Consider the following 72,089-nt stretch of genomic DNA (forward strand, 5'->3'; position numbering starts at 1 on the left):
ACTTTTCTTGTTTAAGAAAAAAACATTATGCTTGACATGTTTGATTGAGATAAGGAACTAGCTCGAGTGATATCATATACACAGTTTGCATATCACCTGATATCAGAGTGTCTTAGGAAAACACAGCTGTTTCAACCCTTTCAAACCATAAAGGTCCCTTGATTGATCGTTATCAAGATCTCATTTTATTTTAAATGTTGCACAATTTCAATTGAAGCTATGCTATCTAATTTGATTGCACTAAAATCAAGTTAAGGTATATTTTCTATCTGAATCTAGTACTTCCATGATATAGATTCAGTTTAAAGGGTTATGTTATTGTTATTGTTAGTCACGTAGGCCGGTCCGAGTGAGATGTGCTGTGCGAAAGAGATAAAAGCATCAGAAAAGTACAGACTGCTGTGGGAGTAGGACAGGAATATGGCGTGACAACAAATATGGCGGCGCCGGCTGCCGGTTGAACCGGTTTTTGTGCCTATACCACGTGCGATCTGCGTTGTGCATTCGCTCCCGTATTTTGTTTGTCAACAAACGCCCTGAAGGTCATTCATAGAAGGGTTAGGACAAAGGAGTCCTCGTTACGTAACATCTTAAACAAAGAATCCTATAAGAATACAATATGTAGCTGTAAGTAATCGAACTGCGGCAAACAAATATGAACTTTATGGTAATATTTTTAGGAGGTGATGTAATGACTGCGCGCAGTACTATTCATTCAAGCTTTTCTTTGTTCCCTTTACCTTGTAGTCGACCAGACATAGGTTATATATGTACACCACAAAACAGCGAAACCCTTAGATTATACCGAAACCCTATATAAATTGAATTGAAAAAAAAAACATTAGTACTTACATAACTATAAGTATTTAAATATATGAAATTCAAAATAGACTACAATATTTTTATCAATCAAAAATCGTTAAATATTAGAACAGAAATTTAAATTTATTTATTTATTAAAAAATAATATTTATTAGGGCTATTTTGTACAAAGATTTTATAATTATAGAACCCAACCTTATTAAACTGCTTAAATATATAAAAAATAATATTAACAAATTATTTAAGGATTATTTATTATAATTATTGTATTAAATAAAGATTGGTTATCATCATTGCAGATAAAATTCTAATTAGACTGAGAATGGCCACGTAAGTGGGAATGATGCAATGCATTGCATGAATGAAGTGCTAAATTGCATAGGTTTACATGAAGATATGTGTAACTTATAAGAACGAAAAGTTATCTATGATGTAATAATTAAGCAATACCTAGTTTAGAAAAGACTAATATAGGTAAATACGATATTTTATTATGGAACTTATTCAGGGAATCAACAATTCAATTTAAAGGAAAGAACGTATATATTCTTGTTTGTTATATAGCACGTATTTTATAATATTATTCCGTTGGTTTAACGACAATTAAAGAAAAAAATATAAACTAAGTAAGTATAAAAAACATAAACACGTCAGCGGTGCGAGTGAGTACGCATGCGTCGGTGTGAGAGGCCACAACGACGTACCAGGCAGGCAGTAGCCGGCGGGGAGAGGGCGGGGCGCGGGCGCGGGGCGCAGACCGAGCCGGCTCCGCTACAGCTCAACGAAACTAAACTCTTTAGTTGGATTTCAGAACATCAGACGGGCGGGCGTGTGTAGGATGGATCGTTAACATCATCAGCAGTTTTTTTCATTCCGCCTTCTAGCAGTGTTTGTTTATTACCTTCCGGCACACTTTCCGTAAATCCTTCTCGACGGTGGTGCTTTGTATTTTAAATTTTAATTTAGACGTTTATTTTCTATCTTTTAACATTGTTCCGATTTCACGTCGAGAAGGCGGCCGCACAAGTTTGAAAGCGGCTTTTCAAGAGTAGAACACCTACTCGTAATATTTCAATATCGCTGTATCACCTCATCAGATAATTACCAAGATGGTGAAGAAGGTTTCAGAAGAGAGTGTAGATAGTGGTAAGTTACATATACAATATTATTGTTTTTATTATAATTTGGTTTTGCAGTGGTGTACTGAAATTATTTTGAAATGTACCCTCTTTTTAGATTAATGTTTTTTTACTCGAATATAGTTCTACAATTAATGCCAACCGAAAAGTAATTAATATATCGGATGCTTTAACACCGAAAACTACCGCAAAACCAGAATAACCGAATAATCTTATTAGTAGACTAGTTAGTCAGCTTTTTCTATCAAATGGCTAATTTGAATTTTAGGTCTTTTCTAAACTTCCTTTTAAGAATGATTATTTATTACTTTTATTGAATAAAAAATATCAATACAGATATGATTAAGACGAACGATTATACGAATAATTATTTCGAGGTCGATTATTATTGATGAGTATATATTTTTTTTTACATTCTGTTAGTTTAGGTTGCATCATCTTTTTGAAGAGAAGTATGAAAAATTACTCGATTGAATTATAGGCTGATCAATGATGGATGACGGGTGATGGTCTTTTCTGTTACATTTTTTTAAATATTTTTTGTAGGTATATACAAGTTAATTATTGTTTTCTCTACTTTTATTTCTATTTATTGTATTATTAGTTACGTAGAGAATATTACTTATGCCTACATCAGACGTAGATCGCTGACTTATTATTGCTGATAGAAGTAGTACATTTTAATTATTATATTTCATTATTTTACATTATTGCAAACAGAAGAAAAAGTTTATTATTCTGATCACTTATTAAAATAAATTGATTTATTTATATATTGTTTGTTTTTTTTTTTCAGTAAAATCATTAACTGATAAAGAATTGCATGAAAGTATAAAGTTATTATATAGAAAAAAAAAAATTATACAAAGCACTGTCATTGTTTTATTTGTCAACTTCCGATGAAAGTAGATTTGTTAACAAATAATTTCTGTGGTCACGTCACATAATATTAAAACTACAGAAAGATACATCCAGTACTTTATATAAATTCAATTTCTCCTTTCAAATGTCAAAGTTGATAAGCTCTGCAGTTAGTAAGTACCTATATGATGTAGATACACGGACCGGCTGCAGATGAAGCTATAAAAGTACGCCGATATATAATACTTTGTTATTTCGTAACGTGTAGTTTCGCAATATCGTGGACAGTTTAAGGAAATTCAGGCTTTCTTTATTTTGTATTGAAATGTTTTACTTTAGTATGCAATTGTTTTGATTCCTATCGTTAGTAGTTTACAATCTTAGTATTCTTTTTATTGTGTCTAACTTGTAAGAGACCAAAAGACCTCCTATGAATGACAATTTTATATTCCATCAATAAGTGATGATTACAAGTCTAACAGAAGTTTAGAGAGAAGAGAGCACTAGTATGTGAAATAGATATTCTGCTTAAAAACATACTTCTTAGTAGAGTTTTGCTCTCCAGAAATATGCGTGTTCATATCATGGTTAAATTAATGAGAGTAAATTCTATCAATTACAGAAGGAATTATTACCGGTTTGAAATTGGCGAAGTAGAAAAGATTGACCTGATCTCCTCCTTTCTGAAGTCACTTGAAATTAAATAGTACTTGTATGAACCTTATATAAGTTACTTTGTATATATGTTAATATATTTATTATTTCTTCATAGAAACTACTGTTTCCTCTTTTTATTGTACGCACACTGCCCGCTGGTAATTAATGCTCCTTTCTATTCAGGATTTGTTGGAAGAGAACTCTTACAGAGTTAAGGTCGTCTGTTTTACGTCTTTATTTAATATACATTATATCATTGTAATTTTGTGGACAATAAAGTATAAGTAAATAAACTTTAGTTATTACTGTTAATAATATATCTGTAAATAATAGCACGACAATAAAAAAATGGTGTATTAATATATAAGTCAATACTAATATAATTGAAATTTTCGACAATATTTCATGTACAGAAACTATCTCGTTATAGCTTTACAGAGATGGCAAATTACACTTCCAGCGCGTATTCTATTTAACCAGTATTAATTTAGTGTCTCCGCGTTGAGAAATTGATGTTATGTTCACATCCTGTGTTCTGTAATGTTTGCCTATTATAAACATTTTCAATAATGGCGAGGTATTATTTGCATTACATAATGCTTAGTAGTAACATAATGCCTGTTACTGTAAAAGCCGAAATTACGGTAAATCTAAAATGGTCTATATTAACAACAGAGATATTTAGTATGTGGTGTTTGTATTCGTGGTCAGAAAGATAGGTTTGGTTTGGTGAATGGCCAAAAATGATTTTTGTTTTTACAAAAATTTTAAATCACATGTCTGCTTGTAGATATGTAATATGGGAATTATGTTTGTACTTGTAGATACATACAATTACGTTTTATGAATTAAAATATATTCAATTTAATTTGTCTACGAAATATGTCGTCGTTTTTTATCAATTTAGGACTTAATAATTTTATTTTGAAGGCTATCTACTTGATGAACGATTATAAATTCAGAATTATAAGTTATAGTAACGTTCCAAATTAAACTGAAGACTTATTGTAGCAAGTTCTGCAGAATACCATGTTACATAGATGTCCCATGTAATGTGATTGCCTACTGTATAACTAACTAGCTATTTTGTTCACAATAATGTTTTTGTCAATTTATCTATTGCGTTACATTTGTTTTTGTAACCTTAAATCTTTCTCAAAGTATTAAGTATTGTTAAATACATTATTAATACCTTTATCTTGATAAGCACAGAATTTGCAGGAAAATACTACCAATTTCTTTTAGTATTAAATCTGTAATTATGCCTGTATAACTTCATTATATGGTTTTTTCTCCGGTTATAATATGGAATGCGTATAAAATCTAATGTAATTACATTACGTACCCTCCGTAAGTTTATTTTCAACATGGCCGCTGAGGCGCGACGCCCCACGTTCATTGTCAAGGTCAACCACTAAAACAAAACATTCGACTTACCACATTAAGGCGAATTCACATTATCCGTGGTTAGTACATTATCAGCAGTCAATTAGTAGAACTCTCTGTAAGCTGGCAGCATAAGCAACTTAATATCCAATTCTGGGGGAAAGGGATTGTTAGTGATGGAGACAGAGAATCCCATTGTTAGCAATATACCCAACCAGGTCGATCATCTCGCGGTTCCCCTTGGAAACTATCATGGTTAATTCCTGATGAATTCATCATGATGGGCTAACTGGCCTGTTTTCATTCTCATCTATCACCCTTCACTAGTGCTCCACCAGCGTATCCCGTTAGCACAGGCGGGGTAACTATTCCATTTTCATCCACAAAAAAAAATCCAATTCTTGGCTCACATTCATCCCGATTGATGTGGATTGTATCCTCTAATTTCTCTCCTGTATGTACATTCGCCTTTAGGCAAGACCTTGAGGTATAGTCGGTGTTTTGTTACCATTACATAACTGGACTGCGATAATAGGTACCTATATGCATAGGTATAAATAAACATACGCTTGATAAGTGCCTTATGATTCATGGTATCTGTACATATATTCTACTACAGGCTATTGTGTATTGTGGTTGTTTACTACCTAAACATAATCTGAAGACTGGAAGAGGATTATTATTAGTCCACGTCATTAATTCATTATCATCCAATCAGCTGGATTGATTAATGTACAATTGTCGTGGGATTCGTGCAACTGTCTAAGTGTTTTCAGTTTTTCATCGACGCAATGGATCTGCAAATTAAAATATGTTCTAATGAAAATTACTCATTGTTACCTTTTTGTACTGTTGTTTCAAAAGATTCACACAAAAATACAGTTTCTGCAATCAAGGCCAACTCAAGGTCCTCTTATAAATATAACAAAGCAAAAAATATTATCAGTTCATCGAACTCTATTATATAAGTATTTATATTAACGTCGTTCACAAGGAGTGTCCTTTTCCAATTGGATATCACATCGGATTGTAATTCGATTCTGTGTTGATTAAGAGTTAGTCATTCGTGTCTATCAGTTGAGTAAAACTGTGTAACCTTGACCGAGACTACTATATGCCGGTGCGGCGTAATATGAAGCCCCGTTCCCCTCGACCCTACTGCGCCTTCTGCAAATCGATTTCTGTTTTGACGCGACCACTTGCATAGGACCTCCTAACATTGGTTAACATGTTCCCTTTTTAGTATTTTCTCTCCCTAGTGTCCGGGCATACGCAAGCTGATGTATATAGGGTATCTATATTTGTTTGCTTTACTTTGTATGCATCAGAGGCGCTACTCGTTCTCCTAAATATGGTGCCACTAAATCGCCCGGGTTACCATGTCGTTTATATATGTAGGTATCTACATCATAATGTTATCATCTATATTAGGCATGAGGGTTAGATCACTGAATAGTGAAAGTGCTTCGTATTATACAGTAGTTATAGTTCGAAACGCCCTCATCGAAGTTTCACCGAGATGTTATCTATGTAGTTTAGTTCGGTAGCTGTGCCAGACCGCCTTGGCAGTTTATTTAACACCACAGTTCTACTTCTAGCCGACTCGACTTTGCTCTTTGAATATACAATTATTGTTAACTCCAATTTATTTAGCTACTGATTTAGAAATGACAGGCTGGTTTTGCAAGCACTCGTGACTCGTCGCATATAGATAAAGTTAATTGGCTTGATATGATCTTTAAATGTTTGTAAGTATATTAAAGATCAATTGAGAGTAAATAGTTAAGGGCATTTGTGTGCAATTAGAAAGTATATTCGACGTTTAGCCGCTTAGGGGTATGAAACAAAAGCACAATGTGCTTGTGATCTGACTAGAAAGCGCTTTAAGCGAATTGACAAGACTAGAAAGTAGAAACCTAACGGCTTAACGGGCAAATATATAGACATTGTTAGGATCAAGCAGAATTTGGTGGTTAATTACTTTTCAAATGCTTAGTATTCTGTAGTTCTGTTAGGAAAAATGTTATCAAATTTTTCATCATCCTATCAATAATATATCATCATCATTAATAATAGCGTTTACGTTTTCGATCTTATATGTTCATTTCTAGGTCCGCCGGTAGTATACATTCTGTTTTTGTTTCTTTCTAACCCACTATAAAAAAAAAATTCTATAATCAGCATCGCGAAGCCTAAAATAATTTTCTTTTTTAATTTTTTACACGTAACTAGCACTTGATTACTCTAAATATGTATAACATGATTATATAATTAAATTCACCGTTGATTGTATAACCAATATAATCACCTGCTTCCATTGATTTCCATGTTATTAGGTTAATTTCTTATACATATCAGTTAATAATATACTTAATTTCCATTTAGAAAAATTAAATTGGCCATGGATACATTTTTAATTCTGTCACTTATTTTATTAACATAATAGCAAGGTGATTACTACTTTAATAACCTTTTGTTTGATAAGACGTCGTGCATTTTCTGGGGCAAACCATTGTTTTCGGTTTGACCTCGGATGGAGAAGTGTTAAACTTCTGTGTTCAAGCGATCCCGTTTCGTAAAATTTTTGGACAAATTGCACATCGGGACAGTTAGTAATGGGGTTTAACTTTTTTATTGTTAGCAACATGTTTACATCTCAGGAGTCAGTAGAATTTGTCTTCAAGGGCCTGCTTTCTTCTTCACCTAACTTCCCTCACTGGTGCTTTGCTGGCATATACCGATAGTGCAGGAGGGGTTATCATTTCATTGCTTCTTTAAAAAAAAGTAAAATAAAGTGGTTTTTACATAACTGCCCACGTTGGCGAGCCAAGTGTCTGGTCCACGTGGCGTCAAGACGCACGGCGTGTCACGCGAAACGATGCATGTGGATCTCGGGGTTACATAGCGTGTATTCGATTACATCGTTGTTCTGCTGACGACTGTTTTTTTTTTTTATTTTAATATCAGATTATTTGCGTGAGAGCAATCGATATGACGGCGGTGTGTTTCCGTGCCCAAATCTCGATTTTGGTAAAACTGTAATGTCTCTTATATGGATTTCTAATTTAATCTAGTTAACATTTCTTTTTGTAATATCAAATTAGGGAAAGTTTATCAAATATTTATCAGCTGTTTTTGAATCTATTATGTATCCTTCTCGTTAGAATTGTGATACTTTCTTTGTTATCCTAATGTAGTATTACTTTTGTAAAATTTTAGTACTGATAGCTTCATCTCCGGCTCCTAAGACCAAAATTAATGTTGCTAGCTTCAATTACTTTGTTCTTGTGTAGATGATGTCCAGTTTTTGCTTTATTTGTTATAAATTTAGGTCATTTATGTGCAATGTTTATAAACAAAATCGTAATTATATTCCTGTTATACATTAAATATCAATTTCTATACACATTTAGCACATTTATATGTATGTAAACAGGAAGTTTGTATGTTGAAACGGGCGATTGTATGCGTGGGCGTGGCTCGAACGATTGTTACAATCGTTCACCTATTGCGCATTTGCCGGTTGCTATTTGCCGTAATACGTACATATATGTATATTATGTATATTTGTACGTCCTAAAGTGAGGTCACCGCGTGCTGTTAATTGTTAAATTTCGTTTTTATTATCTCCTTATTTGTCGAATGGAGCGTGTGTTCCATACAATCTACACGCAACACTTACGCATTCATTATAAAACAGAATATGCAGATTTTATACGTTTAAAACGCTTAAATGCAATCAAATCGTATTAGTAAGCTAAGTTGGGTGCTACGATAAGTATCTTCCTTGTGCTTGAACAAGGTACGAGGAAGATACTACGTGCAGTAAATACAATTTTGTGGTGCACGTAACTAGGTGATCTCGTCTTCCTGCATAAGATCAGTGTTCGATCAAAACTAGGTTTCATAGCCGAAACCGAAACGGAATTTGGGTTTCTGCTCTAGTTTTCGCCTAGACTAAAACCAAAACTTCTTTTGAGGTTAATTTGAATTAAGTTCGGCCAAACACTACATTAGTAAACAAACGATACTTGAACTTGAATTAATACAGTGGTTGTTACTTGTATCTGAATTATTGGAGAAAACCTACAACTTTTTTTTTATACCTAGTTAGGTATCGCTAATATTTTAGTATCACTATCTACATTCTAAGCTACTTACAAGGTAGGCTCGAAAGATTAGTGTTCTTGTTGCTGCCCTAATTCTTGCTTAGTTGCGTTTATACTTTTAATTCGTTTGATGAACGCATGTTTACTTCCAAAACTTGTCTCCCTGATACCTCTTAGAACAAGAAACATATCCGGATCCTCCATTCAGCACATGCCAATTGGTAATGTAAGGAGCTTATATGTGACGAGACTGGTGGTCGCTTGCAGCAGAAGCTGAACGTTCTCGTAACGTAGGCGCGTACGCACCGTCAGTGGGTGCGGCCATGTAGGTCGTTGAACCGGCTTTGTTTGCCAGCTCAGCTTGCACAGTCACGTCCCACGTCACAGCTACTACATTATAGATGACAAACGTGACGCTCTCCCTTACAGAATACGCATAAATATTCCCAGAAGACTAAATTGTTTCGACCATTCTACCGTGATATCATTGTCAATTTTAATTCAAATCAATTACGAGTAAATTTTAATTAGTACAGATTTAAAACAGTTTAAAAAACAATTATTGTAATAAATATCTCTATTCCCTGATCATTGTTTATTTAATAAATAATATAAGTATACTTTATTTGCATTATACATTATAAGGAATAAGCAAGACGATTAATAAATGTAACGATATAATTGCATGAGTACAGTAAGACAGTCTTATTGCTGAAAGCAATCTTTTGTTTATTCTGGCGGTCTATGGCATACATAAACATAGGGCCGCAATTTGAAATCCAAACATGGTGAAAACATTTTAACAATAGCTTGGCTATGAATACGAGTGAGAGCCGATGGTCTGAACTCTTTTCATTGTATTGTAACGTACATATGGCATGCATTAGGTCATAAATAATAAATTCATATAGGCATTTATAATCAACGATAAAATTGAAACTCTTGTGAAATATTGTAATAACTTATTTGGATTCTAAAATTTTCCATAAACAATAACACTTGTGTAATTTTATAAAAGTACTTATACTGCATAATTAATATAAATAAATTATTACTTGTTAAAATTATTTAATAAGCATTTTATATAAAATTAAGCTCTTTACAAATGCATAGGTATACATTAGACAAGAGGTTAATTTAGAAGTCTTTTTATTGATTTCATTCAAGATTAGGTTCCTTCCAAGTTTTTTATGAATCAGACGAATTTCTTTTCATCCGTAACTAGCAGCCTTTACCGGTTTTGCATAGCTTTTTTTAAAATAAAATTTATATAGCCCATTTTATTTCATGTTAATGTAGCTTTTAATACGTAAAAGATTTTTTAAATCAGTATTTTTTAAGATTATACATTACTTACATTAAAAAAAATTATCTTCTTTATAATATTACGTTTAGATTATGTATTTAAAAACATATCTATTTATAAGAACATTATTATGTATGGTATAGCCAATGACCTCGTTTCGTATAACGGTAATAAATTGTTTATTAAGGTAGGCTCATCACAGTCCACATAAGCGATGTAGTTTCTTGTAAGCATCTGTGACAAAATTCTCTTAATCTATGGTTGGTGATAAATAGAAAAATATTAAATTGATGTTGAATCGAGCGATTAATTTTGCTTAGATATCCACATATAATAGATTTATGTTCGGATAAGTGATAAGACTATCAAGTAATTGTTTTGAATTTAGCAGTAATTATTAATATTTGAAAACTGCCCCACTATTTAACCTACATTTTACTAATCAATTTGAAGTACTCACTGGGAACAGTATCAACAGTGTTGAGGGGTGGAATTAAATGTTTTATAATTTTATCAGTTGTTTTATTATTATTATTTATGATTCTACAATATTTTTTTTTAAATGTGGCACAACACTTTGTTTTTATTTTTAAGTATTTTTTTAACACAGAGTAGTTAGTAGTAGTAACATAAAAGATAGTTGTCAGCATAGAGTTTTTTTTTTTTAATTACTAAACTATCTTTAACAACCAGAAATAAAAACAATCTTTCTCTCTCTCTCTACAATCTCACTAGAATAGTTTTTCACATTTTGTAATTATTTGCGCTAAGGTCTATATTAATAAGGTTGGCATAATTGTGCTAGGAGCCTGTTATTTAGTATATACGTATAGATAATAAGCACTTAGCATTATGACAGGGAACTATTTAAAACCATTACTGAATATTACTGAAATCTGACCTGGTAAACGTTTTACCCACTATCAGCAACTACTGGCTTCATCGAGATGAAGACTGTCCTACCTTTAGTGTTAGATTAAACAATATACATTTACAAAAAATCATTAAAATTGGTTAACCGGTTTCGGAGATTAGTATGAACGGACATTATGATATAGGGTATGTTTTTGAATATTAATATTGTGCATAACTTATAAAGATTTGTATGTTTGTCGCCAGGCGTCGGCCGTTGCAGCAGCCAGTCGGGCAGTGAGCGAGACTCGGACGAGAGCCCGCACGGCTCCGAACCCTCAGCGCCGGTCTCCATTCCCGACAGCGAGGATCTTCAACGGCGTAAGGAAGAGGCGCGCAGGAAGCGCCGAAGGAAGAAGCGTTCCGGCAGCTCTGTCGTCACGTCATGTTTTCAAGGTGAGAATTCGAAATAAATGTCATTGGAAGTCTAAGAGATCTTTTTGTTATTGGTTTTGGTACACTCGCCAGAGGGAGACTTTGTACAAAAACCGTCTGCCTCCATGCGTATGTCTGTCCTACTCATGTTTCTGTCATGTAATATTTGTGCTTGCATGACTGTGTTTCGGTTTTAAGAGTTGGATGTATAAGGCAGTGAAATGTAGGGGTTGGTCACACAGTCCTCAGGAATGGCAACGCATGAGGGGTACCATGGGCGTCACGATACATTCTATGACGTTTGTTTCTATTATGTGTATAAGAGGTAGTTACCGGTTTCCCTTGTTGGGCCGTCAGCTTGTTTGCCATTCTAAATTTAAATATAAAAAAGTTATTGCTATTTATGTTATGAATTATGGAAATCTGAGCATGTTATATGTATGTAAAATATATTTTTATGCATTAAAACCCTGCATTCCTTATTCAGTATTCCCTCCGTGGTGTAACTGGGAACACGCTCAGCCCGGATAGCAGAGAGGTGTGGGTTCGAATCCCATCAGATCGAGCTGCCGGAAGGTATTTTTTTAACTTATTAATAATTTAATTTGTCATTGATTGAGGCGAAACTTCTTGTATAAAACAAGGTATTTACTACATTAAACAATGAGAGTGCTCCATGAAATGGCAAAACAAATGGCGACCCACTATAGGTATGCCCTTTATGCAACCAGTAATCTACTTCTCCTGTAACATCTCATTTCAGAGGTGGTTATGACTCTAAGCAGGCCCTTATTTAAGTCACCGTGCCGAAATATGTTATATCTTGTTGCAGATCTTTATAAGCTGACTGGCGAGATATTGGGCGAGGGCGCGTACGCATCTGTCCAAACATGTGTGAATATCTACACGGGCCAGGAGTTTGCTGTGAAGGTCATCGATAAGGTGCCAGGCCACGCCCGCGCCCGGGTGTTCCGCGAGGTGGAAACCTTCCACTACTGTCAGGGGCACCCTAACATAATCCAGCTCATCGAATTCTTTGAGGACACAGACAAGTTCTACCTTGTCTTCGAGAAGGTGAGCAGATATTTTCGTTAATATTTTTAGACAGATTGAAAAGGTGGAAGTTTTTATCGCTTCATTTCTAGTCGAGATGTGGATTTAAATAGATATCGCAGCTGCATGTGTTTTGCTATACTTTTTTGATTCTAAATTGGCTTAAAAGAGACTATTTGAACCGTCTAAGCTATTCGAAGTTTATATATGACATCTATTTAGAAGAATTTTAGAATGTTTACAAAAATAACATTACAACTATTTTCGAAAAAGTTTGACGCGGAAAGAGTTTGCTAACAATAAATAGATTTTGTAATATCACAGTAAATACTATCTTTTCTAATAGTATCCGTATAGCGTCATCTATTTCCATCTGTATCTGTGGCTCTTCCTGAAGACACACGTAGGTAGGAATTACACCTATTTGTTTAGTTAGGATTACGTAGGATTGTAGATGACTACAAAATAATTAGGTACTATTTTTGCTAATTGGAAAATATCACGACTTTATTTCAAGCAAGTTGCACAAAACGACCACCATAATGTAAGGACATTATGGGTTATATATACATGTCTATTTTGCGTTAATACTACGCACAATTCAGCAATTCTATCTATTGTCTTGACAAATTATCATGCCACTGTTATTAGACAGCCTATTCTGTCCTCAATTTGCATAACTCTAGCCAGGAATTTATTTCGGATCGTCAATATGTACATTAATCTAATGATGGCACGCAACATTTATTATTTTTCGCTGATAAATATCCGCGGGCAAGTGAAGTAAATGAATTTCTTCCAGTATTGGATTTTATTTGAATAACTTCATTCATAATTCAAGACACAATTATTTCTGCTACGCCAAATTAGTCTCAGTTGCAATCGATTTGATTAAAAGACGTTGGTATTTTAAATTTATTTCTAAGGTATTTTTTTATTAGCCTCTTGTAATATTTTGTGGCTACTATTTGACTATTTGCCTGGCACGCAGTTATAAAATGTAATGTTGTACATCAAAAAATATTTTAGGTAATTTTTTTCATTATTAAGGTCTAAGTAGTTTATTTTAACTGCATTAGTTTCTTTTACACGGAATATTATTTATAAAATATCGAGATTGTATAACACCATGCAACAACATGTTTTTTTTTACAAAGACAACCTTTGGGTATTGGGTAGAGACACTAATTGGCGAAAGAAGCGTATCAAATAAAAAAAAAGACCGCTCATGTGAATAAAACATGTGTAATAATATATACATTTAAATAAATATAATATGTTAATTATGATTCAAGTAACGATTAAATTTTCTGTTGGTACCCCTTATGGGGGAATGCTGAAGGACATCTCTTGGCCTATTCCGTAAGGGACTGCAGTGAAGACAGACATATAAAAAACAAATACACAAGTTACAGTAAAAAAAAATCCTGTCGTGTTCTATTCAAAATTGTTTTTCATTTGTTGGCATTTTAAGAAATAAAGTTATATGACAAAAACATTTATAATGAATGCGTTACATACATATTTTTCATGTCACATTATTGTGACTTTAGTCATATCACTATACAATTGCAAATTTCTTAAAACGTTTTTTTTTTCTTATTAATATTTCGGGGGACTGGAGTCACGCGAGTTCCGTTGACTTATGAGTCAAATACAATAACAAATACGCCATTATAAATTATAAATACAAAGTAGATAGGTATGAATAGCTATTAAACAATAAAATTTTAACAGGCGTTTTATTTTTTTTTTTCGCTACAAGACAGACATATCAGTATTATTCGCGTTTAACAAGAATGTTCATTCATGTTACCATTTTGTACTTTATATATATGCTTAGTAGGTAATGTTTTGGAATGCCATTGATGTTTAATTAAATATTACTCATATTATTGTTAATACCTATTACTTTGTTATTTGTTACCAGTACCTATTCAATTATTTAATATAGGAAAATTATAACAATAAATAATAATTTATTTGTTTACTTAAAGGCACATTGATGACTAGTTGATACATAATACTTATAAATAACAGATGTATAATACAGTTGCCAAATTTATAGGTTCAACAACCTATTTCAATGATTAAGTTAAGAATTTTAAGTAAACGCCTGAACAGATCTTTATAAATTGTCGCTTACAACCATCTCGATCATGTCAGTTTTCAAACAAAAAATACACATTATAATCGGACCATTTGTCACAAAGACACACAAACATGTCAAACTTATAATACTTTTCGCTAGTCGCTATTACATTTATTTCGATTCTAGAAGATCCAAGATAAAAATCTCCATAAAGTGGTCAATTTTCCATTGAATCACCATGATGGGTAGGAAATATACTTTCTAATTGAGTTGGCATGATGTAGATAATTGTATTTTTGCGTTTTCGCAATTTTATAACGAAATTCGAAAAATATATATACTGGTTGTATATAATAAGAACATAGGTACAAACATATAGATACTGTACAGGTTACTAAATAAGTCACTATTCCGTGTTCGAGAGTACTTCTTTTCTCTACACTTCGATATAGTTGTTTATTAAAATCTCAACAGTTCTATTTCTAGCTTACTTAGTAGATCAATCTTTCATAAGCTTTACTTAATTACATTTTCTCCTCAGTGTTTAGAAGTAGTTAGGTATTCTTTATAAAATTAACAGACAATTTTATATAAGGCTGCATAGATATAATTATATAATTTACTTATATTAGTATATCCAGGTATTTGTATCAAAAACTCATTTCAACAATTTGACTATAGGCACTGTCACAACATGACGGTCAAAAACTCTTCTATCTCATGATTATACTCGTGGGCTTTATATTGTTTTATTGTTAAAAGTTTCGTAAGTGCGTATTATAGCTGCTCATGAATGAGTGTCTCAAATGGTCCCGTAACTAGTCGAGTTATCTCGACGAAAATACACGTTAGTTAAACCGGTATTCGTTATATTAAAATGTACATCGTTTGTGCAATTTAAAGATATTTATACGTGATATAATGCTTGTTCTAGATCAACGGCGGTCAGCTTCTATCTCGCATCCAGGAGCACCACTATTTCTCAGAACCGCAAGCCGCCGAGATTGTGCGCGAGATTGCAAACGCGCTGCACTTTCTGCACGGCAAGGGTGTTGCCCACCGCGACCTCAAGCCGGAGAACATCCTGTGCGTGCACCGCGACCGACTGTGCCCCGTGAAGATCTGTGACTTTGATCTAGGCAGTGGGATCAGCTTCACTTCGAGCCTCGCCAGTCCGCTGGCAACGCCGCAGCTGATGACCCCTGTAAGTTCCACCTAATAATTTATTTTTTACCAAACAGAGATAGTAAATAGGTTTCAGGTTACCTGATGATGATGATGATAATTAATCACGGCATCCCAAAAACAGTGTTTAGAAGCGAATTGCCAGTTGATGATCTTTTAAAAATACTTAGAAAAGTTATTATAAGCATTCCTCCTGGAAGTTCTCTTGTCATTTAGGTTATGGCGTTTATATTACAATAAATATAGCGTACACGGTAGTGGCTTATTCATCATATTTTACTTCCATATGGTGGTGAAGAACTTATCCACATACACAGTGTATTAACTAACATTATTCCGTTGTATTTTTAAATTGTCGAAGGATAAACAAAGCATCAGTGCATAGAAGAAAACACGAAACAAAGATTAAAAATAAATGCTCCTACAAATTTCGGTACTGACCTACTTATTTTTCAGTTACTTATTCAGGAAGTTATATTTGGGGAGGTTTATATAGGCGTGTCTAGTTTTTGGGTGTGAGGGGAGGATGGCGGGCGGCTTATATATAGGTATGGGCTAAGGATTTGGGGTGGGGGAATAAATAGAATGTACCAAATTTATTGGGATATACGGAAAAGTCTGTCTAGGTTTCAATTTCGGTTTCCGAAAAACCTAGTGAATATTGAAAAGAATTATATAAAAAGCAGATTCATTCATGAATTGTGCACAAATATATACAAAGTTTATGTGGTTTTTAAAAGTCGACCTTCTTTTACAAATCTTTGTAGTGATGAATTATTATTATTAATAGAGGGATATTTTGTCCTATCGTGTATTAATTGTGCCGCTAAGTAAGTTCCCGTATGCTGTATTTCGATTTGAAGAGTGAGATGTAGCAGTGAAATTGCTGGTTACTGTGTATTAAGGGTATTATTGTGATCATCACGTCAGGTGTAGACGTCCACTGTTAAACATAGGCCTTCGCCTCAGGAGGTTTTGCTAGTAGTCGTCACGCTTAGTAGGCGGGTTGGCAACCGTAGTTAACCTTTGGTGATGTTTTATGAGGGATGCTGCTACTCATCTCTCGACCATTATGTTTCCTTAGTCGCCTCACGGCACTATCATGATGTCAAGAGACATTATTATGACATTATGAGAAATATTAGAATCTGTCCAGCATTTCCAAAGTTTGCTTATTGTATGGAAGCAAGAAACTTACTTTTCAACAACGTCAGTAATAAGTTTATATTTATTATGTGAACTTCGCAGCTCCAAGATATTGATTCGAACTTCTGATAATTGCCAACAGGTGGGCAGTGCAGAGTTCATGGCGCCAGAAGTGGTATCTCTGTTTGCGGGGTCAGCAGCGACGCATTACGACAAGCGCTGCGATCTGTGGTCGCTGGGCGTCATTGCCTATATCCTGCTGTGCGGGTACCCACCATTCCGCGCCGACTGCGGCGCGGATTGTGGCTGGGAACGCGGCGAGAACTGCCGCGCTTGTCAGGACCTCCTCTTCACTTCTATACAGGTACGATTTGTTTTATTACGTATTTGTCTTTACTTAGGGACAATAAGGTCTTAAACTACGAATGAAACAAAAAAAAAAAAACTTGGAACTTATTTTTACTTCGTTACTTAGTCTTTGTATAATCGAATATCATTTAATTCATTGGTTATCATAATTATAGCATTTAATTCTTCACTGTAGAATATGAGCTTCCCCAGTAAATTAATACAAGTGTAATGTTAGCATTAATATTCCAAAAATTCTAAAGTCGAAGGAACTTTAAAAACGACTTTTGCTTTCATTTTAACAACTAACATCGTTCTCACATTGACCTCGACTTAGCACAGATAAGAGCAAACTTTCAGATTTGTCCAGTGCAACTGGCACTGTTTTTGCTATCGTATTGTAAATTAGAAATGATGTATTGTCGAACAGGAGGGACGGTACTCGTTCCCGGAGGAGGAGTGGTCCCACATCTCGTGCGAGGCCAAGGAGCTGATCGGGCAGCTGCTGGTGCGCGAGGCGTCGCACCGGCTGAGCGCCGAGCGCGTGCTGCAGCACCCCTGGCTGCGGCGCGCCGACCCGCACGCACACTTCCCGCCGCTGCAGACGCCCATCAATATCAAACGGTTGGTGGCTTTCACACGACTCCCAAGTAGACTACCGTTTCACTCATCATCATCATCATATCAGGCGTTAACTGTCCACTGCTAAACATATGTAGTTCTGGAGGGCTTTGCCCCACCCAAGGGAAAGGAAGGAGTGGCCCATTCAATGCTGGGCTCTCACGGCTATTTTTCATTTCCATAGTTCTTAAAAATGTTAATAAACAAATAATTGGCCCGATTATAAGAGTCTTACTGATGTCTATTATATATAACTATAATATTATATATGATATAACTATTATATTGATTGAATATTTCGAAATGTCACTATTTTCATTTAGGGATTGGAATGATAGAGATAGAGGTAAAGTGCACCAAATAAAGAAGATTTTGGTGCTAGAAAAAGTGCATCAGCACCAATTGAAGCTATTTATACAGAAAAGAACCACATTATATTGGATACCCATAGGAGATTGCAATTTTCTGCATAACTAACTTCAATTATGCTGTGTAAATGAAAGCTTCGACTAGATAAAGTGATAATAGTGCAATGATTGAGTAGAGCTGACTAAAAGATGTTGTAGCAATAGAAATTTAAAAAGGTGTACAATATGGTAATTGTTTAATCAAACAACAACTCTAACTTCGTATATCATTGCCAACAGGAACATGTCGGCGCGCAACCTGTCCAACTTCGCGGAGTCCGCGATGGCCGTGAACCGGGTGATCCAGCAGCACTTCTCCATGAACTACTCGTACATGGAACGGCCGACGGCGGCGCTTCGCTGCAGCAAGTCGTGCTACCCGAGCCCGGACGCGGCGCTCGAGCTGCCGCCGCCGCACGACAGCATCCTCGAGGCGGACGAGCTCGAGCGCTACTGCTCGCCGCCGTTCGGCCTCTCGCCGCCCACCGACTCCGAGCTGCTGCGCCGCCGGCTGCAGCACGCCGTCGACAAGCCGCTGCCGGTGCACTAGCTCCGCGCCCCGCCGGCACGTCCTCCCGAGCCCAGTGTGCTGGCGGCCGGCGCACGCTACCGCCCCCTAGCGGCTTGTCAGTCGACGTTCGGCCGCCGGCGGAGCGCGCGCGGCCCGCAACATTCCACCGAGCGCCTCTCGCCGGGCCGCGCGGCCACCACCGGTTCAGACTGTGCCAATGGAATATATTCCTCCAGTGATACGTGACCGATCGCCGCTCGGCGAACGGACCTTATACATAGAGCTATAACAGTTTTATTTGAGCCTTTTAAAGATATATTTTTATGAATAAACAAAAAACGACTGAATAGTTTTATCGATATGTAGATATGATGATGTATTTGTGAGTTATGTGGAGGCGGTGCATCTGCACGCCCGTGACCGAGACGGTCGTTAAAAATCGTATTATATTGAGATAGTTGTGCTGATCTACATAATATTATTATTATCGACTACAGTTTCTTTTTTTTTTTTTGGATTTATAAAATCCGCAATTTTGAAATTGAGCTTATGTATTTGTGTAAATCGCCTTTCGTTTGTGGCCTATCCTTGCAATAAATAGAAATTACTTTATGTCATTTTCGATGGAGTTTTTGGATACTAGTCTGTTTATGTGATCGTTATTTGCATTTTTACCAACGATGAAAAACCACATCTCATTAATTAAGAACGAATAAAATGTTTTATATAAGAGTGTTAAGATATAATTAATATGTGACATTTTTATAGGTGCAAGTGTTACTTTAGTTTCGCGTATTTTTTTGATCCGTACAAATAGAGCATCCTATCGTATGCACTTATTTATGGATGAGAGGGATAAAAAGATCACTTGTGAACTGATTAATTGAAATGTCATATATTGGAATCGAGCTGTGTTGGTTGGTACGATAAGTGTTGCATGGGGTTCCGTATTAGAGCTGCCATTAAACATTGTGATCAGTTTGAATACTTTTATATTGCTGAAAGTGTAAGCGTTGAAGTAATGTTAAGTGTAGACCTGTGCTAGTAGACCTGCGTACAAACAATATTGATTGGAGAAAGGTTCAGACGACCTTACTATTGGCCGTTATTGTTTTTTATTCACAAATTTTATATTTAAATTGAATATTTAAGATTCCTAATTCTATATTTTATAGTCAGGTGGCTTATCCAATCAATACTAAATATTAACTGCGCAGAAAATTGTTAAAATTTTGTTTTCGACTAAATCATTGATTTGAACTGTCACTGAAATACAGATGTTTGAATTTTTTACATGTTTTGTTTTATTTTGCATTATACTAATTGCTGACTGAGCGTCCGATGGAGAAATGGTAATCGTCGTTTTTGTAACTAATATTACATAACCCTGTTGACTAGGGGAAAGGGATTGTTAGTAATGGAGACTGGGAATCCCATTGCTAGCAATATACCCAACCAGGTCGACCTCCTCGCGGTTCCCCTTGGAAACTATTATGGTTAATTCCTGATGAATTCACCATGATGGGCTAACTGGTCTGTTTTCATTCTCATCGGTCACCCTTCACTAGTGCTCCGCCAGCGTATCCCGTTAGCGCAGGCGGGGTTACCATACCATTTTTACCCATCAAAAAAAAACCCTGTTGAATTGCCATGTTTATTCCTAATGTTAGTCGCACACGTTATGGTCATATTGAACTATTACTTATTTAGTAACAAATATATAAAGTTTTTCTTATACATATGTAGTTAAGAAAAATTATATACATGACATATATAAAATTTGTATGGCTTAAATATCAAATGTAATAACGTAGGAAGTAGTGCTACCTGCTGAATCTCAAGTCTGGATTAATTCTAACATATCGCTGCAAGTAACTTGATCAATTGATTTTCACGGTAATCCCTCAGTTGAATGCGATAAAACGAGAAATGTCAATCCGGTTCGTAGGACCAATTTAATTTTAGACAAACAAGCTGTTCTTTGATTGGTAAAAATTGAAAATATTTCTACTTATCATATATATTTCTATAAATGGGGATTCACCAGAGGAAGACTATAAAAGTCGTTTGCTTGGTTACCTCTATCCTATTCGTGTTTTCAACCGTAAAGGAGTTGTTTGCATGGCTATGATATATATTTTATATGGCAGTGAATTTATAGGGTACAGAGGAATACTACCTTAGTTTTCATGCCAATGCATGGGGGGGGGGAGTATTACGGGCTAAACAGTATACTCGTGTTATGTCCATGATACTGCTCATGTCTATAGGCGACAGTTACCGCTTTCCATCAGGTGGACCGTCAGCTTGTTTGCCATTTTAAGTTGCATAAAAAAACATATCAAGCGGAGGAAGTTCCAGGTAAAAGCTAGTATCATGCGTGGGCTTAAAATCTATTGCTTCTTTCCGTTAGTTTGACAGTTGAATAGTGCATACCAGAAGATTGAGACAGAGGAAAATGGAACTTGCCGTGTGATTCTCTGCAGCATCTTTATTTAGATTATACCCCAAGGTTATTTTAATGGGTGTTAATGAAATGATCACTTCGTCTGCTCTAACGGTATACGCTAGTGGGGCACCAGTGACGGATGATGGGTGACGATGAAAGCAGGTCAGTTAACTCATAATGAATTGCATTAGAATTAACCACGATGGTTTCCAGGGGAAACCACGTAAAGCTGATCTGATAGGGTGTATTGCTGGCAATGGAGTAGTTAGACCCGCAGCACTAACTATCCTTTCCCCCTAATTATATCTGCAGTTTAGAAGTATAAAAACACGTGGAAAGATCATTTTATATAAACCTACCCTACACATCTGTTTAGGAAGAAGGGATTATTAGTAATGTGAACTACGAATCCCATGGCTAGCAATGTACCCACTTTTTAATTCTCATCTATCATCCTTCACTGGTACCCTGTCAGCGTATACCGTTAGCCCAGGCGGGGTTACCATTCCATTATCATCCATTAAAAAAACTTATACATCTAGAGGAAAGAGATCGTTAGTAATATGGTCTAACAGCTCTGTCATTATGTTCTTCCTGGACACCATAGATATACTGTCACCAATATCCAATATAGAGAACGGGATGCCTTAAATAATGTACCTACCGCGAATTAATAAAAAAAACCACTGTGGTTAATTCCTGTTGAATTAGTCGCAATGGGCCAATTGATCTGTTTCTGTTCTCATTTGTCATCTCTCACTCGTGCCCTGCCAATGTATATCGATAACACAGGTGGGGTTTCCATTCCGTTTTCATCCATAAAACCTACACATCTACTATGAAAGGTCATTCCGAGGTTTCGTCAAATTTGTATGCATCAATTTCGTAAATTGTTGCAGATCTTACTCTAAAAGTAACGAAACTATCTTAAATAATGCATGTGCAGTGGTACATATATATATATATATATATATATATATATATATATATATATATATATATATATATATATATATATATATATATATATATATATATATATATATATATATATATATATATATTGTATACCTTAACCATATTTCCTTGTGATGAAGGGGAATAATATTTAAGCAAATTTTTTTTCATCAAGTACAGCATAGAGACATTTAGCATAGATTATTTTAATAATTTGGTTTTGATTTTTTCATCAAGTACATTTATTATTTTTTTATCAAGTCATTTATAGATATTTTTTTATTCAACTGAGAATGGCAAACAAGCTGACGGCTCACCTGATGGAAAGTGGTAACTGTCGCCTATAGACATGAGCACTATGGTCTAGCATAGACATAGACACGAGTATACTATGGACATAACAGAGTATACTATTTCGCCTATGATACCCCCTCATGCGTTGCCATTCTTGAAGATTCATGTGTTATTCTTTCGTATCCTGTAAATTCACTGTTATATCCCATTATTTAAACCGAAACACAAGCATGCAAATACAACTGTTTCACGGTAGAAACACGAATAGGACAGAGGTACCTAAATAAACAATTTTTGTGCTGAGTCTCCCTCTGGTAAAGATGTTTAAAAACAAAAACTAAAATCTTCTGTTGGATTTACATGAATGGCATTTATTGTCATTATTTGTATACGACTTTTAAAAGAAAAAGTTTACTCATCTTAAATTTCTTGCGACTGTTCTGTGCTTATAAGCGTTTTCATAATAAATTTGTACATCGCCAATTCAGGAACCATTTTAATAATTATCTTTTAAGTAATTATTAAAATGATAATTATTAAAAAAATTAAAATTTACTATTGTTTTGATCTCATATAAATTTTGAGGCTATTCAAGTAAAAGCTTTTTTGTGGAGAATAAAGTATATATAAATGTTTGTTGTGAAGCTAAACACGTAAACATGTAATATTTGTACTTTGAGATTTAACTCACTCTGGTGGACGTGTATAGTGGTCATAATGCTCTTCATGTTGTAATGTGTTATAGCATTCTTTATAAACAAATGTCATTTTTTTGACGTGTTATGTCAAAAAAATCAATCTACAGAGGGCGCTTTTAATTACCCAGCCACGTAAGTCAGGGTCGTATTTTTATTCTAAAAAATAATTTATAGACATTTATTGGCTCTATCTAGTGAATATGTGAGAATGGTCTAACAACCTAAAAGTGCGTGTACAGTTTTCTTGTGTATATACTTTATATTGATTGCGGTAAGTCTTTGTTCATTCTTATTCGTTTCCGTCTTGTTAACAGTGAATTTGCATGTTTTAATTAATCTATCATAATAATTATCAAGGATTTTATCATAATACAAACATAACTAATTGTATAACTGATGGTAGGTTACGCATTACATCGTGTTATTAAGAAACATAGTATAGAAAGTGACAATTTGTTTTCAGATTGATCAGCCATGTCTAACTTACCACCAAATCCTTACAACAGTACTCCCGGAGCACCATTGACAAATGCCAACCCAGGCCCACCACTATTTAGTAATAGTCAGCAGTTTAATCAGGTGCCTGTAAGCCAATTACCTCCAAGCCAACTGCCACCTGGTTATTCAGGATTGAAACAAGATACAAACTCAAACAGCCCTCTCCATGCTCATCGGAACAGTGGTCTGCAGAATGTGAATAACTATAATCAAAGTGCTAGCAGTTCTCCTGCATTTAATAATCCTGGGATTCATTTGCCCCAGACAAGTCTGCAATCTTCACCAATGCGGCCACCTATAAAACCAACTTCTATGACTCCTAGTCCTAGTTTTCAGCAGTCTACTACATCAGGAAGTCCAAGACTGGTTTCTAATGCTAATCCTTCACCTGTACCATATTCTAACTTTCAACCTCAGTCGAGACAAATTAATGATAATGCACCTCCTCTTATTTCTTCTAGTCAGTACAATCAGCCCCTTGTTAATGGACCTCCTATTCCTTCTCAGCATCCTATATCTCAGCCTCAGGGGCAATATCCCATATCATCAAGTTCATTAAACACTCCCCCTATTGGAATGAGGCCTCCTGCTAGTGTTGCCAACTTTGGGCCACCACCTATAAATGCAGCACATGGTCCACCTCAGGGACCTTTACCCAATCAACCAAACATACCAATTTCGGGCCCACCAAGAAATAGTCCTCATTTACCTGGACCTAATATAACAGGACCATCTCAATTTAGTAGTTCAAAATCCTCAACTGGACCTCCTGTGGGACCCGGTCAGCCAATTGGATTTAATGGTCCCAACTTTGGACCTCAATCAGGACCTCCATCTGGACCTTTAAATAATACCTTTGGAGGTGGTTCATCAAGTGGATTAATGCCTCCTGCTAGTGGCCCACACACAGGACCTCCGGTAAGTGGAGGTTCATTACAATCATATCCTGGACCATATCAAAATGGACCATCAGGACATAGTCAACCAATGGGTCTTCCTGGTCCTCCTAGTGGTCAGATAATACCACAAAATTCTGCTGCTCCACAAAGTATACCACCACGAGCCCAGGCTCTACCCTCAGGCCCACAAAGTATGCCACCAGTTGGAAATCAAATGGGTCGTCTGCCTACTGGACCTCCTCCTAGTGCTTCAAGTGGATTGCCCGGCCCTCCAAGTGGACCACCTGGCCCTCCAAGTGGACCGCCTGGTCCTCCAAGTGGACTGCCTGGTCCTCCAAGTGGACTACTAGGCCCTCCAAGTGGACTTTATGGTCCTACAACTGGACCACTCGGTCCTCCAAGTGGACAACCTGGCCCTCCAAGCGGACCGCTTGGAGCACCAAGTGGACTATCCAATCCTCCAAATGGACCATATGGTCCTTCAAGCGGAGCATCTGGTTCTCAGAATGGGCCACCTGGCCCTCCGAGTGGACCATTGGGACCTCCAAGTGGACCAACCTGTCCTCCAAGTGGACCATTGAAGGGCAATATGCAGAATCGATACCCCCAAATGCCACAGAGTAATTACATTAATCACCAGCCCATAGCAGCACAACAGATGGGGAAACAACACACACAACAGTATGGTGCTCAGGGATTGACCCAGCAAATGGGGCAGTTGAGTGTGACGAAACAAGGTTTTGATCAACTATGGGGTCACCATATGATTGATCTTCTACAATGCAGGCATGTGTTACCTGAATATCCAGAAGATCCACCAGAGATACGATTGGGACACCAGTTTGCTGAGTCACCTAATTGCAGCCCTGAGTAAGTATATTATATATTAATGCCGCACTTTAGCTTTTTAAGGCTCTTATATCTCTTAAAAATATAGCTTTTTTTACTCACTGATAATGTAGCTTTCTATACGTGAATTAATTTTCAAAATTGGTTAAGTTGTTTTGAGTAATAGAGAATTACAAATAAATAATCAAATCTTTCCTCTTTATAATAATATATATTGAGTTTTTTTTTAACATAGGATGACAAAAAAGCTGTCTGTCCACAAGATGGAGACTAGATATGAATAGTACCGTATATATCACAATGTGATGCTCATCATGATCCTCATGCACTGCCATTGTTAGTGATGTTAAGGTGGATTCCTATATAGTAAATAAATATACTAATAACCTGCCGAAGTTTTGAGTAAATAGGTTGATTGTTAATTTTTTTTAATAAAATACTGCCCATGTTATTTTGTTTCACTTATAGAAAGCTATATTATGTCACTAATAATGTAGCTTTTTATAAATGAAACAATTTTCAAAATTCGTTATTTTTGTGATTATTTATTACAAACAAAAACTCTAATCTTTTGTCTTACATGAGTAAACTAATTAGAGAGACTTTCATAATATAGGGCATTAGGGCATTAATATGTAATTACATATTTCAAAATGCCCTTATAGGAAACTGTAATAGTATGTTTAAACAAAAATGTATTAATGATTGAAATTTTTAATCTGAATTAGTTAAATTAATTTTATTATGATTATCTCTCATACAAAATAATATTTCAACAACATTTGTACAGGTGTTGTCACAATAGCACTAACAATATTTTTTTCTACGATTGTGAACAATGGTTACATTTATCAGACATTTTGATAGTATCTGTCTGCATCACATTGATAAATTCTAGTTCAAGATCTATTTTAAAGATTTGATTACAATATTTAAAGGTTGTTAAATACATTGTGAGATAAAGTGTTCTTGTTTAAAACTGCCTATAAAATGAGAGATTGTAGTGCTAATAATGTTTTATTTTGTTCTAATTTTCCAATTAGAAAATTACTAGGTTACTACTAAAATTAATAATTGGGTTTGTAGAAGGTTTTAGTCTTTATGAATAAGGGGTTTAATGTAGAAAATGGAGTCGAAAAGAACCGACGAGAGTCAGAGGAGAAAAGATTACTTTTTTGTTTTATAAAATCAGTCTTTCAGGCATTTAAAGGTTGACTGAAAGTTGGAGTTCTTTATAGTTTAAATTCATCTTTGTACTTAAATTAATTTATTGACAGCTTTATCTTGGACATAGACACATCTTAAAACATCTATAATGAAATTATAAGAGTCGAAAATCTGTATGTCAGCAGTTAAAACATATGAGGAATACCATGGGTGTCACAGTATATTCTGTCATGTTCATTATGTCTATACAGGTAATGAACATTGCCATTTTTATTGCCATTACTCATTATTTCATATTCATGTTAATAACCTTGGGAAGCATTTCGAAGATAACCTTTGCAATTTATGACTAAAAATTGATGTTAGTATGACTAGTAAGTACTACGTATATACATTAATATGCAAGTTTTTAGTCTGGTTTTTTTTTATACTTCTCTCAATTAGTTAACAATGTTGGCGTATCTTTGTCGATACAAGATATTTTTTATTAATTGAATAAAATAAACAAATATCTGTAATATATTAAACACGTTTTTGTTCCTCATAAAATATACAATCAAAAGTAGAACTATATATTTTCTTAGACAAATATGTGTTAAATCAATGATAAAAAATAAGTCTCCCTTTCTAATACAGTCCAGTTGTCAAGATAGATAGATAGATACTCTTTATTGTTTCTTCCAAAAGATTACAATAGTAAACTTATTATAGATACAAACATAAAAAAATTAATACTGAGAAAATAAATAATGGGCGACCTTATAGCAAAAAACGATCTCTTCCAGGCAACCTTTGGATGGAGTAGAGTAATTATAAAAAAGTTATTATGTAATACTCAAAATTGTCATTTTCGAATGATGTTTATTTGGAAAAAATTATTCAGTTTTAATATAGAACACTCCTCTAAAAAGATGCAAACAATTTCAACTTGTATATTATTGCACTATTTTTTTGTTCGTTTTATTTTTAAATTATGTACATTTGGGAAAAATATTCAGTAGTATTAGAACATTCCTTTATAAGCTATGTGGTTCCGGCACGGAATGGTCGCCCCCTTTCTTTCCCGTGAGTGTCGTAAGAGGCAAGGAAACCTAATGATTGAGGGATGGTAGCAGTGTCCGTCTTAAAACACCACCAAAATCTTACTGTTATTGCCAACCTGTCTACCAAGCGTGGCCACAAAATCCCACTGTAGGGTGAATCCTATGTTCAGCAGTGAACAATTTATGGTTGATATGACGATGACTCCTTTATAAGGATACAAATGATTTAACTTTCGCCTTGTATATTTTTAAATGAAAAATATATTATTAATATTTTAATTAAACATTTATTATCTTTACAGCATTTTTCGATGTACAATAAATCGCATTCCTGAAACAATTAAACTATTGGAGAAGTCACGACTGCCTCTAGGGATATTGATTCATCCTTTCAAAGATTTGAATGTGAGTATTTTTATTAAAATCAATGTTAGATTTGTAATTGAGTGTGAACATTTTGAATACTTCTGATTGTCAGCAGTATTGAGCTATCACTATAATAGATACAATAGTGGCCTAAATGGATGTTTCATATATGTATGTATGTATATATATATATATATATATATATATATATATATATATATATATATATATATATATATATGTATATATATACTTATATTAAAATTGCCGTTAATATTAAAATAACCGATTTTGCCACGACTGAAGTTATTTTTTTTTCTGTGAAGAAGAAGAAGAAGAAAAATATTTTATTCAGTGCAATGTAAAAAATACAATATAAACAACAAACGAGAAAAAAAAAATGAGCAAAAAACTGTGGAACACAACCTTACTTTTGTGTTTATAATTTTGCTATTTAATTGTGAATCCAATGGATATATATTTTAAGTCGTTTATAAAAACAAATAAATTAAGAACATTTTAAGTTCATGTATCTTGTTTAATTTTTTTTTTCATATATTTTCAGCACCTGCCTGTTATCCAATGCTCTACGATAGTGCGATGTCGCGCGTGTCGCACCTATATCAACCCGTTCGTTTACTTCGTTGATTCGAAGCGTTGGAAGTGCAACCTCTGCTATAGAGTCAATGACTGTAAGTCTTTCTGTTATTTGTTAAAATCATCAATAAGCAACGCGATAGTTTTTTCAACCAATTTCAACCAATTCAACCAACCAACCAAACCAAAAACCAATCAGTTTTACAACTTATTTGGTTCTATAGTGTATTTATTATTTATACTATATATAATATATTATAAACAAGAAATACACTACAGAAACAAATATATATAAATATAATACTATTGTTGTATTGAAAAAATATATATATAATACTATTGTTTACGACTCTTGTTTAGTTGTTTATATTCCAATCCTCAGATATGCATGTCATTATGTATATTTGTACATGTTGTCTCGACCCTTAATAAGGCAATACTATAAGAATAAAATATCTAGATAATAAAATTGAAAAAGTCAAACATTCGACAGTATTGTATTGAATCTTTGGACCGAACTTTTGGTGACTGGTCCTTGACTAAATATCTGTAAGGGATAATGAGTCTGTGTGTGAGTGCAATACGTCTGTACTACAAGTTTTGGGATTACTAAGAATGTACATAGGTAGCTATTAAAAAAAAATTGTGCTCTTTTAAATGTGGATATGTGTGTTTGTATTTTTTTTAATGGTATAGTAGCCTCACTTGCGCTATCGGCATATTTTTACACTAATGATAATAATAATTTATACAATTTAGAATGGCAAACAAGCTGACGGCTCACCTGATGGAAAGTGGTAACCGTCGCCTATAGATATGAGCAGTACCATGGACATAACAGAGTATAGTGTTTTGCCCATGATACCCCCATGCGTTGCCATTCCTGAGGACTCAGGTGTTATTTCTCTGTACCCTTCAAACTGAAACACAGCCATGCAAACACAACTGTTTCACGGTAGAAACACGAATGGGACAGAGGTACCCAAGCAATCGACTTTTGTACAGTCTTCCTCTGGCTGGCGGGGCACCAGTAAGGGATGATAGATGAGAATTAAAGCAGGTCAGTTAGCCCATTTTGAATCCGTCAAAATGGGCTAATTGATTAAGAAATAGAATCGATCACGACGGTTTCCAGGAAGAACCGTGTGGAGGTCCACCTGATGGGGTATATTGCTATCATCAGACCCCATTACTAGCAATCCATTTCCCCCCAATACCTAGGTAGTACTGACATTTCCACGAATTCAATAATTATGTTGACGCACCGATGGCGTTTTACTCACGTCCTATCAGTTAGGCTTTGTTAGTAACACCATATTTGTTAAATGTAATCCCCACACAAATAATTGCTCTGTCTCACACAACACAAGCTGTATTAGCATGAGGAGCAGGCATTTAACGTCATTGTCTGACACATCATGTTATCATAATGTGTGGATTGATAATGGGGGGGAAAGGGATTGTTAGTAATGGAGACTGAGAATCCCATTACTAGCAATATACCCAACAAGGTCGACCTCCTCGCGGTTCCCCGTTGGAAACTATCATGATTAATTCCAGATGAATTCATCATGATGGGCTAACTGGCCTGTTTTCATCCTCATCGATCACCATTCACTGGTGCCCCGCCAGCGTATCGTGTTAGCGCAGGCAGGATCACCATACCATTTTCACTCATAAAAAAAAATGAATAGATAATGGGGGAAAGGGATTGTTAGTAATGAGGATTAATGGCCTCATTGTTAGCAAGCCTTGTCAGGTCGACCTCTACGCGGTTCCCCCTGGAAACTATTGTGACTAATACTTGTTGCATTTGTCACGATAGGCTAACAGATCTGTTTTCAGGCTCATCGATCATCCCTCGCTGGTGTATACCGATAGCGCAGGCGGGGTTACAATTCCATTATCATCCATTAAAAAAAAATAGATAATGACGCTTATAAATTTTTTTTTACTATTTATATTGCAGTGCCAGAGGAGTTCCAATATGATCCAGTGAGCAAGTCGTACGGTGACCCGTCCCGGCGGCCGGAGATTAAGTCCGCTACGATCGAGTTCATCGCCCCCAGCGAGTATATGCTTAGGCCCCCGCAGCCCGCCGTCTACCTGTTCCTTCTGGACGTGTCGCAACTAGCACGGGAATCAGGATACTTGCAAGTCAGTAACCGTTATATATTATGAGCGACATACGATCAAGACCAAACGTAGTTCAAGGAGCGTAATTTTAAAGAAAGAAGTATAAAAGATTATCAATTGCTCTTAAAATTATTCAAAATTAATGAAATGGACTACTTCTTGATGGTGTATTAATATATTTTTTTAAATTTTTAATATCTTATACAACTTAGAATGGCAAACAAGCTGACGGTCCACCTGATGGAAAGTGGTAACCGTCGCCTATAGACATGAGCAGCACCATGGACATAACAGAGTATACTGTTTCGCCCATGATACCCCTCATGCGTTGCCATTCCTGAGGACTCAGGTGTTATTCCTCTGTACCCAGTAAATTCACGCCATATCCCACGCTTCAAACCGGAACACAGCCATGTAAACACAACTGCTTCACGGTTGAAACACGAATGGGACAGAGGTACCCACAATCGGCTTTTGTACATAGTCTCCATCTTCATGTCTACATTGTTCTAGTTACAATATTATCATATTAGTAAGCTAAGGATAGCAAATACTTTAAATGTACATTATTTGTAGGTGGTATGTGACACATTGAAGAACAACTTGGACCAATTGCCCGGCGATGCGCGCACGCAAGTCGGTTTTATCTGTTTTGACGCGCACATACACTACTACTTCATGAGTGACGGACTTACGCGGCCCAAGGAGATGACCGTTTTAGATATCGACGGTAACAACAAACTGATTACAATTTTCTATCCTTAAAAAATATTTCATATTATGCTTTTTTTTATTATTTACTACCATAAAAAGTTATCAGTGTGTTCATTTAGGTACAAATTAATCAGTATACCATTTTTATCAAAATCCATTGAGTAGTTTTTGAATGGTACATGAATAGTCTACAGTTTAATCACAGTTAGTAAGGAATAGTTAGTAATCCACTGCCTTTGGCATGCCCAAAACGATTACATGATAATTCAGGATGCATTTTCTCGCTAGACATATGGGTTAGATGGCTGGTAGCAAAGGAGTTATTTTTTATTTAAATGTCATCATACTGTTGTTCTTAAGTTCAGTTAAAATAAATAATAACTTGAACAAAAAAAAATATTCGACAATAATTAAATGTTTATTTTTTTCCCTGAAAAACAAAAATTAGATGTGTTCCTGCCGTCCCCGGAGTCGCTGCTGGTGAACCTGGGCGAGCGGCGCGAGCTCGTCAAGGAGCTGCTGAGCATCCTGCCGCAGCGGCACTCGCAGCCAGGAGCGGCAGCCTGCGCGCTCGGCGCCGCGCTGCAGGCCGCCTACAAACTGATGGTCAGTCTGCACTAAATGCACCTCATACATACTCTATACCTGAACATATGAATTTACTGGGTACAGAGGAATAACACCTGAGTCCTCAGGAATGGCAACGCATGGGGGTATCATGGGCGAAACAGTATACTCTGTTATGTCCATGGTACTGCTCATGTCTATAGGCGACGGTTACCACTTTCCATTAGCTTGGGCCATCAGCTTGTTTGCCATTGTAAGTTGCATAAGAAAAAAATATAGATCAAAAATAGGCTGGATGTAGCATTAGCATAGACTATGCTATATATAGTGTGTCTTCGGTTCATTGTCTTTTGCAATCAAGGATCGACGCTAAAACATATAGGCTAGAGGCACATCCAGTATATTTTTATTATCTTCAGCGATTAAGGGTCGGCATCCGAACATATCGGCTAATGTTACATTAAGGGTATCTTCGGTTCAGTATATTCGACGATTAAGGATCGGCGATTACGATTGGGAGTTAGCGTATCATCATATATCAATCATGAAGTACCGTGGTTCATTGTTCATTCCCAAAAGTAGACTGGTAGGGAATGCTACTAGCATTAAGTTCGCCTTTTATACCTTATTTTATTTCGGTTAATATTTAAATAAATAAAATAAAATTAACCAATATTTTATACATTGCGATTAAGAGTAGTAAATTGTATGCGATTTGATATATCGCCGTTCCGTCGTCGAAGATATACGACCGAAGATATGTTGAAGGTGATACTACTAAACTAATATTATTATTTATTTATCTATGGTTATATAAGCAAGATTATTTGTTTATTTTATTTAATACTTTATTGTAAAAAATCAAATGTTTAAAAGGCGAGGTTAACTCTAAAAGAGTTCTCTTCCAGTAAACCCAAAGTGGAAAGGAGCATCAATGTAAGCGGGTAGAACGATGTACAATATTGTGAAAATTTTCAAACAAAGGAACTAGATAAAATTTAATTTAATAATTTAATTCTATTTTAATCTTTATCAAACACAAGGCATGCTGCCGTTGCCTATAAATGTAAGAACAGTTAGATTTTATTTACCAGTGTATTGTACTGAAATGTTTAGCTGTATCTTATGTTGGTAATCCTATAAATAAATAAATAAATAAATTTATATGTAATTAATTAAAAGTTAATATGAATTATTTTATTTAAGGCTCCCACTGGTGGCCGCATCACCGTATTCCAAACGTGTCTTCCCAATATTGGACCTGGAGCGTTACAGTCACGGTGAGTTACGTTGTTTTTGAATTACATTATGCATGTATGATAATAATACAAATTAACTTCTATTTCAATGTCCTCCATACATAAGTGGTTGCCTGGATGGTATATGTTGGTGATAAAACTACAATTGGTGTTAATGACTTCGCCTTAATTGGTTGTAGTTGTTATTGTGCTTAAACAATATAATAATAATATACTTTATTACTCAGACTACAATTTGGTCCATTTTGTTAGTAACAGTCTTCTTACAAACTATGTTAGTAAAAAAGAAAAGCATATTAATTAAAGCAGTTCACTCAGATGTGACCCAGCCGACTAGATCAGCATCTGAAGGAAATGCCCAATTATAGGCGAGTTATATTTATCGCCTATTAAAAAAGTGTTAGTTTAATATTATCACAAGATGTCAAAGTGGCTTCATTATCATCATATCAACCTTTAACTATTCACTACTGGACATAAGTCTTCCTCTTGGGGGCAACTCCGTCTGCTAAAGGTGTACACTGGCGGGGCACCAGTGAGAGATGATAGGTGAGAATGAAAAGACAGGTCAGTTAGCCCATTGTGATGGGTGTATTTTTTTTTGATGGGTGGAAATGGTATGGTAACCCCGCCTGCGCTAAGGGGATACGCTGGCGGAGCACCAGTGAAGGATGATAGATGAGAATGAAAACAGGCCAGTTAGCCCATCATGATGAATTCATCAGAAATTGACCATGATAGTTTCCAGGGAGAACCGCGAGGAGGTCGACTTGGTTGGGTATAATGCTAGCAATGGGATTCTCAGTCTCCATTACTAACAATCCCTTTCCCCCCTATGATGGGTGTATTATTTGTTTTTTTTTTCCAATGGATGAAAATGGTATGGTAACCCCGCCTGCGCTAACGGTATACGCTTGCGGAGCACCAGTGAAGGATGATAGATGAGAATGAAAACAGGCCAGTTAGCCCATCATGATGAATTCATCAGGAATTAACCATGATAGTTTCCAGGGGAAACCGCGAGGAGGTCGACCTGGTTGGGTATATTGCTAGCAATGGGATTCTCAGTCTCCATTACTAACAATCCCTTTCCCCCCTGATGGGTGTATTCATCATCATGGTATTCAGCACGATAGTTTCCAGGGGAACCACATGGAGGTCGACGTGCCAGGATATATTGCTAGCAATGGGACTGGTAATCCGCATTACTAACAATACCTAGAACTTCCGCCCCCCCCCCCTCTTTTAATTTATTATTATTTTAATTTGCTGGTAAATAAACTGTTATAGCGAGGACCCAAATGCGCGGTCAGCGAAAGAGGTAGCGCATCTGAATCCGGCGACGGATTTCTACAAGCGGCTGGCGCTTGATTGCAGCGGCGCACAGGTCGCCGTCGACTTGTTCCTCCTCAACTCGCAGTACTCGGACCTCGCCACGCTCAGTTCGTATCCGACCTTTACTGTTTTGACATTTATTTATTAAAACTTTAATGCACAGTAAAATTCTATGTACATTTGGCGGACTTAACACCGGATGGTGTTCTCTACCAGTCAACCATTGGGCCAACCGAGAAATACGTAGGCGGTGCATTATTAAATAGACGAAAAATAAAGCAATACTTGATATATTCATATAATATAAACATATAATTAGACTAATATAAACATACATATAATAAATACATAAAATATTACTATATAAAACAATAAACTGTAATAGAAGAGCAAATAGCAATCTATAACTCAAACAGAGTCAATGCAATCGATTCTGAAGCAGGCATCATTCTCTAAAATTATCTTTTAACCAATTTTTTTTTGCTAGTCAAATAAAATTAACAATTTAACAAAATTAACAAAAGAACTGTTTAAATAATCAGTTTAACAGAACAGTTAAACATTCAGAAATGTTAAATTGTTTTTGAAAATTGACGCATAGTTGCGATGTTGTTATACTTCGGTAAACTAGTTATGAACGCTCTTAGAAGAGTTCGTAAACAAGTCTACTTGAATAACCATTACTACTATTCTATTCTTGTGACTCTGTCAGCATTTGAACACTTCCTGACTAACTTGTAGCATACGGATCTACTCGTAGCCACTTGTATTATCGAAACTGTGTATTTTGTTTAAATGTATTTTCCTATTAATCAAAGTACAATCTTTATGGAAGTGTAAATGTGTCCGGTGCAGGCGGTATGAGCAAGTTCAGCGCGGGCTCGGTGTACCAGATCCCGATGTTCCGCGCGAACCGCAGCTGGCAGGCGGCCGCGCTGGTCCGTCTCTTCACGCGCTACTTAACCAGGAAAATCGGCTTTGAGGCGGTTATGCGCGTCCGCTGTACCAGGTGACCACCGCTACCACCATTATCGCACCACCGCCATCATCATCCATACTACCAGCACCACCATCACATCCATACCACCACCATTATCATTATCGTCACTCATTACCGCATCACTACCGACACACCACCATCACACCACCACCACCTCAACCATCACCTCGACCATCACCATTACACTATCACCATCACCACCACCACCACCATCATCATCATCACCACCACCAACACCAACATCGACACCACCACCACCATCACCACCATCATCATTCCTAAGTTTCTTTGGACACTGATGGCGTCAAAAATGATATCATTAATTTTACTATCGCTCATACCAGTCGGATATCTATATTAATTCCAATCGGGTGTTCCTTCCGTTATTGTGTATTGGATTACCAATATTTATCCATTATTGGGCCAATATATTAATATTTTAAATAAAAGATATATTCTTATATATCTACTTTTACAACAGGGGAATATCAATCCACACGTTCCACGGCAACTTCTTCGTGCGCTCGACGGACCTTTTATCTTTACCAAACGTGTCTCCTGACGCCGGCTTCGGAATGCAGCTCAGCATCGAGGAGTCGCTTGCTGATTTGCAACAAGTCTGCTTCCAGGCCGCATTGCTCTATACCAGTAGTAAAGGTAAGTAATTTCCTCGTCGAAGGACCATAAAAATGTGTAAAGATATTTCTTAATAAGCTCAGTTGTAGAGTATTACAAAAAAATGTAAATCAGAAAAATAAAGTTCTTTTACCAAGAAGTTTGTGAAGATTCCCATACATTTTTATGTATTTTTGATACAGGTGAACGTCGCATTCGAGTCCATACACTGGCTTTGCCACTAGCTAGCAACCTACCCGACGTGCTACACGCCGCTGATCAGGCTTGCATCATCGGTTTACTCGCTAAGATGGGTGTGTATCTATTTCAAATTTATTAACTTGTCCTTGTTTGGGGGGAAAGGGATTGTTAGTAATTGGATCTAACAGTCTCATTATTAGCAATATATCCTATCAGGTGACCTGTTTTTAGCTAATATCTTGGCCTCGTCAGCGTATACCAATAGCGCAGGCGGGATCACCATTCCATGCTGACTTATTAAAAAAAAACTCGTCTTTGTTAGTCATTGTACTAGTTGCGTTGGTTTGGTCATTTGGAGAGGATGGATGAAAGAAGAATTACGAAAGAGATTTATCGAGCAAGAATGAATGGAGATGTCGGTAGGGGCCGCCCTAGACGGACGTATGTCGACCAAATAGGCGACGTGCTGAAGAAGGGCCAAATTAAAAGTACCCGTAACCGACGAGCGTGTATGACAAGATTGATGAATGTGGAAGAAGCGAAAGAGGTTTGTTTGAATCGAAGCATTTGGCGTTCCATTGTTTCTGCCTACCCTAATGGGAGACAGGCGTGACAGATATGTATGTATGTATGTATGTATGTACTAGTTTATGCGCGTTTTTACTGGTTTTTGGGGTATTTTAGTTAAAGTTATTTTATTAGAGTTTATTTGAATGATAATGCGTTACAAAATTTGATGGTGTAAATGGGCCAATAAGGGCCAATGGCTAGCACCAAAAATAGTAACACGTGATATGCAGGGGCCACAATTGGCTGATCTGTTTGGCATAGAAACGGAGTCGCAACAGTCACAATCATATTTACCATTGTTTGTCCATTGTTAAACATAAATTTTCCCCATAAATTAGGGCCAGACGAGTAACTTCTGTCTATTGCTGCCATAATACACATTGGAGATTGTTATACATTGTCGAAATGAAATTAGCTCAAGTTAACATACGCACAAAGAAAGAGGAAGATGTCGTTGTCTTATCTCCAGGAGGTGACGATAACACAGGGGAGACTTTGTACAAAAGTTGATTGCTTGGATACCTCTGTCCCATTCGTGTTTCTACCGTGAAACAGTTGTGTTTACATGGCTGTGTTTCGGTTTGAAGGGTGGAATATGGCTTGAATTTACTGGGTACGGAGGAATAACACCTGAGTCCTCAGGAATGGCAACGCATGGGGGGTAACATGGGCTAAATAGTATACTCTGTTATGTCCATGGTACTGCTCACGTCTATAGGCGACGGTTACCACTTTCCATCAGGTGGGTCGTCAGGTTGTTTGCCATTCTAATATTGTAATATATTGTGCGTGTGTTGCAGCCGTGGACCGGTGCGCGAGCGCGTCGATGTCGGAGGCGAAGGAGGCGCTGATCAACGTGGCGGTGGACGCGCTGTCGGCGCACCGCCTGGCGCAGAACCTGCCCGCCGGCGCCGCCTCGCACGCGCTGCACGCGCCCGCCGCGCTGCGCCTGCTGCCGCTCTTCCTGCTCGCGCTGCTCAAGCGGGTACTGCCTGCTCACCATTCACCATTACCATCACCACCTTCACCACCATCACCACCCTTACCACTACCACCACCACCACTACTACCACCATTACCACCACTACCACCAGCACCACCCTTACGACCACCACCATCCCAACCTTTACCACCACCACCATTACCACCCTTACCACCACCACCATTACCACCCTTACCACTACCACCACTACCATCACCACCACCATCATCACTATGACCAACATCATCATCATATCAGCCATAAACTTTCAACTGTTGAACAGTCATAAGGAGAAGTTTTGCCAGTAGTTGCCATGCTTGACAGGCAGGCATCAAATGCCTAACTGCAGTAACAACTGCAGTTAGGCATTTGATGGTGTTTTAAAAGGGCGCTGCTGCCCATCCTTCGACCATTAAGTCCTCTCAGACGCCTCTTACAAAATCCATGGGAAGAAAGAAGTGGCCCATTCCAAACCGGAACTATATGGTAACACTACTCGCATTGCTCATGTGTTATCGATATCCCTACATTTCCTTCATCCCTTTAAGAGACTTGATGTGAAGGTAAAGTACTATACAAGCCTTGGCCGCAACTAGGCATTGATGGACTCATGTATGTGTGCCTTGGCTACGCCTCGGCCCACATTTGCGCGTGCGTCCATCAATGCCTTAGTTGCTGGCCGCTACAGTAATGTACTAATACTGGATGATAAAACTTATTGGCATCTTTTTATCAATCAAACTAAACACTTTTACGCCATGAAATTGACTAAAAGATGACAAAAATCTACTCATTATAACGTCTGTAATTGACATATTAGTATAGGGGGTGGTCGAATTTTTTATTCGTTTTATAACCATTTTCATTTTCCAAAATATATTGAGTAAATTGCCTCGTAAAACACTTTTAAAAAAATGTTAATTATTAATGCCAAAAATTTGTACTAAATGTCTTTTGTATTAACGCGCGCTTATTATGGTTTTGCAGAAAGCATTCCGGACAGGTGTGTCGACCCGGCTGGACGAGCGAGTCGCGGATATGTGTAATATGAAAACGTTGCCGCTGGCACAGTTACTGCGCGCCGTGTACCCTGACCTGTACCCCATACACGAGCTTGAACAGTACACATCAGCACCGCTGGAACATACGGACCCCGCGGACCCTAACGCAGATCCTAACGCGGAGGATGACGATGGAGTGCCCGACCCGCCGCGGCTGCATCTCACTGCAGAGAGGTTTGTAGCTTATGCTGAAGAAATTGTATCTTTATAGTTGTATTTTTAACTTTCGCGTTGTTTGTATGTAGGTATTATTTACTTGTAAATGCTTTTATATCGTGTTAAGACCAGAGGGCCTACCATGAAATGTTTTCCGAAATTTCGGAGCCAAACGAAACACAAATTGGATGTTAAAATTACATAATACATGCCGTTTGGAAATATTAAAAATGTTAAAATATTGTTCTTTTGGACTTTTATGATAGGATGTATGACGAACGAAATGTTAAACTCCATTTATTGATCCGATTTTGGTATAAACAAAAACACGAAATTGAGTCCGAAATTTCGGAATTTCATTTCATGGTAGACCCGCTGATTGTGTATTTAAAATATCTTTATAGCTTGTTAATAATATATTTGTTTTGATTTTGGATATAAAACATAAGATCTTATAAATTAAAAATACCTTACAAAATCTACTAACATCATTTTAATATTGAAAACAAAAGATACAATAATTTAATTTCAAAATTTTAGTAGCATTGAAAAGCTCGTTATTCTTAAATAATGAGTTTCGAACGCTCAGGCTGTGAAATGAGCTCCCTGCCGAGGTATTCCCTAGAGACTATAGTTGTTTAAAAAGGGTGTATTAAGGTTTCTTCAGGGTCAGCAACGTGCACGTGACAAACTTAGTGTTCCAGGCATCTATAGGCTACAGTGTTGACCATTAGACAAGCTGTATGTAGAGAATACAATCCTGGGATCTTGAATAACAAAGGCAACGAGCCATTACATATGCAGAAATAATAATTATATATAAAGTTATTATATAAATTGAAACAAATAATTAAAAAAAAACTTTTCAATGACCATAGATGCGCAAAATGTCATCAACCTTCTACCAAAAACTTCTTGTATCTGAGGAATATAGAAGTTTTTGGTAGAAGGTTGAAATAGGAATAAGATTAATATCTTGTATATTCAATTGTATGATTAACAATCAATACGATGGATTTATCATGAGTACTATACGAATTTCTATATTTATATTATTTCTATGTTTATTTTATATTTATATTATTTTTATATTTATGGTCACCTTGTCACCTTCAACACCATACCAGCGCGATGGTATTAGTATGTGAAATTTTAACACAATCGGAAACCATACAACTGAGTCTTTATAACCCTTATTAAAAAATATATAAGTGTACCCTTTACTGTACTAACGGGGAAAAATAGTAAAAAAAAATCAAAACGATATTTTTATATATTTATTTTGAAAAAAAGAAATTGGTATTATTTTTGATACTTTAGGCATTACAGTAATCAAAATAATTAAATTTACTTAACAATGAAACAATGAAAACCCCGGTATCAAATTTGAAACTTCAGGCATTTAAGGGTTAAAGCAAATTAAATGAAAGTATGTAAATAATTTTCCAGAATAAACTCGAACGGCGCGTACCTGCTGGACGACGGCGAGACGATGATCGTGTACGTGTGCCACGCGGTGAGCCCCGCGTTCCTGTCGGGCGCGCTGGGCGTGGCGGCGCACAGCCAGCTGCACGACGAGGCGCGCGCGCTGCCGCGCCTGCGCACGCGCGCCAGCGCGCTGCTGCACGCGCTGCTCGACCGCCTCAACGACGAGCGGCCCTACGCCTCGCCCGTGCTGCTACTCAAGTCAGTATTACATTGTGTTTGTTTGTTTATTTATTAGCCTCACTGTACTTATACAATTGTATCATTATGTTTGGAAATTGTCTTGTTTATTTCCTACATTGTATAATGCAAATAAAGTATACTCATTCATTCATTATTTATAAAAGACACACCAACAATATACTCACAATAATTAAGTAGACAATATGCAATGTTATTAGTTAGTAAAAGAGAAAAACTATTATTCAAAAATGCTTAAATCTAAGTTTGAACAGGAAAAATTTCACTACCAAGCTTAAGGCTATATGTTCTTAGATACTGTGGGCTTTTTTTTTTATTGGATGACAATGGAATGGCAACCTCATTCGCGCTATCGGTATACACCGGCGGGGCTCCAGTAAAGGATGATAGGTGAGGATGAAGCAGGTCAGCTAGATCATCGTGACGAATTCAACAAGATGAAATTCCAGGGGGAATCACGAGGAGGTCGACCTAATAGGGCATATTGCTAGCAATGGGACTGTCAAACTCCATTGCTAACAATCCCTTTCCCCCCTAGATATAATACGCTAGACTGTCGGCTAGCGTATTGTGAGCTGTCGTCATCATATTATCATATCAGCCTTTAAGTGTCCACTGTTAATATAATAAACTGATCTTACTTTATCCTTATCTGTCATCACTCATTGCTGTATCAACCAATTGATATTCCAATGTATACCGACAGTGCAAATAGGTTACCATTCTATTAACATCACTCTATTTTTTTTTATTAATTTTATTCTAATTTAATTAGTATACATAACTCATAATATTGTTACAGGGACAATTCTCCATCCCGCACGTTATTCACGGAACGGTTGGTCGACGATCGAGTAGAGTCCGCATTCTCCTACTACGAGTTCTTACAGCACGTGAAAAACCAAGTGAAATGAGTGACGGGTGATAAGTTAGTGACTATTGTAAAGGACTCGCCGATTGCGCGGCTCAAGCCAACACGCTGTAGGTAGTGAAAGTCCAGCGAATGCCGCTACGCACCAGTGTCACACTGCCCTAGATTTGATAAGTATACTACGAGTTTCACTCGGCAATACCATTCTAAAATATTATTTAGTGATTGTAAAAGTCATTGACTGGTTAGGGAAAGCCAATATTGATTTTTCACTGTAAATATGTTGTTACGGTATTAGGTAAATGGTAGGGGATCTGACACTCAGTGTGCGGATTGTATAGATTGATAAAAATTTTAAACTGACTGTCTTGTTCATAGAAATGTGAAACGTCTAAGCCAATTTTTACTACTGTTTTCTGTCTCTTTCATTCAGATAAGAATTTAGCTAGAAGGAAAGAGATGGAAACACATTAATAGCTGGAATAGGTTTATCAGATGTTTGACGTTTTATGAGTAGGATGATTAGGCTGTTGAAAATGTAATGTATGAAGTCCAAAGATTCGGAATATATAATAATTATACATATTCATGTTACTAAATGGTTGCTATGTCCATTAATATGTTTACAGATTTGCTTGAAGATGAAAATGTTACAGCTTTGAATTGGAAACCCTGTAAGGGTTATCTGATAGATGTCGCTATGTGTTGCCATATTATTTTGTGCCAACATACTAAAATTGTTAAAAGTACTGCACAATCTGAAAGAGCATATTACATTACTTATTAGGGTAATATATTGCATCTCATTTTGGCATCAGATCATATGTTTTATTTACTTATGTGTTAATAAAACCTGTATACATTATATATTTAATGAAAATACAAAATCGTTCTGTTAGAAATGATTAGTTTGCATCTGAAAATATCTATGTTCCTATAAATCGTCAATTTAGCGTACAAGTGATTTAAGTAATATTTTGTTTAATTTAATTATCTGTATTTTTACATTGTTGGCAACACTATATTAAATGATTAAATTATTATGTCAAAAGATTAGAATAATATTTTATAATTTTGAAATATACCAGTATAGTAAAACAACTGTAAGACATAAATTGAGATTAAATAAATAATAATGGCAGGGTAAGCATTTATTTAAATATTATCTAGGTATTTTGGAGGCTTTTTTCACTTAGCAGATTTTTGAGGAAATTAAGATATCTACATTTAACAGTTTACTTTTTTCTTTGCCTTTTTTTTTCTATATCTTCGCAGACAGTGAGTAATATTCGATAACTTCTTTTATTCGAGTTTATTCCTATGTTGGCCTCATACTGATTTTGTCGAGTGAGAAAGAGAGTATGTGTGTATAAAAAAGGAGTATGTTTCTACTATATAATGTGATAACAAAATAATATCTATAGGTGACGGTTACCACTTTCCATCAGGTGGGCCGTCAGCTTGTTTGCCATTCTAAGTGGTATAAAAAAAATGTTAATACATAATAGTAGTCGTGTGGTAGTGGTGAGGGTTGTAACACATTTTTGGTCGTATTCGTTATGTGTTGTTACTTTTAGTTGTAACTTTATAGGCGACGGATCCTCATGCCCTCCAAAGAACGAAACGTGACAATAATATGTTTTATAGAATGAATTTTAAAAATTCAACTCTTTGGACTGAGATTAGATCTTACTATTCCCAGTTCGCAGCCAAGTGTTGATCGCTATTTTTTTTTTTATTTGTAAGGTCATAAACTAAAACACTTAAAAATATGCATTAAACAAATAGGTGTTTAGCTTTTTATTACAAGCACAAAATATTACTTTGATCACTTGTGCGGTGTTTTTTCATGTATTGCTTACGTAGAGCGACATGTAAAGCAAGCACACGGCCCACCTGATGGAAAGTAACCGCCGCCTATACGCATGAATAGCATTACGTAATCACACATCACATAATTCCATATACATATTTATTTCTTGTGTACCCTCATGATCATAATGGAATGTTGGAATTGAAAAACTGAGTGAGTTTTATAATTATGTTTATTAATAATATTGTCCTAATCATAAAAATGTGAAATCTATAATTATTTTAACTGTTATTGTTTTTTCTCACTTTCTTTCATATTGATAATTTGGCTCGAAAGAAAGAGAAACATACCTAATAACTGAAGATATGAATGGATAAATGTGATATGTTACATTTTCAAATTTTCGCTATTCTATGCATGAATGGGAGGTGCTATAGAAATATCTATATATTCTAGTTCTATTATCTATAACCCAATAATGGATATATATGTATATATGTCCAATGTATAACATCTAAATGAAGAACGCAATCGAAATGAATATTAATATCCGACCAGTATGGGCTATACCGAAATGGGTAATGACCTATTTTTCCATCATTAATCTCCGAAGGACGTCGATATATAGATATTGGAACTGTATCGATATTACCCGTACCTAGTTATTTTCACGTAACACCTTCATCTATGCGTATAATAGAGGAAATCCGAAAATATGACATCACCTTCATAAATTATGTTTGACATTTTTATGAATATGGGGATAATAGTTTAGTACAGCGTTACTACGCAGAGGTAGGACTAAGAATGCTGAATAAAAATAACTTTTGCTTTTATATGTAATAAAAACAATATTGTGATTTTAGTTAGAATGTAAAAAAAAAAACAATTTATTCAGCATTCTTCTGGCCGTTTATCTCAGGGGTCGCCTACATTAGGTATATTGTTATATTATCTTGTATTAATAAGTGTTTTTGTATTTATTTTTAAATTTCAAATCTAGGGCACGTCGACACGCCGGCCATAGAGAATATCTCGATTTATTTTAAATCGACGCAATAAAAGTTTTTTGTATTTTTATTGTAATTTATTAGATGTATGTGTATTAAGAGCTGGCATTCACTGATGATACGGCATGCTAAAGTATTCGAAATATCTGTATTTCGGAGAATGCGTGAGATGTTATACAATGACGTTCTAAAGTGCCACGGCTCGGTTTATAACGGTTTCAAATATGAGCGTTAAGGGTTTTGTAATAAGGTTTAAAATGAATTCAACTGATGAAAAATTTTTGCCGTGCCATGCCATGCCGTTAAGCCAGTGGATGCTAACTCTAATCCTAAAACTTATATTGTCCTTTACTTGATATTCCAATGTAAATTAAATTAGAATTATTTATCAAATTATAGTTAGAATGTTTTGTACTGAAATGAGCTCGGTTTAACTTTCATTGTTCGTGTATATGACAAAACAAATCTGTTTTATTTTTTTCAAATAAGTTGATACATTTTGTGTAATCGCTGTTGTTTTTAAATTGATTTTGTCAATTGTTATATGAAACCTGTACATGAAAGTGAGGCCTCTTTTACAGCGGCGGCGCTGTATGTGTCGAGGATTCTAGCAAGACGTGGTGGTTTACGCTATGCTTTTGCCGCCTTTATCGCGTAATATGAAAGAACCCTTAGGTTCATTTGCCCGTTATTTTTTTTTTTATGCAAATTGGGGCCACCAAACCCATATTACAGTATATATACATTTGCAAGTGTGATGCAATATGATGAAGCAATAAATAGAAGCTGTCCAATGTATTTGTATACTTGGTTGAGATGACAATACGTGGCAATGATCAGGTGAGGTAAGGCCAAATTTGAAACTGTTTTGTTAAGCTTGGACTATCGACAGTGTGTTCGAACTTTGTCCAACTTTTTCATGTGTTTTTATTTGGTGGAAAACGAATAAGTGTTTATAATTTATATAGGTATTTTTTGCTTTAATTTAGACATATAAAAATGAAAAATATATTCACTTAGTAAAATATGTTATTGAAATTAAATTATAATACTACCAACATTGTGCAGATTTTTTTATAAAATCAAAATTTGAAAATTGATCTGACAGTGAACTGTTAGAAATTTTCAAATTTCGAAATAATGATTACCATCACCTCACCTGGTCATCTGCAAACACTAGTCCCCCTTGTTCATAAAAACTAAAACCTGCAAACCTATTTGAACTGTTACACTTTCCAATTGAGAATTTAGTGTAAAAAAACGAAAAAAAAAATACAATTCCATAGCTAAAATAGATTTATGAGAGATTGACGTTTTTATGAATAAGGAGGTTGGTATGTTTTAAGAAGAATGATTATCAGCCATTGGCATCATGTAATGGCACCTAAAAAAAGTTTAAAAAGAAAAACTATTTCGTTGGCACTACTGAAGAATAAGGTATTGTGTGCCTCTTGTATCATCTGAAATTCTTACCCTGTAGACTGAAAGAACATGGTTATTTTATTATATATTAAGAAATAAAATGATTATTATTAATAACCACGCACATAATTGATACATTAAGGGTAAGTATCGCGTTGGGAGGTGCCATCCTCTTGACAATTGGTTCGTGTTTTTACGGAAAGGTGGCGTTTTATGGTAGGTACCGGCGACCGCATTTACGAGTATAATGTTACTTTTTTCGAAATTTCGCACCCAAACGAATTCAGATCTTCGGCAAAGAAATTATGTCAAAAAGATACATTTTTGATTGTTCAGAGATTGTATGGTAGGGTTTATAATGAAATGAGTCATCTGTAGGTGATTTGGTTGGGAGAAATCCATGGAAGAAATCCAAATTTCATGGTTGACATATTTACAAAGGAACGTGTAATATGTATGCGGTGATCGCAGATACAAGGCTTTTTATGTATTAATCTAATCAACGTAAATGAAATCAAATGATTAAAAGTGACGCCTGCTCACTCGGATCATAAAACTATAAAGAAATTCTGAATAAGGATTTTATCATTCCAAAACAATATAATAACATACTTCAATTGTGGGATGCAATATTGGCGGGTATAGAATAATATCGAAACAAGAAACATTAAGGGTCATCACACGCGGATCTAGTGACGACGTAGAAACCCTTTATTCATAAAAAAACAAATAACCCTTTCATTTTTACGTAAAGACATCGGTATACACTTATGTGAAGATGAAGTAGATCAGGTGATGAATGCAACAATACTTAAAGACGATGGTTTCTAGGGGAAAACGCGTGCAGGTCGACCTGACAGGGAATGCTGCTAGCAATAGGGACGTTATACCCCATTGCTAATAATCTCTCCCCCGGCAGTAAAATCCTGAAAGATTTAAAAGAGGTAGACATGTTTAATTGAAAGATATCAGAGCTGTCAGGGCTGATTGTGTCCAAATTCATCTTTAATCAAATTTCAAACCACATCTCTAGACGTGGTTTCGATTTTCTTTAGATTGAGTCGTCGGAAGTTATTCAACCTGTTAATAATTTAGTCCATTATTCCGATTAGTGGGAACAGTCGAAGTGCATCGTCGGCTGTTGTTTCACAAACTGACAAAATATACGACTGATAGAACATGTTAATATAATGAAATTGTATTAATGAATAAATAGCATCTGTTAGCGGACTGAACTTGAGAGCCTTGTAACTTGTTTCAATATAACGAATCTAAAATCATACTTGTTTTATTTGCATCCTATACAAATACATATGTCAGTAATTTTGATACAAAGCTTGTTTTTTTTTTTTTTATAAAGCAATGTATGTGTGCCCCTATGTTTGCTCAAGATGAGCTCGTCACATGTTGTGCTAATATAAAAAAGCGTAAACTTTTCATAAATCCTATGAATAAATTTGAAGGTTATATTTTTTTTTATGCAACTTAGAATGGCAAATAAGCTGACGGCCCAACTGATGGTAAGTGGTAACTGTCACCTATAGACATTAATAGTACCAGAATTTTCAAAAATCAATACACAAAAAAAGTTTCAGCCAATTCAATCGATTGGTTATTTTATACCATTTTATATGTGATATATAACTTTTTTATTTATAAACAGATTGAAAAGAACACAAAATGTTAAGTGGAGCAAACCGCAATGCATTAATAAAAACCGCATTTAAATCGGTTAAACCGTTTTTGAGCTTAGTACGCATAAACTTACAGACGAACAGATAAAAATAAAAGAAAAACATTGTTTTGGGTTCTATTGCATTCATATAGCAAATAATAGTTTTTCTTATATATCTTCCATGTACAGACAGAGACTAGTTACGATTTCATTATATGTATTGATTATTACTTAAATATTACACATTAAATGAGTGGACCGATATTTTTTTTTTTGATGGGTGAAAATGGTATGGTAACCACGCCTGTGCTAACGGGATACGCTGGCGGAGCACCAGTGAAGGGTGATAGATGAGAATGAAAACAGGTCAGTTAACCCATCATGATGAATTCATCACGAATTAACCATGATAGTTTCCAGGGAGAACCGCAAGGAGGTCGACCTGGTTGGGTATATTGCTAGCAATAGGATTCTCAGTCTCTATTACTAACAATCCCTTTCTCCCCAGTGGACTGATATTCTGAAATTGATAAATGACACATTTCCTTTACTAATAGTTTTAAAAAGTTATAATTTGTTCCTATATAATATAGATAATAGGTTAAAATTACTGTTACCTTTTCAGTTTAAACTGGAAAAGTAACAGTTGCTTAGTGAAAAAAGCAGGATAATTGAAGTACCCAATTATTTTTTATTTTGTGCAGTCCTCCCTTCCTCTCCAAGTTTGTTTACCTTCGATAGTTTATCACCATAGAAAGGTAACTGTGTACTAAACTTATAGTACATTAGTGTAGCGGTCAGCAACTGAGGCATTGACAGACGAACGTACAAATATGTGTGCCTCGGCTACGCCTCGGCCCACATATGTGAGTCCATTAATGCCTAGTTGTGGCCAAAGCTTGTATAGTACTTTATCATAAACCCTTAAAAATAAGTAAATTATTATCTATGACCTTATTTTATTATCTTAAGGACATGACTTTATCGTGTCATTCACGTTATTATAAAGAAATATTTAACCACAAATATTTATTTTTATTGGTAAAATAACATCATGAAGACATTACATTAAATCCTAGTGAACTTGTTCCAATTTTTCTAATTCACAATTTTTCATAGAAATGTCCTTTCAGTATGTGAGTATATATTATGGACCATGCGATTCGTTCAATACTCTTGCACATAAACCACAGAAATTAAAAGGTCTAAGAGGTAAATATTATTGATTATTTGAATTGAATTATTTTGTTCAATTCCGCTACCATTAGTATGTTTGTGACTGCCAACACTTGAAGATTGACCACCACTGTTATTAGCAGAATTTCCGCAACCTTTCATATTAGCCATCAATCTCCGACTGCCATTTTGTTTTTACCGCTTCACAGGAAGCGAGAATGTTTTTACAAATTTAAACTTTGATTACCACGCAGATAAAGTTGCGAGTTTAGTTATGTATGTAAAATATATTAATTACACTGATACATGGGATAATCATTATATGTTTTATCGCAGATCGTTTGCAAAAACTTGGATACCGCGTGGACTTTGTTCCTGTACAATTTGTCAACTATTGCGTGTTGGAAATGTGTGGCTATGAGGTATCATGTTACCTAGTAGATTGTACTTATGTTATTAGTTACTTAACTATGTTTTCATTCATTCATATCAGCCATTAATTGCCTGTTAAACATAGGTCTCCCGCATAAATAGGGTTTTACCAGTAGTTGCTATGCTTGGCAGGCGAGTTGGTAACCGTAGCTAGGCCGTTAGTGATGTTTTAAGAGGGACGCTGCTGCCTATCCCTCGACCTATATCTATTATATTATTAAAAATAGGTATATAACTGTATATTTGTTGTAGATTTTTCGCTGCAATATCCAAAATCTATCCTTCAATACACCTTACTATTTGGACCCAGTTTGTCAGCGCGCCGTCCAAGCCGTGGTCGATTCCACAGCGAAGTTCTGGAGAGCACGTCGCTACCTCTGGTTCTGTAAACTAATCGAAGACCAGATATTTAAGAGAAGTGAATATTTGCCCAAAGACTACTGGCATAATGAGACAGAGTCGAAACAGTTTACCAATTGTCTGGATTGTGTTAACTGCTGTGGTATTTTGACGAGCCGAAAAAAAGATTAATGCAATATTTAGACGTATTTCTTAGGCGCTTCACAAACTAATTACACATCCTCACGTTTACTGCCTCTGCCTCTCTCCGAGGCGGCCTACCAGCTCTCGCCGTGTGTGAAACATCTAAGATTATTTTACACATTTAGTTATGTATCATATTTTATGGCAGTTTAAATAAATAATACTTATTGTTGAAAATTTTTCGTTCTATGTTTGATTACTGTACACATAGTTAAATGAAGAGGAACACAGCTTGCTTTATAGGAAACTTCAAATAAGTCGTCTATTTGAAATTGCCTCTGAAATAATCTTTATATTTAAACATTTACTTACTTTTTGTAACGAAGTAATATAAAATATAAATTTTCCTTACAATTAAGACTTCGCTATGATATTAATTTAAAATTTCAATTTTAGAGATAAATTTAGTTCAGCAGGAATCGTTCACGATGGTTTCCAGGAGGATCCACGTGGAGGTGAACCTAATAGGGTATATCGCTAGCAAGGGGGCTGTCAAACTCCAATGCTAACAATCCCTTTCCCGTCCATAAGGAGGGTGTTGCCAGTAGTTGCCACGCTTGGCAGGCAAGTTAATAACCGCAGTTTGACTTCTTGTAATGTTTTAAGAGAGACGCTGCTGCACATTCTGGAAAGGAAGGGGTGGTCTACTCTATGCCGGGATTTACAAGGCTACAGAATTATAAAGACTATTAAAAATTACCTTTTAGTGAAGTTCCTTAGTACAAATAAGCTGATAGTGGAAACGATATTAGATCGATAAATAATACGAGAAATAAATTTTTAGTAAACATTGTTGAAATAGAAAAGAGCATAAAACAATATTGCATAAAATATATTAAAGATTTTTTGAAACGTACTCTCGTTAAGTGACTTATAATTTTAAAAGATTATGCAGTAGTTATATTACTGCAAATGATAAAGTAAAAAAGCTGACAGCCGTCCTGAATAAAAGTAAGTAATAACCGTACTTTAGATATTAAGAGAACCAAGGACAATATATTTATTTATAATTGTTTATAATTACTCCTCTCCATCCAAAGGTTGCCTGGAAGAGATCGCTCTTAGCGATAAGGTCGCCCATTGTTTTCTCATTGTGATTATTTCTTGTAATTATTTATATTTATAATAAGTTTACTGTTGTAATCTTTTGGAGGAAATAATAAAGAGTATTTATCTATCTATATTTGTATTATATAATTATAACAGTTTTGTTTTATGTCACAGCTGGTATATTGAAAAACTTTACTATTAAAAATTATACTAAATACTTATTAAAATTAAATCAATACATGAATAATTAAATTTGCTTTATGAACTGACACCAAAATAAGATTGTATTATGCAAAAAAATAGACTTCAATTGTGACAAATTACTTATTTTCATTAAAAAAACTTTATAGTATATACTAGATTGGAACTAATCTGTAAATATATTTTTTCTAATAAAAAAAGAATTTTCTTAATCGGTTTCATAACTGATGAGTTATGAGTAACAAACATAAAAGAAAGAAAGAGAACCTCCTTTTTTTAAGTAGGTTTTTTTTATACAACTTAGAATGGCAAACAAGCTGACTGCCCACCTGATGGAAAGTGATAACCGTCGCACCATGGACATAACAGAGTATACTGTTTCGCCCATGATACCCCCCATGCGTTGCCATTCCTAAGAGCTCAGATGTTATTCCTCTGTATCCAGTAAATTCACGCCATATCCCACCCTTAAAACCGAAACACAGCCATGCAAACACAACTGCTTCACGGTTGAAACACGAATGGGACAGAGGTACCCAAGCAATCGATTTTTATACAAAGTCTCTCTCTGGTAAAAAAGAGGTTAAAAAGAGAATTTCATTACAATAACTTTTATAGACGTAGACGACGGTCACGATGATAATAAAGCTCCTTTATTTATTTTATTCATACCTAAAACAGAAACAGGCGCACTGTAAACAAAATAATCGTCACCATCGGATGAAAATAACTTTGGAATGCCGGATATTGCAATCCCGCTCCGTCACATGGTATGGGGATCATTCGCAGGTGCCAGTGCGTGCTCTGATCACGCTCTGCGCATACGCATCCATCGAAGTTCCATCGAATACAATTTTATCGATATTAAACACGATAGTTACGATTTAGAAAAAGTGAAATAAATATTTTCTCGTTTTTAATATATGAGCTGTGAGAAGTGAGATAATTGAAATTGACTTTTTGACGCATAAATTTAAAAGGGGACACTTTAAAGTGATAGAAAATATGAAGGTTTTAACAGTTGATAAAGTGACAAGTGTTGGAGAAGACAATGAGCCGACTGTTGTGGTGGAGACACCGAAATTAACCAAAGAGGAATTAAACAGGTGAATTAGTGAAATTAAATTAGCAACAGACCCATTAGGGACCCCACTTTAAATTACATCCCTGCTGATTATTTTAAAAACAAACTAGTAATTTTTTTATATTCTAATATTGGTTGGTGCAGCATATATATTTAATTATATTTATAATTTGTGTAATAGCATATTTATATCTAAAACTGATGGTAAAGACTGTTTTGATTTAGGGTATCTAGTGATTGGTAATATGGGTAATACAATAAAAAGATTTTTTTTAAATCAATATACAATAGTAAATAAAATGAGTTTATGATATTAAACTTCTATTACTATAATATTTTTTTTAAACTTTATTGACCAATAAAATATGGTACAAAAGGCGGATGAAATGCTAAAGGCATTCTCAATCTTTAGGATGTGCAGAAATACTCGATGGCGATTTATAAAATAAAATAATATATATTTTAGTACTAAATTGTAATTACATATATATCATATTGCAAAATAAATTAAACAATAGATAATAAAAAATATAGACGTCAAACGATAACAATTGAAAATAACAATAGGATGATTCAGTTCATGATTAGGAAACAATTCGAATTAGATATAGGTACACATAGAATCGAGCAAGTTCGCTAGGTCAGACGGCGCTGGCAGTATGCCAGATGACACAACCGCGTGGTATGTGATGTTTACGTGCTCAAAGATTCGGTTTGTTGTCGTATTTTGACTCAGGAATGCCGTGTTATCATTTTTCCTATTATATTTTTGTCCTTTAATAATCTCCTTTAAACAGTTTTTTGCGAAATTTTATGAATTAATTAATGTTTTATCAGTTAAACTAGCAGACAAATATTGTAACCATCATTTAAAATTATTATTAATTTAAGTGAGGGTAATGTAAATAGTAAATAAATTGATGGTAATGAAATTCCAGTTAACATTAATGAAACGTATAACAACAAGTCAAAACTTTGTTTCACCATATATAATATATTAATGATTTTTTTAAAGGAAATATTTGTTGCTAATTGGATTATAGTTATAAAAGCTTTCAGTGGTTACATTACAGTAAATTTAAACACTGAAAAAAATTTTTTGATATAACGTACTAATTTTTTTCGATGGAATAAGTTCTTATAGATTATTGACTGTAAACTTTCTTTTCAGAGGTTGTCCTCTTGGAGTTTCAAGGGTTACAAATTCACTATACGTATGCGGGGCACATGCTTTGCCTGGAGCGGTGAAAGCACTCCACCCTGGTTTAATAGTCAGCGCAGCCCCAGAATTACCACCTCCACCCGAAGATGATGTACCAAGGCATTTTGTTCCACTTCTCGATACTCCCAACTCTGATATGCATCCTTACATGGAACGAGTTGCGAATTTGATTAATGAGGTAAGCACAAATTTTTCAAATTATTTTAGCGCGTGCATTGCACTCACATTTCTGGTGTCTGGTTTTTCATAAATAACTTCATAATTTCTTTTAGTTTTGGTTTACTCTGATCAGACTATTGTATAGAATACACATTATAGTACAGGAGTAAGGCTACTTGAAAATGATCTTCCATTGTTTTTTCTTTGTAATCTTTTTTTTATAATTTTTGTTAATACTATTTTATTGTAATGTTTCAATTTGGAGGGATGATGTAATAAAAAAATAAATGTTTATCCATTTATTTTTAAATGTGATAAAGTTTTTAGAGCTGGCAATGAATGTGATTATATGATATTTATTTACTTATTCTATTACTGTCATAGTCTCAAATTATTTTCAAAGTCGAAATGTGGCCATGGTAAACTATGTCTATACGTCAAGATGTCACGGTTTTTTATGTTTATAATAAAAAATAGTGGGCAATAAAGACATAAATTTCTTGTCACAGGTTGTGCGTAATGGTGAAGTAGTGTTGGTTCACTGTGTGGCAGGGGTATCCAGATCCGTGACACTCTGCTTGGCATATTTGATCAAATGGCAGAAAATGACGCTTAGAGACGCATATCACCATATGAAGCAGAGAAGGTAAATATTATAAATCATATGATGATATAAGATTAACATGCACTATTTAGACAACCAGATATATGTTACGAATACTTAGGATTGTGTATTTTCTAAAAGCAATATTTTCTATAATACTAGCAAGAATAACTAAGCGAATTAGATGCGATGATAACTAAGATCAGCTAATACATATTTAGTTATTTTACAAATTAAAATATGAACTTTATTTATAAATTTAACTAAAAAGAACTTTAATTTATAACAGTTAGTAAGCAAATATCCAAACAAAAAATAGCTACAAAAGAACATTTGAACATATTAAACTAAACCTAATATAAGTACGCAAGTATAATTATTACGATGTTAACGTTGATCATTTTTTCAGACCACAAATTCGACCCAATACGGGATTTTTCAAGCAATTGATTAAATATGAAGAAAGGCTATTTGGCGAGGCGTCAGTGAAGATGGTGTATTGTGAAGCTATCGATAAAGAAATACCCGACGTTTACGAACCAGAATATAGTGCGATGACTTGGTTTAGACAACGGTATGGACCTATAGAAAGTTAAGAGAGCTAAAGAGCGAATGAAATATTATCTGACAATTATAATGAATGAGACGAATGACAGAATTAAAGTGACTGATGTAATGAACGAGATGAATGACTTAAAGTGACTGAATGATGAATGAGAAAAGACGAGCGTAAATATTTATAAGACTGAGTGAATGAATGATTTATTGATAAGACCTACATTATAAAGAAAACTATCTCAGTAGCAGTATTGAACAATAATTATGTAGGTGTTAAGAAGTAATTTGATATTGTGTTAAAACAAGTCATTGTTAAATAATTCTAATTATTCAAAAGTGGAAATTCAAAAAATAATTTTTTGTCGTCTTTATTTTTAGAATTATCTGTAACTTGAAAAAATGTTTAATTATTGTCCTATATTTTTCAATATGATAATAATGTTATAAAAAAATTAGAAAGGATAACATATTTGATGCACACTAATTGGGTATTATTAGCTAATGTTAGCTATTAAAAGCCTGTTGTAAAAATGTGAGTTACCTAGTAATATTTAATATTAATTAATATTGGTAAGAAATGTGATAATTTATTAAATAACAGTTTAAATAGGTGACTATGTTATGTAAGGTTTAAATATTGTATATACATATAAGTATATATTAATGGGACCAAAATAAATATACAGTAAATAAAAAAGTGTTTTTACTTTATTTAAAAATGTGTCGATTCTTATGTCGATATCATCTCAGATGCATCTTTAACCCTCCGCCCGCGTATTTTTTTTTTCGCTTCATTTTAGCACATCGCTTTGGTAACAAATAGCAGTACGAATATTAAGCCATCTAGTATGTTTTTGAGAAACAATATCAATCTATTAAAACAAAAATCGCGGTATAACAATGCCAATAAACATAAAAAAATGCGAGCACGTCGAAATCGCGGAATGCGTAAAATTAAAATAGTAGATACTGCACGCGGAAATCGCGGGATGCCCGGTCAGAGAGTTAAAGGGCGATTAAAAAAATTAATAATACAATAAAGACAATGAAATGTGCATGCAAATTTTCGAAAGCAATTGCTTTATAAGGGATCTACCCTTTTACGTGAATTTAATCGCATATTATACACTTTAACGTTTTTTATGTGTTAACAACATGGAATGTCTGTCTAAAAAACGAGTACCAAGTAAATAAATAATATTAAAAATTACATAACTATTAGCATTTTAAAAGCATTTTTGCACCAGAGGGAGACTTTGTAAAAAAATCGTTTGCTTGGGCACCTTTGTCGCGTTTGTGTTTTTACCGTGAAGTAGTTGTGTTTGCATGTCTGTGTTTCGGTTTGAAGTGTGAATATGGCAGTAAATTTACAGGGTACAGAGGAATAACAAGGTATCATGGGTGAAACAGTATACTTTGTTATATCTATGGTAGTGCTCATGTCTATAGGCGACAGTTACCACTTTCCATCAGGTGGGCCGTCAGTTTGTTTGCCATTCTAAGTTGTATAAAAAAATCTTTAGTTTCTCGTCTTCATTTTATTTCCGCACAGTTCTTTTAGTTTAACTCCATCTTTAGTCCTCACATAGTTATGTGTTTGAGCAACATGCATTATAATAAAAATATTTACTATAGCGTTTATTTACTATAACGTTTTCAACGCGCACGTCATTTTGTTAACTAATTACAATTGATGTGTAATGAGTAATCTCATTGAGCCAGTGTTGTTGGCCTCGTGGCATTGAGCTTTGCAGCGGACAGAAATATCCAAGGTGCCGGCGGGGGAGTGAAAGCGCGGGGGGTGGGGATTAGCTGAACAATTCGAACGTGCGCGTACGCTTCCGTGTAGTGATGTAACTTTTGCCAATATTACTGAACACTTTATACCGTTTGAACATGTCACTGAAAATGTTCTAATGTTCAACTGAAACTATGCATCATCATCATTTCAGCCATTATCCGTCCACTGCTGGACATAAGCCTTTCCCAGAGACTGCCATAAAGAACGCTCCTGAGCTACCTGCATTCACTGACTCCCTTCAATGCATTTCAGGTCGTCACTATTGGGGGTCGTTCTACACCGCGTTTGCCCGTACGAGATCGCCACTCAAGAATCTTTTTTCTTCATCAGTTATCGGTTTTGCGAGCTATATGACTAGCCCATTACCACTTCAGCTCGCTTATCCTTCGGGCTATTTCGGTTACGTTGGTTCTTTTGCGGATATCTTGAAACTATACATACCTACTTAATTAATCGTTTCGAGATATTGTCTCTTCATTTATTTATTTTCCTATCACCACTTATCCGTCTAACTGTATCCAACGGCCTGTAAATTAGTACATAAAATATGTGTTAAGTTGCGATTTAGTAAAATTCTATTCATATGCTTCGTAGTTACTATCGTAAGTAATCACTATTACGTTTTCTGGAGGTAATAAATAGGGTTGCATTTCAAATTTTCTTCCAATTACGCTGGTTGCGCGACACTTTGGTTTCCTTTGCCTCTTATCTCTTACCTTATATTCGTGAGATGAAAACGAGTGGCGATGCATTGTGTTCTTAGTTAGTCATCAAACGGAGATGCAGTCGAGGAGCTAGCTGATTTGATGTTAATATTTTTTTTAGAATGCCACAGTAAGTTACTACAGCGGTGAATTCGGCTCAGCGGACCATTTGTTCTTGGAAAATGTGAATTGAATAAATACGTAAACGCATAAATTCGCTTTAATAGTACCTACATACATGCGTGTTCTAGTAATAGTTACATTAAAATATTTTAATAGTAGCAAATAAACTTTTTTAATATAATTAGGTACTTTAAAAATAAGATAAAAATGCTTTTATCTAATAGTTATTTGTCTATTCGATTGTCTCAAGCATATCTGCCGTGAAGCTAATGGCTATGAAGTAATATATTATTTAGTAACTATATCCCGTACTGTTTCACTTGTGTGAATCAGTGTATAAAGTATCCTATATACTAAATTACCATATAAATTACCCGTGTACTAAATTTAATTTTAAATCCAGTAGGTAGTTTTTGCATAAAAGAGTAACAAAGATCCATACGTCCATTAAACTTCGAATTTATAATATTAAATAGGATATTGTGTTATGTTCATTAATTAATACAAGTGTATATTTTAAAGGCGTTGTTTTTTATTTGAAAAGTACAATTAGTGTAACTTCTGACAGAAATGAATTAACAACAAATATCATATTTTTGGGATTGGTAATGTTATTTAAAGCTTGAGAATGGCAACTCTTTGAGCAAAAAAGAAATTCACTAAGTCATTCTTTATTGTTCAGTTATCACTTTCCAAAAATTTGTCTGTTTTGATCTTCACCAATTTTTAACAGAATGGCAAATAAAATGATGAAATTGTTTGAAGAACGTAGTTGTATAAAAATATATACCTATTTGTTAAAACTTAAATCTTAAGTCTTTCATATAATCCGTTGTTTATTTAATATATTAGGATATATAAGTGATATTTTAATTCCAGCTGAAAGTTCTCTCAATTTTCTACACTTGTTGTACGAGGTCTGTCCGGAAAGTTCGTATAAAAGTGTTCTGGAATGCGAGAAAGAGGAGTGGGGAGGCCAGGTAAGCGCAGGACCCCTTCCTTATGTCCCTAACAATGCTTCAGTTCTGGTCTGACCGCCGTGCGGTGCGAACTGGCTTGTCACGCCATCTGTGAAGTTACCTCTTAACGAAACCCCGTCGGCATGGAGCCCGCTTCCGTTGAAGAGCAGCGCGTCGTAATCAAGTTTCTCTCGAAACTCGGCAAGAATGGCCGTGAAATTTTTGCCGATCTCAGAACAGTTTATGGGGATGATGCTGTGAAGGAACCAACCGTCCACAAGTGGCTAAAAAGATTCAGAGAGGGCCGAGAAAGCGTTCAAGATGACCCACGTTCAGGACGTCCTTCCACTTCACATTCCGACGAAAACGTGGAAAGAATTCGAACTTGTGTTAATGGGGACCGTCGTTTAACGGTCAGACAGGTGGCTGAAGAGCTTAATTTGGGCAAAACCGTGGTCCACGAAATTCTAAGAAACGAACTTCAAATGAAAAAAAATTTGCGCCAAGATCGTTCCGTGAGTTTTTGAGTAAAAATTCCATTACGGTGACCGAACACCCCCTATTCGCCGGATTTGGCCCCGTGTGACTTCTTCTTGTTCCCAAAAACCAAATTGGTACTTCGGGGGCGGCATTTGGGGGACATAAATGAGATAAAAAAAGCTACGACGGGGCAGCTGAGAAACCTACAACCAGAGGACTTTCAAGGAGCCTTCTCACAGTGGAAACGGCGTTGGCACAAGTGCATTATGTCACAGGGGGAGTACTTTGAAGGGGATAAAATTGATTTACCTGAATAATTGTAAAATAAAATTTTTAAAAAACTTTTATACGTACTTTCCGGACAAACCTCGTACAATAAAATATAAGTATGACCAATGCAATGGTGCGTTGTGACAACAAAACATTAGTGGCCATTACTTTTTCACCTGACTCCGTATAACATACGCGACTTACTGTCATTGGTATATTGCCAATAATGATTGTGTTTTAGTGTCCTTTCCATCAATGCTGACATGCAATCATTCATACATTTTTGCTTCTACCTGCAAAGAAGTTAAGGTGCAAACTTGAATGACAAATATTCTTTCGACTCATGGAAAGGTTTGTACGAAAATGTACACCTGATCGAGGAAACTTGATGAGTCTTGGCAAACATTCACGTCCCAAGTTCAATGTTTTCGCTAATTACAACACCTACTCTGGTGCCTAATTAGAACAGATATGACGTATGTGTAACTGATGAAAAACGTTGTCTGGAAACATACGTAGGTAACATGTTAAAGTGACGCTGACATCAATGAAGTGAAATTTTCTGTCTGCATTATTTGTTTTAGCGAAGTTATTTCAGTTGCTACCGTCAAAGAAAAGGATGACGTTGATTTTGGCTCATTTATGTTTTGCGATATTTATTTATAAATGTAACTTTAATGTACAATTTACAAAACGTACCTACATGTGGCAGACTTAATAATTCTTAGGGTTCTGTAGCTAAGGCTGAAACAGAATCTTTAAAAATATGTCATTATATAGATAAAATTCCTGACAGAAATTTTGTTTATTGTCATAGAATGACAATGGACTATGTCTTAGTCTATTCCAAATTTTATTTATTTGTACATGTGAGCCAAATTTCAAGATATCTCCCAAATTAGTCTGTGATAAGTATAATAAGGATACAGAAATCGGCGACACGTATTTATTTAAAGGGAATAATAAAAAAGAAATTAAAAAAATATTACATACATACTATAATAATTATAGCCAATGCTAGAGAGGTGCTTTGAATATTTTTTAAAATAAGAATACCGTTGTTTTGGTCATTAGAAATTTAAATTTTTAGAGATTTCAGCAGATTCAAACTTAAAAATATTTGTGAAATTGATGGGCATCTATTTAATCCTATTTTTAAAGTTCCGTATTAAAATTAATGTTTTTAAGGTATCTTTTTGGTGCGACTTTGTCCGTTGGACATCTCATATCTTCATGTTAAAATAAAGATTTACTTGTATCTAAAGAAAAATCTATCAATAGATTATTTTATGTAAAAAACCCTCGGCGTGTGAGTTCAACTCGCACTTGACAGATTTTATTTTAACTAGCACAGTTATGATCACTCCCATCATATCATACCTTGAAATTGTTTGTCCATTATCATTAGTTTTGGCAATAATTTCTTGGCAAAAGTCAGAGGCATATGTACATTAAAATGACATTTGGATTGTTCCCAAATTGTTATTTTGGCCTTGTTTGTTATAAGAGATAACATGTTTATTGTTTAGTATAGATATTAGGATATAGATATAAAGAAATGTGGATGTTGGCCGCGGCTACGCTTTTACGAAACCTAAGTGCGTGCCATTTAAAGTTCGAGAAAAGATAAAGTAGTTTAAATATTTCGTAGTTCGATAGAAAGTGTGTGTAATTTTTTATTATCCTTAATTCATCAAGGCAGCAAACTTATGTACATACAGCTAATTGATTTGTATTTTTTTATGTTTTTTTTTTCTATTCTATAAATATTTTTTATTTATTAATGACAAAAAAATACAATTCCCATGTATTCTTTATTTAGACATATCTGTAATATTTATTAAATTTCGAACCATTCGAACAATTAATTGATTATGATTACTTAAAAATAGATTGTCTACGTTTTGCAGTTTCAGTAACAAATAAATTATACATAACTGGGATAAATAAAAAAAAGTATCGCTATAAAATATTGAAGTTTCTTACTTTTTATACCTGTGACGCTATGATAATTTATAAAATAGAATCCAAAGGCGAGAGCTTTTCACCAGACTCACGGAGACTTTGTACAAAAGTTATTTGCTTGGGTACCTCTTGTCTCATTCGTATTTCTATCGTGATGCAGTTGTGTTTGCATGGCTGTGTTTCTGTTTTAAGGATGTGGCAGTGAATTTGCAGGGTACAGAGGTATACACCATAGTTCCGGGGGAAAGGGATTGTTAGTAATAGGGTCAAATAGCCCCATTACTAGCAATATACCCTGTGAGGTTGAGTTCCACGTGGTTCCCCCTGGAAATCATCATGGTTAATTCTAGTTGAAATCGTCAGGATGGGTTAACTGACCTGCTTTCATCCTCATCAGTCGTCTATCACTGGTGCCCCGCCAGTGTATACAGATAGCGCAGGCGGGGTTACCATACCATTATCAGCCATTAAAAAACAACTTACGTTTCCAGGAATGGTATCGAATGGGGGTACCATGGGCGAAACGGTATACCTACTCTATTTGTCCAGTGCACTGTTCATGTCTATAGGCGACGGTTATACTTTCAGATGGGCCGTCAGCTTGTTTGCTATTATAGGTTGCATAAAAAGGGAGATTTTTCAATATACACGCATCATTTATCAAGTATTTCCTCAAAACTCTCCGTTCTAGAGCTATTATAAATTTTGTTGAACGAATTCGAAAAAAAAAAACAATATACAATAGTGAACTCCAATTTGCATATAGTTCAGAGTTTCCGAGTATCTATTATTTCCTGACTTCACAGTAACATTATAAATAGAGGTATCAACAATAACCCAGTTAGAGAGTACAATGGAACATGTTATAGCGTATGAGTCAGTTGGGAACACGGCGATGCAATATAGAGAACTCGGAGATATGAAGTATTAAAACATGATGCAACTAGCTTCGTTGGAGTACAGGGTGATAGGAAGGATTCACATATGTTACCAGTTATTAGAATAAGTACAATAGATTTGGTTACATAAAAAATTGGTCAAGTGCGAGTTGTAGTAAAATAATCTTTACTTTAGTTAGTTTCAAAGAGATTTACATTACGACCGCATTTGTATTTACGTCTTTTTATTTCACTGAGGTGGCAAACAAGCATATGGCCCACCTGATGGTAAGCAGAGCGTAGCCTATTAACACCTGCATTACGCGCGCGTTGCCAGCTCTGAAGAAACATTTTTACTCGTTTTTTGAAGAATCCCATGCTGTAGTCTCTTAGAAAAACCTAGACAGGGAGCTTATTCCATAACCTGAGTATTAGTGGGAGGAAACATCTCTGAAACTGTGTTGTACACGACCATCCACGCTCTAAGGTATGAGGGTCAACTCTTTGTCGATGGTGAGCTGTTTGATGGTAGATAGTGGCTGTAGGCATCATATCGAACACAGGCCAATGTAAAAGTGGTAGAATACACAGAGTGAGTATTTACATTGATCATTTGTATTGAAAATTTAATTGTTCTAGCGGATTGAAAATCTAATTTCTACAGAAAATCTTCGACGTAAGCGTGAATGTTTTGATTGGTAGAGAATACCTATATCATTAAGTCCGTCTTTTATATCACATTTTATTGATCAATAAAGTTAAAATAAATAAATAAACGTAGTGGTAATGTTCATCTAAATACAATTTTTACCAGAGAGGAGACTTTGTATAAAAGTTGTTTGCTTGGGTATCCCCATTTCGCTCATGTTTCCACCATGTTGCATAGTTGAGCGTGGGATATGGCAGTGAAATTACAGAGTACGAGACAATAGTCTTTAGGGTTAGGCTTTTCAGATCGATGCGTGAGAGATACCATATGGGCATCAAATCAAATTTCTTTAATGCTCATAGCGTTGGTCATATACTCGTATATGCATAACGGTTACCACTTTCTATAAAGTCAGCTTGTTTGCTATTCTAATTATTATATATATAAAAAAAAAATAATGTCGATATTATTTATTCGTATCCAAAGTACACGCAGTTACAGGGGAAAGGGATTGTTAGTAATGGGGAGGTAAGTCCCCTTGCTATCAATATATCCTATCAGGTCGACCTCCACGCGGATCCCCTGGAAACTATCGTAACTAATTTATCGTTGAATTCGTCACAATGAGCCATCTGACCTGCCTTTTTATCCTCACCTATCACCTCTCACTGGTACCCCGCCAGCGTATACCAATAGTGCAGGCTGGGTTACCATGCTATTTTTATTTATTAAAAAAAATACGCAGTTACATCTATTTAAATGTATATCTCTGTTCGTAACTAAAGTGTGAACGTTAAGGAAGGTTGACTCTATCTAATCGTGTCCTACAAATGTCCCTGCGGTATCTATTTATAATGAGCAAAGCATTTCTGTGCCGAGACTAGTACCGGCTGCCGTGGCATACCTAGCAACTATTCCGTGCCCACATTCCAGTCAACATGATTTGCTGATGATATGGCGCTCAAAATATTATTAGCTGATGGAATCCACACTGTCTGGCATTGTTTTATTTGTATGAGAATTGTTTGTGCTGTAATAATAGAGATTAAAAGGAGCGTACATGAAAAAAACAGCGTTTGTTTTTACTTGGTATGTCATATTACTTGTTTTATGTGGCCTTTCTCGTTGCTTTGTGTAATTCAGGACATTTGTTTTTAAAATGTTATTGTACAGAAAAAAAGAACAATTTTACAAATGTATAAATAAGTTTGTTTGTATATTACCTCTTTGCGCTTTAACGGCTCAGCCAATTGTCATGAAATTTGGTATGCACATAGTATTTGAGATGGAGAGGAGAATAAACTATTTTTATTAAAATATCCTGGTCAAGACGTTGAAGTCGTGAGTACACTTTAAATAGAAAAAAATAGAAATTTTATTTATTTATATACTTTTGTACATTCACTTTTAATATTGTAACAAAAATGTACACAGACGGATATATCTCTTAAAGGAATTTCTTCTAGTCAACTTTGAGAAACTTGAAAGGAGACAGTTTCTGTAGTGTTTATATATAAAGTATATATAGTGTAAAAATAATATGATAAATAATAAATTATATTATTATTGACTATGTAATTAGAAACAGAAATTATTTATTTATTTATTTAAACTTCAATGTACAATTATATAATATAAATAAATGTACATATAGCGGACTTAACACCTAATGGCGTTCTCTACCAGTCAACCATGAGACGAGCAGAAAATTAAGTAGTTAAAATTAATTATATATAAACGTATAATAACTATTATACATCTAAGTTATTCAGTTAAATAAACTATTGTAAATGTTTCTTGTTCGAGCTTTAAAGGCATGAATGGTCTACGCTATTCTGATATTTCTGATATTATTTGTAAGGGAATTCCAATTATAATTGTCGTTTTATCCCAAAGAGGGTTCTCCCACAGAAAACTATCTTTTGAGTTACCTCAGATTGATTTTGACTTTAAATACTTTATAAATCCTCTTTTATAGTGAATATGGACATTCTGTGAAACATGTCATATTTGGACTCGGCAATCTCCGTTATGCGTCATTCTGTTGAGTCAATTATACGATCTAAGAAGTTTCTAAGAAAGTTTGCAGTAAAATTTAAATAATAAAATGTAATAATCAAATTGCAACAGGTCTATGTTTTTAGTTTTGGAAATAAATTTTAAAATTATGCTTAATTTTCTATTTATAAATCAAACCAATTATATATTTATGTAGATAAGTAAATACAGTACCTAGCTAAATACTGTACTCCAACCCGAAGTACGGGGGGGGGGGGGAAAGGGATTGTTAGTAATAGAGACTGAGAATCCCATTGCTAGCAATATACCCAACCAGGTCGACCTCCTCGTGGTTCCCCCTGGAAACTATCATGGTTAATTCCTGATGAATTCATCATGATGGACTAACTGGCCTGTTTTCATTTTCATCTATCACCCTTCACTGGTGCTCCGCCAGCGTATCCCGTTAGCGCAGGCGGGGTTACCATACCATTTTCACCCATTGAAAAAAAACCCGAAGTACGGGGGGGAAAGGGATTAGTAATGGGGTCTAACTGACTCATTGCCAGCAATATACCCTATCCGCGTGGTTCCCCCTGGAAACCATCGTGATTAATTCTAGTGGGATTTGTCACGATGGGCTAACTGACCTGCTTTCACCGTCATCTATCATCCCTCACTGGCCGGCGTATGCCGATAGCGCGGGCGGGGTTACCATTCCATTATCATCCATTAAAAAAACCCCGAAGTACGATATTTAGCTCTTAGGTATTTGTCATAATCCATCGAGTTGAAGTCTACTTCCTTATGACTCCATAAGATTATGTAAGCGTTTGATAAAGTTATAAAAGTTATCTGCAATATTTCGAAAAAAAAAATGGTTATACGAAGAAAAATAATTTCTGCATGTTTTTGAAAATTCCTGGTTGAAAGTCCGGCCATAACACCTTTGACCTACCTTATCCTTTAGTCTAATGGAAGCTTTTACACCTGCGATGGTGTGGCGTTACCTAAGTACCAAGCTAAGAGACAGAGGCAACCCTAAACTAGAGGTATTGGTATGTTGGCTGCTTGCCAGAATGACACCGTCCGTAGGAATGCGCTACTTATACCGACGCTTATTCAGATATGCCGCACTGAAATGTTAATGGCCATTTTGAAATGTTGAGATTTTTACTGAAGGGACAATTGGCAAGGTGGCAAATATTTTACAGATTGAAAAAAGTATTTTAGGGCGAGGTTTCTGAGTATTTTTAGGGTTGCGCGAGGCTAAATGGCTGAAAGGGACGACATACTCGTAGCTTTCCGTCAGGTGGACCGTTTGCTTGTTTGCCTCCTTAACAATAATAATAAAATACTTGTCTGTTTGTATATTTATAGCATCTTAACTTTGGAAACTTAAGTCTGATATTCAGAAATGTTGTAGGACTTCTTTATAAAACTTTGAATTGCAAAGAAGCTAACGACCCACGGTTGATGTAAAGCGATGACCTTTGCCTTCAGACTTGAACAGCATCATGGGCGTCACAGAATACTCTATGATATCCATGGTAACTTCATAGTACTTTTATTTATTCTTGAAGGCTATGATTTTATGCTTCTATACCCCGTAATTTCACTGTTATATCTCACCTTTCAAATTGAAATATAGCCATGCAAGGACAGCAGCTTTACGGAAGAATCACGGAAATAAGCTGCGGAAGGAGAGAAGAATGACATGAAGTTAATAGAATTAAATAATGAAATAAAAAAATTAAAAAGAAAATAATAGTACAGTGTATTTTATTAACATATAGAATTTATTCTAAAATTTAAAATTACTGCATATTTTCCTGTAGTTTAAATAAGCAATTAATATTTTTCAACCGATTTCAAAAACTTGGAATTTTTCATTTTGTAATTAATAGAATTTGCTACGTGTCAGTCCCGACTTGACCAGTATTGATTACAATTGAAATAGCTTATTTTTTTTAATTAAACTTTTTATTTTTTTAATGAACCTGCATAATATGGTCCACGAGTATATATAAGATAGTAAGAAAGCAGCAAATTTTTTTTTATACAACTTAGAATGGCAAACAAGCTGACGGCCCACCTGATGGAAAGTGGTAACCGTCATCTATAGACATGAGCAGTACCATGGACATAACAGAGTATACTATTTCGCCCATGATACCCCCCATGTGTTGCCATTCCTGAGGACTCAGATGTTACAAAGGAAAAATATCATAATTTAAAAAGATAAAGTGGTTGACAACTTATATGTAATGGTGGAAAGGGATTGTTAGTAAATGTGTATAACAGTCTCATTACTAGCAATATACCTTATTAGGTCGACCTCCACGTGGTTCTCTCTGGAAGCCATCGTAGTCATCAAGTCACCTGCTTTCGTCCTCACCTATCATCCATCCTTGGTACCCGACGAGTGTATACTGATAGCATAGACGAAGTTACCGTTCCATTTTCAACCATTATAAAAAAGAACAAATACGTTGTGTTAATTGTGTATGAAACATTTTGATCGACGATAGTAAATTGGAAAAATGCCGTCATCAGTACCATTATAGCACACACGAGTCAATGAACTTACATATAAATTATTCTAAGATTATTTCTGTTGAGAGAACAGATAGTTCAATGGGTGTAACCTCGGAGTGTGATAGTCTGTTCTATACTTACTGCTGTTACTATAATTACGGGACATTCCGCGATAGAGTTTTTATTTTTATTATCTTCAGGACGTTTCGGTGATTTTCCAGTTACCATAGCGACGGGGTGACTCATTCCGTTATTGCCATCATCGACGATTGTAACGTTATCCGAATTCCATATATTCTGTTTTTAACCGACTTTAAAAAGGCGGATTTTCTTAATTTTTTTTTTAATAATAAAAAAATCTTAACAGAAGATATTTATTAACCAATAAAAAAATATTCTAGAATACATACACGTTCCGATAGTCTGAAGTGTTGAACGTTATAATAATAAATTTAGAAGTTAATTTATCTAGGTAATTTGAATACCGCGAATGCTAATAAAAAATTTAGTATGTCTAGTATTTATATTAAGAGTCCGTCTGCGACAGTTATTATAATTTTACAGCTTACAATTTATAGGATTAAATTTCACAAATAATTTGTTAGTAGGTTTGAATTAAATTTTGCTAGAAACTTATTAATGAGTTTTCGTTATAGATTTTCTATTTACATAAATGTTACATAAACTCGAAGAAAAGAAAGCAATTCCGTTGTGATATAGACATAGACTTTGACTATGAAACCCTCTGGCTACGTAGTCAAATTTATAATATTCACCATCAAAATTTCTGATGACACTCAAGTCATTAGAAAACCAAGGTAAAATGGACTTTATAATAATTATAATAAAATATTAAATACCATCGCTGTGTAGTCCCGGCATATAATGAGTCACTTCTTCCTTTCCCGTGGGTGCAGTAAAGGGCAACCAAGGAAACCTAATGGTCGAGAGATGGACAGCAGCGTTCCTTTTTAAACATCTCCAAACCCTAACTGTGGTTACAAATCTGCCTGCCAAGCGTGGCAACTACTGACAAAACCGCCAAGGGGGAGATTTATGTTCAGCAGTGGACAGTTAAAGACTTATATGATGATGAAACTCCGGCATTACATAAAAAATACTGTACTAAGTTGTTTTCACAGTTATGTTCTTGAAGGCCTAATTTAAAAATTGATGTTTTACCTTGATACCATCTAGAAGTATCCTGAAGTTTAAATCCAGAATTCATGCGTGTGAAGTTGCGGGCAAAAGCTAGTCTATTATATAAAGAATTTTGGATTCAGTCAGCCTCTTATAGCTAGTAACTCGAAGACTGGCGCCTGGATAATTTCCAGCGCGTACTTGTAAAGTACTTCCTCCATACGCACCAAATCACTCAACCGTGCACGTCACTACAAACGCGGTTTATTTAACTCGTCTGTCTGTACGCGAGTTAGTATCGATCAACTAACGTACAATTAAACTGGTTAGAAAGATTACAAAGTTGTACCATTTACAATATGCCAGTGTCTTAAAATATAATTGAAATAAATTAAAAGAATACCTTTTAAGGAAGTAAAATTTTAATTTTTTTTTTTTAAATATAAAGTCGAAAGATGTCAAAATTTTTGAGCCTCCTATACTAACGGCAATATTAACATTGTAAGGAAATCAAAATTTGTTATTAAATTTTTTATTTATTTATTTTTAAAAGGTACATCAACAGTATAAATACAAACATTAATTTTAATTGATATACAGGGCTTGCATCTTTCATTTATACCAATTACAGATGTACACAACATTTTCTTTAGTCATCGATTACATATTAACAAAACTAACAGCAACTAAACAATAAAAAAACATACAGGTGATAACATAAGAATACTTAAAATATATAATTATTAGAACAGTGCACACAGAATCAAAATTATTGGTTGTGGTAAAATTATGGTAGTATTACGAGAGAACTTTTAGAATTTTACTCTTGAATGACTTGGGATGGTCGTAAAATATATCAAGATTGAGGGACTCATTACAGGAATTGTACGTGTTGATTAACCTCGAGACAGGAGCATGCAACCCCAAATTAGTTTTATGTCTGGGGATTTTAAAGACAGCTTTGCATTTATTACGGGCATTTAATTTAGGGGCACATATGTCTGTACGTTCTAATAGCCCTTGGCACATTGATGATCCATTAACTATCTTTTGAAGAAATATCAAGTCTAGCATTTGCCTGCGCTCGTGAAGATAAAACAATGTTAAATAGTTAAATGTATTTTTTGATCATTGTTTTTTGTGAAAAATGTTCTGTTTCATAGGTCGAGTACTTTCTTAAAATGATGCTAAATATTAGATTTTTACTGTATAAATTAAGAATCGAAGTTGAGATATATCATATGCATAGTAAAGATTCTACCACTGCGCATAGAGGTTTTAAATAAAGACATTCTATGGCACATGACAAAATGAATCGAATTGAAAATATTTATAACAGAAAGCATGCTTTTACTATCCTATCATGTTTTATTTTTAAAAGTTAAAAGTGAAAGGATGCAGGTATATGGAAAACCCTAGGTTGACTTGTCATAGTTAGATAATCACTACTATGTTTATGACTATAAGCTCAAATGTTTGCGCCCTTACCGAATCTGACCTTCTAGAATTTTTATCAAAATTGGTTTAGTAATTTAGTTTTTAGAACAAAATAACAAGTTTTATCGTAAATGAAGATGGTTTTTTTAGAGACACGCTCTTTAATTAATGATGGCCTTGTTGAATATAAATATTTAAATAACATTTATGATTTTTATAATAATATTTGTGGATTAATTATATTTTACTGTTTAATTATGTTTATAAGCAGACAATGTAGTGTACCACTAGATGGAGCGATAGCCTAAAATAAGTTGCAGTAAGTCGATAGATGCAGGTGGCTCGGGACTGTTTCTTGCTCGATTGGTAAAAATCTATCCATTAGTAGTTAATAATAAATAGTTGTAATGAATCAGGTTTGTAATTAGTTTCTTGGTTCATTTCTATAATAGAAAATTGTCACTAACAAATGGGTAACATTGAAAACTTCAAGCACAACGTTGCTACACTCATCCAGCTAGGACCTAAGACCGAAATCTTTGGCCAGGACTCGTCACTTGAATTACACTCAATTTTTTATTTTATACCTTCAAATAAAAAGTATGATTTAACGTATAAAAACACAGTTTCATTTATTTTATGTGACTTACAATGACAAACAAGCTGACGGCCCACCTTATGGAAAGTGATAACCATCGCCTATAGACATTTGAAGGTGTGCTCGTATATGCACCTGTAAAGTTTTTAAATACTAACAAACTAATGGCACCGTGGCATTTGAACACGTGCTCTATATCAGAACAGGAGAGTAAATATAAACAGTTAATCGGGCTGAATACCACGGCGATGTCGGTGACCCACTTAGACCGAAGTGTCCCGCGTTGGTCGCATACTGAACATTCCATTACGTCTCCAGCCCTCTGGAAGATCTGCTAATTATCATAGCCTGGAGTTTATTCAGACTTAGTGTAAACAAGGCCGGCAGAGGTCGAATTGGTGTTTGACGGATTTATAGCTCCATTGAGAACTGTGAGTTTAGATAGGCCTGAAGGTTATTTCGTAGGTACAGGAAACGTCGACTTGGCATCGAGCGATGTAAACAGAATTCCTACGTTTTCCGTAATTGAAGGTTTTATTTTAGGTATATTGTATATTTATAAAAAAATGCATAATTTATTTGTTGTACTATCGATTGTTCAATTTTTCATTCTTAAGTCTTTGTTAAAATAAGCTCTATTTCTTTGTTAATGATTATTTTATGTGTTTGGTTAATAATACTTCGATACAAAATAGTTATTTTAACTTAAGTATTCGCCTTTTGGGGTCAGCTTGCTGCGACCGTCGATACATTGGGATCTTTTGTGCTTGTCTCTGCTTTATGCTATCATTTCACAGATCCTAAGTATTACCTTTATGATATCCAATAGTTTAAAATATATATAGTCTTCTGGCTCCGGATAAGTCGATCGCAGTAGACTTATACGCGTACTTTCCAACGAATCACAGTGGCATATCAGGTGTTTCGTAGATTCCTTACTACACAATCTGCGTAATGTATCCGAAAACAGACTCATTTTGTACAATATTTATTTATTTATACTCTTGTACACATTTAAATATGTCTGCGAACGGACTTTAATATTTGATGGCATTTTATATCAGTTATCCATTACGCTAAACAGAGAGAAAAAAAAATGTTGGTGTATTGGTGTAACGAAATCAATTTGTAAAGGAAATAAATATTTTGATAGATAACAAATTGATACATTTTAAGATGAATGAAAACATATAGAATAATATGTTTACAAAAATTATATATACACAAATCAAATTGTAATACGTAATACATAAAAATATAATAAATATATAAGTCATGGCTAACTATATAATTTAATGTTCTACCAGAGGAGACTTTGTACAAAAATCGTTTGTTTGGGTACCTCTGTCACATTCGTGTTACTATCGTGAAGCAGTTATGTTTGCATGGCTGTGCTTCGGTTTGAAGATTGGGGATTGGCAGTGAATTTACAAGGTACAATGGAATAACATCTGATGCCTCAGAAATGACAACGCATGGAGGGTATCATGGGCGAAACAGTATATTCTGTTATGTCCATGGTACTGCTCATATCTACAGGCGACGGTTACCATTTTCTATCAGGTGGGACGTTAGTGTGTTTGCTATTCTAAGTTGCATATAAAATTCTCTTCATTGTAGTAATAATTTGAATTAACGTTCACGACGGGACTTTTGAAAGAAAATTTGGTTAAGAATTTATATATATATAATATATGTTT

General features: G+C 35.1%; 4 protein-coding genes across 4 annotated transcripts; all 4 read left to right on the forward strand.

Moving 5' to 3' along the window:
• Positions 1-1,607: 1,607 nt before the first annotated feature.
• Positions 1,608-20,223, forward strand: LOC113511757 (MAP kinase-interacting serine/threonine-protein kinase 1-like). The gene is made up of 7 exons (XM_026895473.3): positions 1,608-1,968; positions 11,400-11,588; positions 12,400-12,641; positions 15,647-15,916; positions 17,186-17,407; positions 17,822-18,015; positions 18,660-20,223. The coding sequence occupies exons 1-7, from the start codon at positions 1,932-1,934 to the stop codon at positions 18,967-18,969; spliced, it is 1,464 nt and encodes a 487-aa protein (XP_026751274.1). The 5' UTR covers positions 1,608-1,931; the 3' UTR covers positions 18,970-20,223.
• Positions 20,224-23,419: 3,196 nt separating this feature from the next.
• LOC113511810 (protein transport protein Sec24A) lies at positions 23,420-47,425 on the forward strand. The gene is made up of 16 exons (XM_052897271.1): positions 23,420-23,599; positions 23,792-25,595; positions 28,087-28,189; positions 28,716-28,842; positions 30,717-30,904; positions 31,460-31,613; positions 32,046-32,203; positions 33,371-33,444; positions 34,714-34,865; positions 35,614-35,767; positions 36,240-36,415; positions 36,577-36,687; positions 37,945-38,129; positions 39,114-39,361; positions 40,793-41,029; positions 41,832-47,425. Exons 2-16 carry the CDS (start codon positions 23,803-23,805, stop codon positions 41,941-41,943), a joined length of 3,972 nt encoding a protein of 1,323 aa, XP_052753231.1. The 5' UTR covers positions 23,420-23,599; positions 23,792-23,802; the 3' UTR covers positions 41,944-47,425.
• A 1,377-nt stretch (positions 47,426-48,802) lies between these two features.
• On the forward strand, positions 48,803-50,197 carry LOC113511942 (UPF0728 protein v1g117062-like). The gene is made up of 3 exons (XM_026895670.3): positions 48,803-49,032; positions 49,333-49,418; positions 49,681-50,197. The coding sequence occupies exons 1-3, from the start codon at positions 48,942-48,944 to the stop codon at positions 49,957-49,959; spliced, it is 456 nt and encodes a 151-aa protein (XP_026751471.2). The 5' UTR covers positions 48,803-48,941; the 3' UTR covers positions 49,960-50,197.
• A 1,799-nt stretch (positions 50,198-51,996) lies between these two features.
• LOC113511629 (dual specificity protein phosphatase 14) lies at positions 51,997-55,548 on the forward strand. The gene is made up of 4 exons (XM_026895300.3): positions 51,997-52,328; positions 53,478-53,706; positions 54,197-54,333; positions 54,701-55,548. Exons 1-4 carry the CDS (start codon positions 52,228-52,230, stop codon positions 54,885-54,887), a joined length of 654 nt encoding a protein of 217 aa, XP_026751101.1. The 5' UTR covers positions 51,997-52,227; the 3' UTR covers positions 54,888-55,548.
• Positions 55,549-72,089: the final 16,541 nt, after the last annotated feature.

The sequence above is a fragment of the Galleria mellonella genome, unplaced genomic scaffold, assembly GCF_026898425.1.
Source record: "Galleria mellonella isolate WM207_F2 unplaced genomic scaffold, CSIRO_AGI_GalMel_v1 utg117, whole genome shotgun sequence".
Lineage (NCBI taxonomy): Eukaryota > Metazoa > Arthropoda > Insecta > Lepidoptera > Pyralidae > Galleria > Galleria mellonella.

Coding starts and splice junctions, on each gene's coding strand:
- LOC113511757 (XM_026895473.3), top strand. CDS start 1,932: ATGGTGAAGAAGGTTTCAGAAGAGAGTGTAGATAGTG. Junction 17,408..17,821: donor TCCTCTTCACTTCTATACAG/GTACGATTTGTT, acceptor ATTGTCGAACAG/GAGGGACGGTACTCGTTCCC. Junction 18,016..18,659: donor ACGCCCATCAATATCAAACG/GTTGGTGGCTTT, acceptor CATTGCCAACAG/GAACATGTCGGCGCGCAACC.
- LOC113511810 (XM_052897271.1), top strand. CDS start 23,803: ATGTCTAACTTACCACCAAATCCTTACAACAGTACTCCCGGAGCACCA. Junction 33,445..34,713: donor CCTGGAGCGTTACAGTCACG/GTGAGTTACGTT, acceptor AAACTGTTATAG/CGAGGACCCAAATGCGCGGT. Junction 36,416..36,576: donor GCTCTATACCAGTAGTAAAG/GTAAGTAATTTC, acceptor TTTTTGATACAG/GTGAACGTCGCATTCGAGTC.
- LOC113511942 (XM_026895670.3), top strand. CDS start 48,942: ATGTCCTTTCAGTATGTGAGTATATATTATGGACCATGCGATTCGTTC. Junction 49,033..49,332: donor GAAATTAAAAGGTCTAAGAG/GTAAATATTATT, acceptor GTTTTATCGCAG/ATCGTTTGCAAAAACTTGGA. Junction 49,419..49,680: donor TGGAAATGTGTGGCTATGAG/GTATCATGTTAC, acceptor TATTTGTTGTAG/ATTTTTCGCTGCAATATCCA.
- LOC113511629 (XM_026895300.3), top strand. CDS start 52,228: ATGAAGGTTTTAACAGTTGATAAAGTGACAAGTGTTGGAGAAGACAAT. Junction 53,707..54,196: donor TTGCGAATTTGATTAATGAG/GTAAGCACAAAT, acceptor TTCTTGTCACAG/GTTGTGCGTAATGGTGAAGT. Junction 54,334..54,700: donor CACCATATGAAGCAGAGAAG/GTAAATATTATA, acceptor TCATTTTTTCAG/ACCACAAATTCGACCCAATA.